General features: G+C 37.0%; 2 protein-coding genes across 3 annotated transcripts; one reads left to right on the top strand and one right to left on the bottom strand.

Annotated features, from left to right (window-relative positions):
* Positions 1 to 707: 707 nt before the first annotated feature.
* Positions 708 to 35,925, top strand: smpd2a (sphingomyelin phosphodiesterase 2a). Of its 2 annotated transcripts, XM_088922068.1 has the most exons (11): positions 708 to 863; positions 4,409 to 4,576; positions 7,131 to 7,227; positions 8,696 to 8,772; positions 15,429 to 15,522; positions 19,152 to 19,241; positions 23,243 to 23,325; positions 24,282 to 24,414; positions 25,018 to 25,122; positions 27,243 to 27,402; positions 33,410 to 35,925. In XM_088922068.1, exons 2-11 carry the CDS (start codon positions 4,524 to 4,526, stop codon positions 33,814 to 33,816), a joined length of 1,299 nt encoding a protein of 432 aa, XP_088778194.1. In that variant the 5' UTR covers positions 708 to 863; positions 4,409 to 4,523; the 3' UTR covers positions 33,817 to 35,925. The 2 variants fall into 2 exon arrangements, with proteins under 2 accessions (XP_088778194.1, XP_088778195.1); XM_088922069.1 differs by lacking the exon at positions 8,696 to 8,772.
* Positions 35,926 to 43,443: 7,518 nt separating this feature from the next.
* Positions 43,444 to 64,268, bottom strand: mybpha (myosin binding protein Ha). The gene is made up of 11 exons (XM_088921935.1): positions 63,932 to 64,268; positions 63,569 to 63,703; positions 61,524 to 61,691; positions 57,082 to 57,170; positions 56,316 to 56,511; positions 53,741 to 53,880; positions 51,887 to 52,046; positions 50,652 to 50,788; positions 48,151 to 48,337; positions 46,183 to 46,235; positions 43,444 to 43,799 (listed from the first exon to the last, which is right to left on the bottom strand). Exons 1-10 carry the CDS (start codon positions 64,251 to 64,253, stop codon positions 46,210 to 46,212), a joined length of 1,560 nt encoding a protein of 519 aa, XP_088778061.1. The 5' UTR covers positions 64,254 to 64,268; the 3' UTR covers positions 43,444 to 43,799; positions 46,183 to 46,209.
* Positions 64,269 to 72,089: the final 7,821 nt, after the last annotated feature.

The following is a 72,089-nucleotide window of genomic DNA, read 5'->3' on the forward strand; positions in this document are numbered from 1 at the left end:
TCCTTGGCAACTACAGAGGGAAGCTGAATCTCAAAAGTAATTAAAAAGTGGTCAGAAAAAGAGTTATCCATGGGATGGACTACTATATGATGAATATCAGCTCTATGAGTGATAATTAAGTCTAGTGTATGATTGTACACAGGTGTTGGTCCTGTAATATGCTAACTACAACCTACAGAGTCAAGCAGGGACAAGAAGTTTTTACTGAAAGAATCTGTCTTGAACATATGTCGGTGTGTATGTTAAAGTCGCCTAATATTACAGCTTAATTTAAATTAATAACTAAGTCAGAGAGCAGTTAACCAAATTCAGCTAGAAACGATTTACATGGTCCTGGGGGTCTGTATACTTAAAGAACATATGTGGATGATTCTGATGCTATTTTAAGAAGCATTGCCTCAAATGTGTTTAAGTCATTTATAGTTTTTAATTCAATTTTTAGAGACTCGCTGAAGATGGCTGCTAGACCAGCTCCACGTCTTGAGGCTTTCTGTAAAAAAGTATAGCCATTAGGTGAGGCTGCACCTAAATAGATGAAGCCTATTTACCGCCTACATTTCCCAAAACGATTTGTTACAAGGAGCCTGTGGTACAGGGAATTCTGGATATTGAAGTGTAAGCAATACAGCTTCCAATGTGAATGATACTGCAAGTCCCAACATGCTGAGCGCGACAGTTTTAATGAGAACTGTTTCGGTTTATACAGTAGTACAAGCTGTTCAGCAGGTTAAATGGGAAAACCGGCCTTTGTAGAAAGAGGAAACGGAATGGAATAGTCCTATAAAGACGAAAATACAGCCATCAAACGGCTGTTAGTGGCATCTGAATTCAACTGACATCGTCTGATTCTGAGAAGTCCTACGGTAAACGCGTTTAAAGAAGTTGTTCGGACTCTTTGCGGTGTATAATTTATTGTAGATATGAGGTTGTCCCAAAGTGGCAGACTTCGCAGACAAGCTAATTAAAATCCGGTATTGCTCCCCGATTGTAACGGTGATGTACTTCCGTACTGCAAATCTGTAGCTATCTCTGTATAGTTTCATAACATTTAATGTACATTTTACTTGCGGTTTTTGTTTTAGTACACTTATGCAACGCGGATGTTAAAGTAAACTTAAATGTTTGTATCTAGCAATGCAGGTGATGTTGTGTAAAAAGCTACGGTAACTACGTAAAGATAATAATATTGCAGAAATCTCATGTATTTTTAAAAGCACCAGAATTCAGACTGGTGGGAACAGATCCAATCTTTCTCTTGACAAGTTTTTGTCTTTAGACATAAGCTTTGTAAACAAAATAATTTCGCATATATTTTATAATTAATCATTATAATACAAATGACATGAAGGACACCTTTGAAAAACTTTGCTTATATATCCAAGAAAGGTAGTTGCTTAAGTATTCGCATATTGAAGATAGTTGAAAGGTCTGTAGCGTCCTAGAAAGAAAACAATGGTTTGCCATTGTTAGGATTCACAATACCCATCTCACTCGACAGTATGTTTTCCATATCCAAGGCGTTAATCATAAAGTGATTTTTTTAAAAAGTGTTATTATTTCTTAGTTTTCTTGCTGATGTAATCGTTGATGTACCTGACCCTCAATTAATTTCACGGTTAAAGCAGTCCCAGTGCTTCTAATATATTTACGAGAGAATTAAGTACCTGAACACTAAGAAAAGCCCCTGACTGTGTTAGGCAGGATCTCAGTTCTTTTGGATGGTATTTTAGAATAACCCTGATCCGTTGACGTGAATGAAGAAGCTTCATATTTTAAGGTGTTTTTTTTTTGTCACAACCGTGATCATCATGTACGGATTTTAGTTTTTCCTGATACTGGAATCGGTATAACTGGAGAGAACAATTCTTTTGATGATTAAATTATGTTTTCAGATTTAAGGTTTCCAACTTTTGCCCAACAGCAATGCATTATGTGCAGTGTATCATCTAAGCCTGTCTTTTTACCTCTTTAATTGCAGTTTTCAAACATCATAGTAGCCTTTGTATTTTATTTCCTCTTCAAACTCTACATGGGCCAGCTGTCTATCTTGCCCTTACTTATATCCAGTGTTGGAAACCTTGCGAAACAATTTTTCTTATTCCTAGAGAGGGGTTTTATGGTTTATAATTAAGGAGGAGTGAAGTATGTGAACTGTTTTATACAGTATATTCTCCCATTTCTCGCGCACCCAGAGATATCTGGTTTAAGAATAATATGTGATTTAGTGAATACATATGCTTGTGGAGTTTTTAAACTTTGTTTGCATTTTAGTTTTACTGGTGGAAAAGCAAGTGAATTATAATTACTGCATTGTGTTAAAAATGTGCATTCTGTTGGTTTGATTATACTTGCTTGGTCACTGCCCAGCTTAAATGACAGTGTAACCAGCTTTACTCATTAGCCAAAATTTTAGGAACCCACTGCATAACGTTGGACCTCTGTGAGCAGTAAGCTTTATCTAGCACTGCAGGTGTTCTGCAAGGTTTTGAAATATTTATAGCCCAATCCCATCACATTCTTCTTGCTGGATCACCTGTGTGGAATTGAACAGCAAATTCTACCTGTTTTACTGGTTTTTGGAAGGATTGGCACCTGGGAGCTGTTCTAGACAGGGAAATCATTATTCTGCTCCTCAAGGCAGTGGGACATTGCCTACCACTGGCAGTCTTTTGCTTTGACTGGGGGTTACTAATGGTCTGGCCTTGAGGAACCATTCATATCTGAATTTTGAGCTATTTTGCTGCAAGAAGTTTTTTTTCCCCTTTGGCTCTATTTTCTTATTTATAGTGACACAAAAATGTATTGTTTTAATTGAGAGATCTATAATCCTCACCTGTTAATTAAAATGTTTGGAATATCTGAAGGCAAAATCCCATGTGCCATTATTCATTTTTAGTCTTCTGACTGTAAAAGCAGCTATAGGTACAGCTGAAACATTGATCGAATGCCGTGTGATTTGAAGCTTACTAGCTGACTATTTTGTCTTTTCAGCGGCTCACATGGAATGTGCTTTACAGAGACTGTGCAATTATTCAAAGTAGTTGCAAAAAATGTTGAAAAGACAGTTGACGTTAAGTGTGTGTGAATGTAGAATTCTGAAGCAGTTCTGAAATGTGAAAATGATGGTATTTATATTTACATGAACAGCAAGGTCTGGGAAGGTGGTATGGAAGTATTTTCTGTACACCCCATTAGTAATGGTTATGATTTAAATATTTTTGTAGTTGTATACATTCCAGGACTTTCTGGATACTGTTTCAATATCAGGAATCCTTAATTATATTTACATTGATTTTTTTTTGGCCTAGAGCAGCGTTTCCCAGTCCCTGTCCTGGCGACAAACGCACCTGTTGGTTTTTGTTCCAACTGAGCCCTCACTTACACAATCAAACTCTAAATCTAAATCTCCTTATTAACTATTTGTTCCCAGCTCTCAAATGTGTGAAACAAAAAGTGAAATAAAACTTTGTGACTAGAAACAAAATATAAATATTAAATTGAGGCAACTTCTTAGATGAAATAAAGCTTCAATTATCGATTTAAGATGGATTGGAATGTAGACCAGCAGGTGTGTGGGTCACCAGGACCAGGGAATTACTGTCCTAAAGCATACCAATCTGCTTTATCTGTGAGGGGGCCACTGAAGTGTAGCACCTACCTACACCACCTACCCTCCGTGAAGAATTTGTTCTGCACCAGCCTCCCCACTACTTCATGGTTCTTAAGAATAAGCAGTTTTATCTTTAAATGCAGTTAAATTATGCATTTAGTTTGGAAGTTTGGCCAGCAGCCATATCACCCTGCAACTCACAACTGGCAACCCACTGATGCTAAGCAGGTGTGAGCCTGGTCAGTACCTGGATGGAGACCTCCTGGGGAAAAACTAAGGTTGCTGCTGAAAGAGGTGTTAGTGGGGCCAGCAGGGGGCATTCACCCTGCGGTCCATGTGGGTCCTAATGCCCCAGTATAGTGATGGGGACACTATACTGTAAACAGGTGCCGTCCTTTGGATGAGACGTAAAACCGAGGTCCTGACTCTCTGTGGTCATTAAAAATCTCAGGGCGTTTCTAGAAAAGAGTAGGGGTGTAACCTCGGCCTCCTGGCCAAATTTCCCATTGGCCCTTACCAATCATGGCCTCCTAATAATCCCCCTCTATGAATTGGCTACATTACTCTGCTCTCCTCCCCACTGATAGTTGATGTGTGGTGAGCGTTCTGGCGCACTATGGCTGCCGTCGCATCATTCAGGTGGATGCTGCACATTGGTGGTGGTGGAGGGGAGTCCCCATTACCTGTAAAGAGCTTTGAGTGGAGTGTCCAGAAAAGCGCTATATAAGTGTAAGCAATTATTATTATTATTATTATTATTTAATGAAAGTGGCTGTGTTTCTTATTCTTTCTTGGTAGACTGTGCCCCCATTGAGCTGTGTCAACAGTCTGAAGCGGAAGGGCTGGCCTGGCACTTTGACACCACAGTCACATCTTTTCATGCTTTCAGTGCCACATTGCCTGTCCTGTTGCCATGTCATCGACTGGACCAACTCTTAGACTACGCGTATTCTCCCTCAACTGCTGGTACGATCAGATTTCTTTTGAATATGTATTTAATGCATATTATACTTCCAATGTTATTATAACTGTTTGGTAACCTAAGTAGCCACTTAACTCAGTCAAGTTTCTGCATTGCTGAATATGTAATTTCTGGTCCAGTTTTGGCACAGCCAGTGGTTTCAGTACTTGGATCAAGTATCTCTTCAGTCTAGACCAGAGATATCAAATTCAGTTCCTAAAGGGGCCTAGTGCCTTCTGTTTCTTGTTCTAATCACATTCTCAGTTATGTAATTAGTCTAAATATTTAATAAGCTGCATAATTGTAACACTTTTTACCAAGCTCCAAAGCTATGTACTGTATAGTTAAATGTACCTTTAATTAAATGAACTTCTTGTGAAGTTCAACTGTAAAAGACCTTAACAAAAGTCCTATATATGTCTAATTAAGTTAGTTGTTTAATTGATTACTGAGGTTGGAGTCAAAACTAGTACAGACAAGGCCATCCCAGAAATGGGTTTGAGATCACTGGTCTAGATTTGCTACAGAGAACAAGAGCAAACAAAAAAAACTATTTCTAGTAATACAATATTTTGGATTTGTATTAGTGATACTGATTTAATTCAGTTTGTTTTCTTCTGTTATCCTGTTGGATTGGAGTGGCATTAGTTCAGTATTTCTTTTTGCTTTCTATGGAAGCCCGTTTCCGCCAGGGAGTAAAAAACAAACGCGCTATGGTATCTCAGAATTGCGACTTAGCAACTCAGAATTGCGACTTAGTATCTCACAATTGCGACTTAGTAACTCAGAATTCTGACTTTATATCTCACATTTGTGACTTCGAAATAGCCCATATTTCATTGTCTGTCCTTTTGTTATTGTAACGGATTCGGGTTCTAGGGCTTGTGCCCTCGCCGCTACCACCCTAGTTCGTGCCTCACTGCATTGGCTCGAACCCAGGTCTTGCCAGCTGAGCTAAAGAACACTTTCTTTAACCCCGGCGGCCAGCATCCCTGTTATGCGCAGGGGAGGGTGGTGCCGTCACCACACTGCAACCAGATCGTACAACTTGTATGTCGGCCATTCCGTTACACTATTTTCATGAATTGTACAGGATCATAGGATCTATAAGCCTGAAGACTTGTCTTGTACAGTGCCCTGATAAAAATCAAATTAATTACACCAATTTTTATAGAATCCCATTTCCGCCAGCGAGGCTTCCATAGTACCCGGATGGAATAGTGCACGGTGGGCTTTTTAAAAATAGTTTTTATTTACGGAGACAGAATATAAAATAAGATACAGAAATAGGCACTTCACATCCAGAGGAATTCACAATTATAAAAGCTGAAACATACTTTTTATGTATTTCCATTGTATGTCCTTTTTTACTTAAAAAAGAAGGTCTTCTTTAGCTCAGATGGCAAGACCTGGGTTCGAGCCAATGCAGTGAGGCACGAACTAGGGTGGGAGCGGCGAGGGCACAAGCCCTAGAACCCGAATCCGTTACAATAACAAAAGGACAGACAATGAAATATGGGCTATTTCGAAGTAGCAAATGTAAGATATAAAGTCGGAATTCTGAGTTGCTGAGTCGAAATTCTGAGTTACTGAGTCGGAATTCTGAGATACCATAGCGCGTTTTTTTTTTTTACTCCCTGGCGGAAACGGGCTTCCATAGCTTTCAGAATAGATTAAAGACAACTTCTTAAAAAAAGGATTTTTAGTAAGTCAAAACAGTATTTAAAACTCTTAAAAACTTTTCTTACATTAACTTCCCTACTTTATGGCATATGAGGTAGTTTCAGATTCCATTCACCATGCTGACAATCATGTGGATAAATACTGTAAGATGAAAACCATAATCAGAAGATGAAGATAGTGTACTTCTCATTGTGTGTTTAAATCACATTGTTTGTGGACAGCCTTTCTTAACGTGCTCAGTCAGCACCATTCAAGTGAAGCTATTGCTGTTAATTGCTAGACCATATTTTATGAGTCATCCCACTTCAATCCAGCTTCCTCAAGTTCAGGGAAGTGGTTAGTACATTGTTGTGTGAATAAATCTGTCACATGAGATGATTTATGATAAAATGTGAAATGTACAATAAGGTGAAATTAAAGAATACCTGCTTACTTGTAAGTCCATTGTAATCATATTACTTTTTTCTACAGTGCTGTGAAATCTTTGCATATACTGTTATTTTCAAAAGGTGTGCAAGCCTTGCCTACAGTTAACTCCATTCCAAATTCCTCTACAATACTGTGTAACTTTTGCATTCAATCCCTGTTCTCTTTGCTAAACCCAAGAGTGCTGCTTGTGTCCTCTTTTCTCCTGCTTTGCAGTGCGGTTCTTCTTTCTCATTTACTAGCAATTGAAGTTTCTCGACATCTAGCAGTTACTGATTGATACTCGTGGATATTTTACATGCTGCAGATAATAGTGAGAAATTCTTCACCCTGTGTAATTAATTATATCCTTGCCATCCTGCCCTCATTATGTGAGATCTCTACGGATAATCAAAGGGTTATTCATGACGACATACGGATAAAGCTCAGCTGTCTTTGTTTGTCTTCCAGGGGTGTCCGTTACCTCAGCCGGCACTGCTCAGCACGCTATGAAATGATAGGGGAGTTACTGAATAAGGAGGAGTATGACATTGCATTGCTGCAGGAGGTGGGTAGGAGGAAGAAGCCCCTTGACTTGTTTACATGGTTAGAATTTGTCGAAGGTGAGACAGCTCTCTAAAAGCTTGCACCATCCATACCTCACTTGCAGCTGTCACCACCTGCTGCAGACTTGTGACTGCGCTTTGCAAACTGACTGGGCAGCTTTTGTAATTGGTTGCCATTTACATATTGCTTTATAAAGAAATAACTTTTGACAGAAGTGTGAAATGCGCCAGAATTGCGCAAATTATATTTTCGTCCCAAGAGCTACAAGCTTTGCCATTCTTATTTGTATTGTTTCATGTTACAGTGAATGTTATACATATACGCTTTCAGTAGTTACTAAAATATTTATATAAAGAAGCTTCTTTCTAACAGGATCTGTTAATCAGCTGCAGTTTATTGTACCTTTGTCAGTTTAAAAGTGTGGTATTAAGTTAAAACAGACTTGTATTAAAGTGAATCTCTTGATGGAAGAGAAGGGGATGATTTAAGGATAATCCCACAGCAATAAATTAATAAAACATTACTGTTAATATGTCAGGGTTATTTAGTAAATGACTAAGTTGGAAATGCTCACTTATTACAAAGTTAAAGTGTAGGTTCAGCCATATTTAAATCTCAGTAAATGCACTGTGAAATGCCTGGATATCCAAAACGGAAGCTGATAAAAATAAATGACATTAGTTCTGCTTTTCCAATCCTAGCTTCTGCTTTCTTATTTATTCAGTCACCATTTCATGTGCATATTCAACATTTTTTTTTTATCATTTGTGCTTTGACCATCCATACACAGCACATCAGCGTGTAGCCATCATATAATATTGATAATCTGTACAGAAATTATGCCTTATTATTAATTTCTGCTTTCTGTACATACATTGTTGGAGTACAGTATTGCGATTCTGTGAAAAGCTAAACTTATGTCAGTTATGTCGTCTTCTCAGTTATGATGATGCATTTCGGATCTGGTTTAAGTTTTGAGATTACTGAAATTTATAAGGGAATAAACATTGTAGGAAGCCATTTTTAGTAAAGCTAAAAAGTTCCCCTTCTCTTCCTTTATGTATTTTGAAAATGTCTAATACATTAGTCTTTATTGAGTGATATATTGATTTTTTTGTTGTGCACCTAGCTCAACAATATGAATTATAAAGGCAGAGGAACAGAAATTATCTGAGGATGTAAATTTTATAGCACCTTATAGCTGCTCTCTCTGTATGATTTACTGAGTGTAAATCAATATCAGCATTTAGTCTATCTAGGATCTTTTTGTATAAGTGTACTAGTAATTATAATCTTATGTAGAATTTTATTATTGAAGAATGAGAACAAAGGCTAACTTTTGCCAACTCCCTTTTCAGTATCTGAATGGTACCATGTGTTTAAACAGGAGAATGTTCTAAACCCACTAGAGATGGATTGTGTATTTAGATGTTAAGAACTTTTAACTTGGAATTTCTCTGTTTTCTTAGGTGTGGAGTGAGAAAGACTATATGTTCCTGAAAAAGAAACTAACATGTAGCAATCCCCACTCCCATTACTTCAAAAGGTGAATGAAAGCTTTCCCACTTACACCAGCACTGTTTACTTTATTTTTTAACCTTTCTTCTTCACCTGTTTTTGTTGTCTTTACACAAAACGGTCATTTAAATGATACAACATATTGGTTCTTCTTAAAGTCTGCATTCCGGAGCACTGTAATTCTCCACTTGTATGTACACCTCATACCTGTATTATAGTGAAGTCTGATATTTTTTGACAGAAGTGTTACCAGCTACAAGCCTGATCTTGTCAATCTTAGAAGTTGGGCAACACTTAGTCTAGTTAGTATTGGGATGGGAGAACTCTATGAAAGACCAGGTTGCTACAGGAAGTGGCATTAATGGACCAGTTGGTGGTCTCTACCCTCTTGGACAGAATTTCCAAAAAAGGAGACCATCCATTGGAAAAGCCATTAAACCTGGTCCCGAGTACAGTCACTAGTACAGCCAGCAGCCATATCACCCTGCAACTCACAACTGGCAGCCCACTGAAGCTAAGCAGGTGTGTTCCTGGTCAGTACCTGGATGGGAGACCTCCTGGGGACACTATACTGTAAACAGGCGCCGTCCTTCGGATGAGACGTAAAACCGAGGTTTTGACTCTATGTGGTCATTAAAAATCCCAGGGTGTTCCTCGAAAAGATAAGGGGTGTAACCCTGGCGTCCTGGCCAAATTTCCCATTGGCCCTTACCAATCATGGCCTCCTAATAATCCCCCTCTATGAATTGGCTTCATTACTCTGCTCTCCTCCCCACTGTTTGCTGATGTGTGGTGAGCGTTCTGGCGCACTATGGCTGCTGTCGCATCATCCAGATGGATGCTGCACATTGGTGGTGCTGGAGAGGAGTCCCCATTACCTCTAAAGCGCTTTGAGTGGAGTGTCCAGAAAAGCACTATATAAGTGTAAGCTATTATTATTATTATTATTATTACTACTAGGGCATTGTCCATAAAATTAGAGGTCTTATCCCTGATATCCTGGAGGGTAGCCCTTGCACTGGGCTACCCAAAGCTCCTTCTTAATTCAATAAGAACACTATAATTCAATACTTTAAATAAGTAATCTGCTACAACGTCCACATTGACAAATACACACCTCTAGACTGTAACTACAGTAGCAGTAACTACAGTAAATAACCTGGAGTTGTTCAGTTCTGAGTGTTTTTCAGTCAATTGTATTGTGCATCACCACAGATGCAATAGAAAGCCGCAGTTGCAGTGTATGTCCACTAGATGTACCCGTTATCTAATCGGTGATTATGAAATTCAGAATTACAGCCCAGGCTTTATTTTTAAATATGTTTATTGAATTTTTACAACTGAAAAAGTTGATTTCGAATTTCTTACTTTCTGAATATTAGGTTTTGTATTGCTTTTCATTGATAGTGGTTGTTTCAGCTAAGTCTAATTTTCTCTGCTTGCTCTAGAAAGCTTTGTGTGATTAGTATGCTTTGTGCTCGCACAAATTTCTCAATTTCCAGTCCTCTTAATTTGCATGTTTCTGGTTTTACTTGCCTTAAAATATATGTGTACCACTTCTTATTTTAGGAGATATAAGTTCTCAATTTAACACGCTTGAGTGCGGCCAGTAACAGGCTCTTGATGAAGGTACACTGTCTATCTCCTGCTACGCCCCAGGATTAAAATTGCTTTGCTTGGGTGACATATATGCTGCTGGACGGTCTTTGTCCCAGTGTCCTTCCAGCCGCCAACTGTCCCCATTTCCACAGTTCACACTTATTAAATCTATAAAATATATTTGTCTTAGTTTGTACATTGTTCATATGGTGTAAAATCAATAAAAACCCCAAAGAAAGTAAGCTACAGTTGACTTAAAATCAAAGCTCACTGCAAAGAATTTGTAAATAAAACATAATTCAACTTATTTTTTTAACAATGACAATTGTCAACCATTTCATTCAAACAATTAAAATTATTATTAATAATTATGCAATTAATCAGCTAAAAATGCTTTAAAAACTTTAAGTGGTTTTTAAAAGGCTCTCTGAGTAAGATGGCTAAAGATAGCTGTGCAGTCTAAATGCACCTTTGGGCAGACAACTCCACCCATTTTACATGAAATTGCTAAAAATGAACAAACATTCGTTGTAAAATAGCTATATACATTTTATATGAATAAATGTGTATAGACTGTGTATGCAGTACACTACACCTGCAATTGTAACTACTGATGTTTTCTATGGAAATTGTAAATGGCTTACTTCACTTGATTAATTTAGGTGGTTTGAAAATGCATGGAAACATTTTAAAATTTATTTGTGAAAACTTTAATTTGTTAATTAACTGAAGTTAAATCTTTGTCAAAGCAGATGCTACCAGAATCTGTTAGACTACAGGAAACAAAGGGCTAAGTGGTCTTTTTTCATTCCATACTGTTATTATGCTGTTAGACCTATACATTTGAGGATCACACGGTGCAGGTTACAGTTTGGAGGGAGGGTCTTACGGGGAAAAAATTAGGCCTAACAGCCATGTGGGTTCTTTACTTTTTGAGATGTCTGTAAGAAGATACTTTCAACACAATATGTTGAGTTCATTACACTTTAGAACTGCTGTGACTGAACAAGGCTCAGCATGCTTGTCATAGCAAGGGTGCACCTTGGTTATTTTGAGAAACTAGAAGTAACTGGAGCCTGTGCAAGCCAAGGATTATTTATCCATGTCCAAAGCCTTCCTCATGGAGGAAAAACCCACTACAAATCCTACAGGAAGATAACAGGGGCTTTTTAATATTTTAAATACCTTCATCCAAATGTGTACAGAGACATTGTGTACCAGTGTTAAATTGAGGATTTAATGTTGCATATGCTGTTGATTGACTGCAATCTATTGTTTCCAAAGCACATTATTGGTTCTCAGGGGTGAGTACCATTGAGTCATTAAGTAATGATTAAAAAGATCATTAAAAGACATTGTTCTAGTCTCACTACAACTTTTTCTACTCACCCAACATTCCCATAAATACACAAGTAATAGATTTATTCCATTCTGAAAAGAGAAGAAAGAAAACAGGGCTCCACGGCCGAAACATTGTGTTTTCTTTCTTCTCTTTTCAGCATGGAATAAACCTATTACTTGTTCCTTTGCAGACTACGCATGCTGATGCAGCTACCCACCTGAAAAAATTCCCATAAATACTGTATAAATATTAAATACAGCATATTTGTTTCCGAATAATTCAAAGCTTAATAAAGCAGGGCTAACAATATTCAGCGAGGTCATAAAAAAGGTTCTATTCTCTTTTTAAAAAATCACTAATTATTAGTGTAAATCTATATACAGAATAGGAAACTTAATGAGTAACTCGAATGCAATTTTATGACTTAATTTTACTCACCCCTAAGAACCAATAATTTGCATTGGAAACATTAGATTTATGTAAAAAAAGTTTCCTCAGAGTCCATTTCAGTCTCAGACATACTGCTACTAATAGTGACAGCTGTTACTGAAGTATTATGGTTTTTAGGGTACCATATACATATTCTGTAAGTGGCTGACTAGCCATAAGTCATGTGAAATATTATAGCATATACAACATACTCTAGAAGAGCCATCATGTTTTTTTAACCTAATACTGCTGAATCCGGAAAGTGTTTAAAAGCAGTGTTACTTTATCTCGGGTTAAAAAAAAACCAGTTTGCTTCATGTACAGTGGAAGGCCACAGTTTTAGTGTCAGAGTAAAGCAAGGTGAAGAGGAGACCAAACTGAAAGTGGGATTCAATGTCATTGACAGGCTGGGTATAAATAGTAAAGATTCCCAGGCTCCTCTTATCTAGCAGCCTGCTCCCCTATTAATTGCAGGGCTGTCAAAGAGGCCTGCCCACTTTCCCAGCTGTGCCAGTCAGAAGCCCAGAATAATTACAACCACATACATATGCCACAGATGGTACTAATCACATGTGCCATAGGTAGGACCTAGAGTTTATCCTACCCACATGACCTTTAGTGCTCCTAATCTGTAATTTAGGCGTTAGGTTTAGACGTTAGGCAGTTTAATCTCAGAAATTGTTAGGTAAATAGCACAGGATCTGTGATACAGTGCAGTACTAAATGTACTGTATGTTGATATCAATTAATTAATTTACGTAAGTAAAGAAACATATGAACATACACATACAAATTACATCAAGAAGAAATTAATTGAGTGTATCAATATGTTAAAAAATATCCACCTGATTGAAGCAGGTAACTTAATTTGTGTAACCTGTAATTTATCATTGAACCATACTTAAAAGATAACATGAGGCTGACATGTAAAATGAAACAAAAAAACAAATGCAAAGCAGAAAATGAAAGACAGAAACACTGAAGAGAGGGAGCTCTTTGTAGAAAAATACAAAGCTAAAGAGCACTTGGAAATCTGACAGGCTGTAATTTATGATTTGACAGAGACATTGCACTAAAATTTGCTTGAACACAATGATCATTCCAGGATATGTGCATTTCTGTGCAAACATGATAAACCGCAGGGCCTTTCCAACAGCAAGTCAGCTAACACAGGAATATTTACTACAAGCTACAGTTTTTCATGAAAACAAAGACATTATCAAAACATCAGACAGCGTATCCATAGCTTTTGGCGAATCTACAGATATTAAAAACAACTGTTTTGTTTATGTTGTGTGCTTTACAAGGACAATAATGTACCAGTGGACTAACTGTTATTCTAAAAGAAACTGTTTCTCTGCAAAAGCATCCATGCAGTTGGTTACAGATTACAGTAGCACAGGGCATTGTGGAATGTTTAAAGACATTTGAACTTGATTTTAAAAATGTGACTGAGTGTGTCTCAATGCCAGTAACCGTCTAAGGCTAATTATATAATCAAGGCATCAATGGACAATTCATTGACGTGCTTTATATCTTGTTTTCAAGTTTAGTATGTGACAAGTAATGCCCATATTGTAGTCCTTGTGAGTAACACACTGTATGGACAAGTAAGATCCTAAAAGCAAACAAGCTTGTTTTAAACATCACATGACATTAAATATATATTTTAGAGAGCATCTGAGAGACAGAAAGACTGTACCTTACCTATTAAGCTGCTTTCTGAGACATGTATAACATGATGGGGCTATTGGTGTCCCGCTGCAGAATAATTCCATAAATCTAACAAAAATCATGTGTTGGGTGTTAAGAATTATCTTTTGCCCCAGTTGCATTTTTTTATTTTCTGAAATATTCTGTTCAGGAACAAAGCCAGGAACTGTAAATCTGTTTATAATAATACTCAAATAATACTACATCTCTGCTTATTTTAACAAATTATATACATTTATACTTGCCGAGATTCATTAAAGAAATATTTATGTTGGAAAATTAAACAAAACTGGGAAATGAAAAAAGTATCAAGGAGCAAATACAGTAAATAATGCAGTTCAGTGAAAGTGTCTATTGTTGCATTTTTCTGTAAAATGGAATTGTCTTACCCATTCTTCTTTTGTGGATCTGTGTTTCAGGGCTGAAAACATACAAAAAATATACAGCATCCATGCAGTTGACTATGGGTGACAATGTCATTTAACTGTTTGCGTTAAGCTTGGAAATATTTTTTCAAATAATTAACCAACATTCCTTACGCTGCCATTTTCTTTTTCATAGTATTTGTATTTGTCCACAAAGCTACAATAGAAATGGGAGCATATTTGTATTCAACCTGCACACTTATTTTGTGTTGAATATCCTGAAATTTGTGAGCTGATAAAAATATAATTAAGAACTATACATAGTGTAGTTGGCTGTTAATTTGAAGTATTATCAGCTGGTTAATTAAATATTTTTCAGTGTGGATCTTTTGCATTTAATGTGTTATTTTTCGGAAACTTCATGGTAAGTTTTAGCAAATTGTGGCATCTGCGGTGTATAGGCATTATGTCAGTGATCTGTATTTCTTTTTTCTGAAATATTCTTATAGGTATTGAGGACACAGCTTACAAGTAAAGCTTACAAGCTTACTGTATCAGACCCTGCATTTTCTTGCTAACAGGCTAAAGTGAGAGTTTGGGTAAAAGCCAGCATTTCTTTGAACATTTTAATCAGTGGTTGTATTTAATGACAAAACTGTAAGAACCCACCTTTCCCAACCGTTTAATTTTCACTAACTGGTTTCTGCTAAAAATTACCAATAAATGTCAGTTCCAGATCTACTCTCATGTAAAAGACAAATCAATAATTACACACATGATATGACTAAATGTTGAAAATGTTTAGTTTTATGGGGTTGTGACTGTCATTTGTCCTTGTAATTAGGTTGATATAATCCAGTCAAACAATTTAATGAATCGATTAGATTATTTGGGTAGGTAGAACCTTGATGCTTATACAAACATCTGTGGTTTCAGGACTGTATTACAAAATTAAAATAACAAAAAACACACAACCATGGTAATAATGACACAGTTAATGTTTTTTTTTAATTGTATACATTAGGAACTCTGGTATTCTGGCACTCTGTTGTGGTATTGCATACTACAATAGTGCCAGACAACCATCAGAACACACTCTTAGAAAAAACTAATAGATTGCTTTCTTTCAATCTGTACTGGAGTGAAACAAAGAATAATATTGTGTAATTGTCATCTGAGAAATCCATGTTATTCGTGCAAGAACAGCAATAATTGATTGGTTCATTTTTATTTCAGTGGAGTAATAGGAAGTGGGCTTGCCGTGTTCTCCAGGCATAAAATCCATGACACATTTCTCTACCGCTATTCTTTGAATGGTTATCCCTACATGGTGAGTTTTTGCGAATGTTTTATCAAGTCAAGAAACTTCTTAAAACACTGTTACTTCTTTTTTCATAATTTTATTTTTTCTTATAATGCTTCCCATTTTGGTATCAATTCTTAATCGCATGTCTCCTCAACTCTTGTAATAGTGTCAAAGAGGCGAAGCCTGTGTATCTCTAATCTCTCTCACATTTTTTTTGATTTTTTTTTCAATCTGCAAGCTAGTAGCATCACTGGCAGAGTTAAAGCACTAAAATACACTAAACAAATGTTGCCAGAAGCTGTGATGCAGCTTCTTGTGAACACTAAATATTTAAAGTGGCAAACCATTGTAGTTCTGTGACATTTTGAAGATATCTGCAGCATCTTTGAAGGTAACCCACTGAGATTTGTGATCAGGTTTGTGCTGCTCTTTGGGGAAAAATACTCACCAATTGCCCAATTTTGAACCAGCCACCTCTGGACTATTCAATTCAATTCAAGCTTTATTGTCCCCTAGGGTAAAAAAAAAAGTATGGCACAGTCAAACACAACACTGTGACAAATAAACGTCACGAAAAGGGAAGAGAATAATAAACCTATTACTTGTTCCTTTGCGAGAATAAAGTAGTGTTACAGTAGTGTTACAGGAGATAAGAAACAAGCGACAAGGTAGTTACTTTGCATTGTTTAAAAGCGTAATTGCAGTGGGAATGAAAGATTTCCTGAGTCTGTTAGTTTTACACCTGGGGGCACAGAGGCGTCTCCCAGATGGGGGATGTGTGAATTCACAGTGGAGGTGGTAGGCACACACTCCATGATGCTTTTGGCTTTCTTTGTCACCCTCTGTAAAGGATACTTAGGTTGATTTGATTATTCCCAATTATTTTTCCACTTAAATTCACTAATTTACCCAGCCTATTACAATTACCGGTACTTATGTTGCCAAACCAGCAAGTGAAGCAGTATGTTAAGACACTTTCAGTGAATGATTTTTAGGAAAGTGTAAGAATAGTTTTATCTACCTTAAAGTAGCTGAGTTTCCTAAGAAAGAAGAGTCTCTGTTGGCCTTTTTTATAGTGTCACAACATTTGTCCCATTTTGTCCCATTTTAGGTATCAATGACCAGTCCCAAGTACTTATAGTCATCGACAATTTCAACAGGCTGACCATCAATTATAGTGGGTTGAGGTGGTGTGGTATTTTTCCTAAAATCAATTACCAGTTCCTTTGTTTTTGAAACGTTTAACCTTAGGGAGAACTCATTGCACCAGTTAGTAAAATCATTTAGGATGAGCCCATGATGGTTTTCTGTGTCCTTTAATAAACTGACCAGGGCTGTGTCATCAGCAAACTTAATGAGATGTCTGTCTGTGTGTTTGCTTATGCAATCATTAGTGTACAAAATGTCCAGCAGAGGGGACAAGACACAGCCCTGTGGTGATCCAATTGATAATGTAGCACTTCCCCAATTTGACCTGTTGAGACCTGTTAGTTAGGAAGTCTGGTTTTCCCCTTATCAAGTTACCATTCAGATTTAAGTGCTTTGAGAGTTTCTGTGCAAGCAACACTGGTTGTATTGTATTGAAAGCGGAGGAGAAGTCAAGAAATAAAATCCTTACAAAGGTCCCAGGTTCGTCCAGATGTTGATAGACCAGATATAACAATGTGTGTATTGCACCGTCTACTCCCCTCCTTTCCCTTTATGCAAACTGCAGGGGGTCGATGAGGGCTTGTGTGCTCTTTGTGTTGCTTCACTATTCTCTCAAGAGTTTTCATTGGGAGAGATGTGAGAGCAACTGGCCAGTAGCTGTTAAGGCCACTAGGCTTGGCAGTTTTAGGAATAGGAATTTTATATTGGAAAATTATATTGGAAGCCTTTACTCCATTCGCTTTAGGGTTGATATAGACAAGTGTAATAAAAAGCTGCGGAAATTCTCAAGAGAGATAGAAGGGGCGCAGAGAAACACTGAGCAGTTCGATGTCAGGCGTGCACACTCTCTCCTGGACAGTAATGTTCTGGCACCAGCGGTTGTTTATTATCAAGCAGACCCCTCCACCGTGATTTTTACCTGTGCTTTCAGGATCTCTGTCCAGGTGTAGAGAAAACCCCTCAGGCTTGATAACATTGTCCTTCACGGTCTCATCCAGCTAAGTTTCTGTAAAAGCTAGAGTGCAGGCATCACAAAACTCATGCAGAAACCGCACGCTGGCATGCAGTTCATCTAGGTTACTCCTCAATGAGCGCACATTCGATAGGATGACGGTGGGCAGCAGGAGCTTATTCCTCCTCCGCCGGAGCCTCTGTTGCAGATGACCCAACCTACACTTTGACCTGGCACTTTTACTGCTTTAATTATTGTAGGACATTAGAATAGATATTGGAATATTAGTAAAGTCTAACTTTTCTAATATCTGATTTTTAAACGTTTCAAATCTTGGTAAACGTAACAATGCGCAAATTATACTTTTAGAATCTAGCAGCTGATCAGTGTCTTCCATTTACTTCCTTTTGTTTGTCACCTGACATTACCTTCTACATCATGATTTACAGTATATTTAAGACTGTTTTGCCTAAACCTTGCAACAGGACAATCACTTTGATTATTGATTTGTACAAGGTAAGTGATTTGTTCACGTCATTCCTGGACTTTTCCTTACCAACATCAGATAGACTTGTTCAAATTTGAAAAACCCTATCAAATATGAAACCCCACCTGAATCATTTTAAAGCACATATTACCATCTTCATTTGTGATGAATTGTTGACCATCCAGATATTTTTGTAGTAGCTGAAAGAAGTGTTTTATAGTTTTTGTAGTGGAATAGGCAGTATGTGTACAGGTACTATCCTCTAATAGAAACTCTCCTATAGTCTCCTATAGTAATACAGATGTTTTCTAGCAGAATGTTCATCTTGAAATTTTTGGTGGGAGGGATTGTGTCCATCATCTGCATACTAGATTGTTTAGGTTAATGAATATCGAGTCTCATCACTTGATAGTGCATTTAAAGAATTATTGACTTTCGCATTTGAAATGGGAGCTCAACTTGAGAGTACACGATCACACAACTGAATGTGCTCAAGAAGACTGACTTGTTGCATACCCTGCATACATTGTTTTGATATTCAGATGATGGTGAACAACTTTACATATCTAAGCAAGGATAGTCAACTTATGTAAAGTTCCTTTTGTTTTATGTATATAATGGTTAAAATATATAATATCATGGCTATGTTTTACTAACCTTTTAAAGGGGCATCAGAATCTAAAACGGATACTTGCAGTTGCAGGTTCTGCTTTTTATTAAGTGTACGGACAGACATGGTTCACAGAGGGTTAAGAGTAGAAACAGTATCTAAATGTCTGCATCAACAGTGTGGTTACCGAGGTTGATCCACACTCCAGCAACTCTGTTTAAAGAAGGGCCACCTGTTTTCCGTCTTGAATGCTTCTTGGCCAATTCACTTTGAACATGTTCCCTGGGTTCAAATGTTCAATTCCTTTCAATACTATGAATATATTAATTTTTTATCTGTGTTTTGTTTTTAAAAGATTAATTTCTTCTTAGTCTTTCTATTCAGTGTTCATTTGTTTTAAAAGTTTTATGTTAAAGTATGAGTTGTCGTCTGTTAATCATCTTTTCATCTGTCAGGCACACCATGGTGATTGGTTTGGGGGGAAGGCTGTGGGAATGGTCATCTTAAACATCTGTGGAATGACTATCCATGTCTACGTCACACATGTGAGTCAGAGCATATGTTGTCTGCCTGTCAGTTTTTAAAGGTCCATTATCAAGCTTATCAATCTATACATTCAGTAAAGAGAACTTTGTGAAAGAACTTTAGGGAATATTGCAATATTTGAGCCATTTTATTCAAAAGTGTAGCATTTTTGAGAATGTATATATATTTTTTTTCTTTCCTTTCAGGTTTTGCTAACAGAATTAGGTGTGATATGCTGTCAAGAGAGTATTATAATAGAGTTCAGTGGCAAGTCTCAGTAACCTGCATTCTGCAGCATTAGTGAATTGTTATGTGTGTAACAGTGTTAATTCTGCCTGGATACAGCCCATGTTTTAATGTGATCTACAGTTCTCTCTGTTGTTGACATGAATTTATCTAATCACTGTCTGGTCTGTATACCGCTAATGATTTTTTTTATAAATGAAAATAAAGCATAAGTTATGTTATATGAATTAAGACACAAAGGCAGGTGTTTTGACATAAAAGAATAGTGGTTCTGGATATCCTGATGGATGTGGCAGACATTAAATTAATAGTTCAATTGATATTTTACAATTTGATAAGTAAACGGTAGGTTATTGTGTTGAAACTTTGTTTTATGTTTTAAGAATGTGTGATTGGTAGGGGGAGGCTCAATTCTTTGAAGGTCACCTGATTGGCTAACTTGAAACATGGTGCTAGAGAGCAATACACTTGACTTACTGTGTGTGTTGCCCTATCAGGTATATTGTGCCAGAGCAGCCAGAAAATGAATGAATCTGATACACATTATATTGGGGATATTAACAATTACACAGTAGCAATCTCTGATTGTGTTTATTTTAAATACAACTGTTTTACTGGGCTTTTGCCCTGCATGTATGTCCATCCTATTATATAGATATTAAATGTGTTTAAATCTCATATACTCAGCATCAGGTTTATCAGTAGTTGAAAGTACCATACTGTAAATTGCCCCAATATTTAATATGGTACAACATTATATCATGTCACTGTATTAATTTAATTTAATGGTTGCTCTTTGCATGGTTATCATTTTAACAAAAACAAACACTAAACAGGATTACTATATTCATTATCACCTGATTACTTTTAAAACTGGGTTTTAAGATTCATAGATAATTAATGTGTTTAAAAGGGAAATTTAAAAGGGCAAATGATGTAGACTGTGCTCAGACTTGTGATGGTATGTAACAAAGTTTTAGGTATGGAAAGATAACTTGTATTATAATTTTTTAATGTTTTATGAATAAATGATAAGTGAATTGCATTTATAGAGTTATAGCTTTTTCATATCAAGATTGAGGTTTAAAGTTTTTACTTAACGTTTTATGTAAATATTTAAATGATTATTGGATGACTTGGAAGTTTTTGTGTGTAAATTGAAGTAACACTTTCATTTAAATTATAGTTGTTGTTTTTTTATAACATTTGTCTTAAATAAAAGTTTGTAGTGACACCTATATTTTGGATACTTTTGCCACTGTCATTTCAAAGTTAGATTCTTAGGGTGGTCAATTTCAAAATGTCTAAAAATATGACCGCTCACTGTGGTGACAAAAGGGTCAATCTATAGTGTACGTATATCTTTAGTACTGTATGTTATATATGTGTTTAATAAGTATTTGTAAATATTTTAATCATTGTTAACAATAATTATTCTTAAGAATTATGCATAAAAGAGTACTCTTGAATTATAAATCAGTCAGGAACTGAAGAGTTGTCAAAACTTTAAATCTAGGTATTTAACCCAACTGTGCAGAACAATATGTAATGGTTTCATACAACAATACAGTATTTTTATATTTAATAATGGAAAAAGTGGTAAGACGTTTAGTGTGTGAAACTGAGAAAACATCAAAAGGCAAATTTTGAGAAAGAAAAATGCACGCGCTGGTGTAGTTTATCTAAGAAAAGTGTCCCTGACATGTTTTCAGTTTTGAAATGGAAGTGTTCACAAAAATGTCATTTCCTGCATGACTTACCTAAATTGTTGAGTAGTTTTTCATGTTTTGTGTGAATTTAGATTTTCCCAAACAAAATGTTAGTTAAGTGTTTTTTTTTCTGAGTTTCCCAGTTGCACAGAAGTGTTTTAGGAAGTATCACTATTCTTAACAAAATTAATTTACAGTGTCTTCCACACTTGATATTGGACCTTTAAATATGATTTAGTCAAGAAATGTTTTAGTGGAAATATTTTACACAAGCTTTGTTTTAAACTAAAATGTGATTTCTTTAAATTTACATAATTTATCAATTTATAAAGATGGTACATTTCCATGGATGTGAGAATCACTGCTTATGAGGCATAGTTGTATAATCATTCACAGCTGGGATAAACTTACTAGGGCAGTGGTTCTCAAACTTTTTGGACCAAGTACCACCCCTAATCCAACCAAAGCATCCAAGTACCACCTACAAGTCATCATCTCATAGGAACCCCAGAAATTCTCAATGACCAACATGAGCGTGCGTGTGCGCACACAATCACACACACACATATAATAAATATTATAATAATAAACTTTATTTGATATAGCGCCTTTAAAGGTGGCTTCTCAAAGTGTTTTACAGGAAAAAAAACATTAACAACAACTAATAAAAAAGCACCATTTCAGTGAGAGGGGTGAGCCTGTTTAGTTGAGCAAAGCAGAGGTGAATTAATTTTTCGAGCCTTGATACAATTTTTTGAGTCTAACAGATATTAAATCGTCAGGCATTTTCTTGACGGCAAAGGTCTCGCGGTGGATGTTGCATGCGTACATTAATTTCTGGAGCAACCTCTCTAATTTGTGCAACTACACCGTTATGTCGGCTTGTCATTGCTCTAGCACCGTCTGTACAAACTCAGACACATTTTATCCAGTCGAGGCCATTCTCTTCGATAAATTTATTCAGAAGCTGAAATATGTGCTCTCCTGTAGTTCCTGTTGGTAGCGGTTTACAGAACAGAAAGTCTTCATGGGACGTACCCTCAAACTCGTATCTAACGTAAACGAGCAAATTGACCAAATCGACTACAGACTCATCTAATTGCAGTGAAAAACATCTGCTCATCTTAACGCGCTCTATCAGTGTACGTTTGATATAATCCTTCATTTCAATAATTCTATGAATGACTGTGTCTTTCATGGGGAGGGGGGCAGCAGGTCGAGGTTTTTAGCAGCTTTTTCTCCACACTTAATACGTGTCAGCTCTTTTGCCAACGGTAAATAAGGTTCTTCAAAATAGTGTAGCTTACCTGCTTTAGCAATCCGCAAGCTTGCATTTTTCCACGTTTCCGTTTTTATTTCCGTATTTATTTAAAGTTTTTATTTCATGCGCATGGGAGCGAAACACAGAGACGCTCGTTGTATTTTTCTCAAATTAGAACAGTTCTGAAATATTTTTCTGTTATCACGCTTTCGTGTGCTCACAAGATTACCTGCGTTCATAGCACGTATTTCTATGCATTCCTGTGTTTACAACGTTGGCATTGTTCCAAAATCACGCACATTCTCCTTTCTCCCTATTTGCTGGAGATACAGTAGCTTTTTTTAAATACAATTGGTCACTTGCATCCGTAGCACGCATTCCTATAGAGTCATATAGAATTACAGAGTATCTCTTGTGTCCACTGAAGTATTAGCACGCACTGTATCGTAGTACATAGGCTGCGTATTCGACACGTATTAAAATACAAAATATGAAAACCCGTCCTGATTTTTCAGCGCACACAACACAGTTCCAGGGTCATTTGGCGTACCACCGGGCGGCACGCCACGTACCACTGCCGGTACGCGTACCACAGTTTGAGAACCACTGTACTAGGGTATTTGGAAGGTAGATTAGGGGGAAAACATTTTCTAATTCTCTTGTGAAGTGCAATATATTTGTAGGTCAGTAACTTAATGCTGAAAACTGCACTTACCCTCAAAGGTATTACACTTGCAGTTTATAGAGGGGAGGGGGAGATAAAGTAACTGATTGGTCTTACAGCCATGATCTTTCTCTGCTATAGCTGCATGCAGAATACAGCAGGGAGAAAGATGCCTACCTGCCTCACCGTGTGGTCCAGGCATGGGAGCTGCTTCAGTTTATCAGGTAGGAGAGAGATTGTTTGGTGTGGCATTGTAGGTCCAGCACAACCAGTTTTAAATATTGGCAAAATGCATTAACTCATCAGCAAGTCACACGAAAAACACATGCTGAATATTTGCATAATCTTTTAGGTAACACTCAGAATCAATTATTAGTTTAAGCTGTTTGCTGAAGAGTGATGCCATCTTAGAACAATGCTGTAAACATCATTACAAAGTTTGATTCTGTGTAATTGTTGATGTGCATTTAATTAAAGAGCAACTGCAGTCCCAGTTTCTCATACTGGTTCTTAAATCTCGGTAACAAAATAGTCACCATCTTTTGCAAATCCATGGTCTCGCCATGGACAAAAGCGAGAGTTTCCCAGAATTGTGACGTGGAGTAGCCCTTCCTGCTCACTTGTCACTGTAATGCAATGCGATGTATGAGTGAATGAGTACAGGTTGTGCAGCAGACATTTCACCACAGAAATGTTCCAACATGATCTGCATGCAGAGTTAACAACTAAGTTGTATCATCAAAACTGTCTTGAAGTTGAGAGCAATATTTCTGTTGCATTAAAACAGGTGTATTCACAAGCTTGCTTTTTTACAATATAATAGGGCCGCACACATCATCGGAAGTTTGGTTGCCTCATTCTGAATTGCAGGATATCGCACTGTGTATACTAGGAGATGTGTATATTTTGCTTTTGTTTTTTTTAATGTTTTGAATGTGCTCATCAATGTTGATGCTTTCTAACCCTGAAATGTAAAAATAGTGATGCATTTTCCCTTTAAGAAATTAAGATTTCTAACTGATAAGATTTATCTTGTTATTTGTGGTTCGGAATGACTCTTAATGAATACATGATTCAGAAAGAAGCTGGAATAAGCTTTTCATTGCTGTCCAAAGTGTACAGTATTATACCAAAGTCAACTTAAGAGAGCAAACAATAAAACTGATTTCTGTCCCTGCAGGCACACTTCAAGCCATGCGGAAGTGGTGATTTTGGGAGGGGATCTGAACACACACCCCCAGGACCTGGGCAGCCGTCTGCTCTGTAGCTACACGGGGCTCAGGGACAGCTACATTGAAGCCAAGACTTTTGATGTGAGTCCTCAACAGGGTGTCTAATTTATTCATACTGTACATGTACATTAGTTATAGTATGTATGAGCACTAAAGGATAGGATTGTATAGTAGACACTAATTTAGCAGATAACGTTATCTAAAGAAGTTACAGTAGGCAGCTGTGTCAGCATGCAAGCTGCTGAGGAACAAGTAGTTTAATTCAATGACTTAAAATAAAAAAACAAAAAAATACAACATTTCTGCCTCTTTCAAGTCTGTGGTCTTTATCTGAGGTAGCTTACAATCAGTTACTGAATAATAAGAATATAAGTAGTGTAAAGTGACATAGTGGCTAAGGCATTTTACTATACAACAATTCACTTACACAGAAAAGTGTTGTTTCAAAGTAAGGAAAGCAATGCAATACAGGGATTGTAGCAAATGAGGCAAAGGAAAATAATGCAGTACAGTTTAGAAAATCTATTAGAATTATGGATTAAAGACCCTAAGCAGGGATAGGTTGTAGGATCAATAAGTGTTTCAGCAGGGTGCTGGAAGTAGTCAGCGCCTCTGATAAAGAAAACCTTTTTGAATGCTTTCCTCATTGATCTGATGGTAAAAGCTATGATATTTTTTCAATAGGGCTGTGAAGAAGGCATGACACTCATTCCACAGAACCCTTTCGTCAATAAGAAAGAAATGGTCCCTTTTGAAAAAGGGATTAGAATTGACTACATTCTGTTCAAGGTGAGCGACAAATATTCTGCATGCAAATCCTTACATTTAGATGTTTGTCTAGGACAGCAGATAACTGAAATTTCACAGCACAATATAGCATGAAGTAATTATTGCAGTTATCACAAGTCTACGAGATCTCGGGGATTCTCAAGCAAAATTACACATACACCTAGGATGTTCTTGAAGCAGCTGATAGTGATATCATCAGAAGAGCCCATCATGTAAAATTTGGGTTTCTCGATTTTGCTATTTAGAGCATAAGCTTTTTAGTGAGTAAAGGGTAAAAATGTAAGTCCTTTTTGGATCAAAACAATTGAATTAATAAAATGTCTTTTAAAATACATTTTCAGGTCACATGCTCCTTTTTTGAAAGAACTCTGTGCCTACTTTCTCAAACAGTTTTCAACCAATATGAAAGAGGTTCCAACTCTATCCATCCCACTACTTGAGCTTGCACAATCACAATGTTTTTTTTGGGGTACTGTCCTGTACTTTAAATTCAATTCAATTCAGGTTATTTTTATATAGTGCCTTTCACAACAAGGTTGCCCCAAGGCATTTAACAATGCAAGTGACCATACATTTTGTCAATACAGAACAGAAGACCAGAAGGCAACACAGGAGAGGAACCAAAAACTCCTTAGTAAGGAGAAAAAAAAACCTCTAGTCAGCTGGTTGCCCAACCCCTGTGGGCATGCTAACATTATATAATTAAAAAGGAAATAAATGAATGAAGTTATTCATCCATCCATCCATCATGTCTTTTATGTGTTAGTTCTCCATGCAGATCTCTGTAGACCAGCAAAATCCTCCTAAATGACAGCTATATCCACGATGTTCCTCTTGGATCCGTGGCAGTGATGTAGCATCCAACTCAGATGGTGCCCAGCCCGGGCGCCATCCAGATATTTGGGGAGGAGAATAGGATAGTTTGGTCAGAACAGATTTATCTACCTGGTGGGCCAACATAGAGACACACAATGGCATGTACAGCAGCACCAGCAGCCATGGTTGCAGCAGGCTATAATGTAAGGTGTAAGTAGGCTAGGCTGAAGTAATAGGTCTTCAGTCTGGATTTGAATACTGAGACTGACTCAGCATCCTGAATATGGGGTGGGAGACTGTTCCATAAGCTAGGGGCCCTGTAACTAAAGGCTTTACCTTTAGTACCTTTAGTTACAATAACCGCCAACTGTTTTTTTATTAATACGGGGAATATGAAGAAGACCTGCATTCTGTGATCTAAGCAGGCAACTGGTAAACATTAAGTTCCATTAGATAGACAGGTGCCTGACCTCTGAGAGCCTTGTAAGTAAGTAGAAGGATTTTGAAGTCCGCCCTGTACCTGACAGGAAGCCAATGAAGAGAGATAAGTATGGAGGTTATATGGTCGTACTTTCTGCTCCTAGTAACAATTCTAGCTGCTACATTCTGAATTCATTGTAAATTAGTATTAACATAGTTCCGTCTGCCAATACAGTCAACACGTCACAATTTCCAGTAGACTTAAATATTACATATTTCTCACTTTTTTGTTCACTCTTACAGACAAATCAGAGCTGGCATCTATCAGCATTGGCTGTTTGTTTCATAATATCATTGTTTTTTTTGCATAAAGAAACCTCATGAGGAAAATCAGTTGGTATATTTTACTTCATAGCTACAGTACTTCATACACTAAACAAAATTATTAGTCAGGTAATTGTAAATCATTCATACAAGACAAAGTCATAAAGTCAATCACAAATGAGTTTGTTCATGAAAGCATATGCTATGAAAGTCAGAGCTCAACAAGCATTTGTTTTTGCACATACCGTTGTCTTGAAGTCACTGGAAGCAATGCCAATGTTTCACCAACACAACAGTTTGTTTCTTCAGTTTCAATGATACCCATGATCTTACATTTTTCTGAATTCACTTTTGAACTTACTTCACTTTTTCACATAATTATTTCAGGTAGTTTCATTCATTTTTCCAACTAAGGTTAACAGCCTTGACTCGACATAATCCACCAATATGGGATGAGTCTTTTTTTCAATCTTACTTTCTTAAAAAATGCTTTATATTCATGCCGATGTGATGGTTCTGGTGCAACACAGAGTTGACCTGTATACTGTTCTGTCTCTCAGGGCTCACCGAGGGTGCATGTGAAGTGTGAATCCCTCACCACCACAAAGGGCTCTGTCCCAGGAAAGTCATTCCCATACTCTGACCATGAGGCCCTGAGTGCTGTGCTGCTCCTGCAGAAAACGGAGGAGGCTCCTGGGGAGCCTGACAGGTGCTCAGAAGGTAACGTTTGGAGAAGGCTCCCTGGATCCCTTCTCGTGGCATTCATTGCAAGGCACTGTACTAGTTGAAAGAACATTATTAACTAGGTGAAAAAACATTACTTTAAGAGCTAATGCAACTGCTGATTTTTGAAGGAACAGTTATTCTATGGTTATATTTCCTTTTCCTTGTTTTAAGTAAAAGTCCAGTAATACATTATAGGGTTTATTCCATGCTGAAAAGAAAAGAGGCACAGTGTTTCGGACCCTTCTTAAGGTGTGCAGGAGAAGGGAAAACCGGCAGTAGAGAGACACCTGAGTACTGATACTGTGTCTCTCCTGCTCCTGCCTGGAAGTGGAAACTTTTTGAACCCTTTGACATGACCTGAAGTTTAAACGATAACTGAGCTGTTAATTTTTTTTGGACCTAGTGCTGAGAGTTGGTAGATCATTCATTTAGGGAGGAAGTGAAAGAAACTCAGGAATCGGCATGGTTAATTTTAATATACTTAATACTCCCCCTAAAACAGGTTTTTGCTCAGAATCAGTGATTCAACCAAATAAATTCCTTTTCTTATTTAGCTTATTTTTACTATTATTCTTGATGATTACATAAGCACTTTTACGGGTGTGTAAGTAGCGAGACTGGATGTAAACTGTTAAGCTAAGCTTGTCATTCCTGAGCAGTCTGTAAAATATCATGTTAGCCCAAATTTCCCAAGAAAGCCAGGCATGTTTGGGTATTACTTAAAGAGCAAAGTGATGGATGTTCATTTTGTATAGGCTGTAAGAGTCCAAAGTAAATCTAAATTATTAGATTTTTATTATTTATTATTGCAGTAGTCTTTGTGAAATAATTTGCCAGTCAATCTTTAATGACCCATTTTTCCAAATATTGCTGTTTATTAAAAAGTATAGAAGTGTTAGCTACTGGACTGTAGTTGTATCCTGCCATTTTAATATACTATTGCTACAGATCAATAAAATGGGTGACCTGTTTTAAACAACTTACAGGTAAGGGAAGATTGTGGAGATATGTGGAGCTGACTTGAAATTTGAAATTCAATTTTCTTTTCCTTTCTTGAAAATGTTTTGTAGAAGAGGAAATTGAACACTTGTCTGTTTTAAACAACTCTCTTTGTGGATGCCATGCATATTTTTGAGACTAAATAAAATAGGAACATAGTATAAACATGGTTATTTTGTCTGTAATTGAAATCATTTTTTAGTAGTTTTTTAAGGGTGGTAAGTCTGAAGACACGTCTGTCTGAAACTAAGGCCGTGTCGCAATACTCGCATTGCACCCTAAGCCCTTCCACCACTCCTGCATTTCTGTGACATAGCACAAGTGTGGACTTAAGATGCACAAGTATTCAAGGGTGCACCATTATAAAAAGGATAATGGGACACCCTCACATAACAACACTCATCTGTTACACGGCTCATGGTCAGAATGCTTCCAGTTGATGCTTCTTTTCCAGTGGCTAAGGACGTTGACCAATAATTTTAAAAAAATTCATTCTCCGCTCGCAGATTGATGAAATTGGATGTCATCTTGTCTATCCCTGCATAAAGTATTGTCACATTGTGTTCATTCATGTTGAGCAGGCTCAACTCAAAACAGGCAAAATAAACTAAGGAAACCTTGGCGATATCTCTGTTTATTCAAAGCTGTGTACTACTAAATACATTTCACATTGTCTGCCTCAGTATTAAAATGACAGTATGAGGAACAAAATGCTTTCATTCACGTTCAAAGTAAACTAAATAAGGTAAACTTGGCAATACCTCAAAGCTTAGTATCATTAAATATGTGTACCATTAAATATCTTGTGTACAAAATACATTGCAGGTAAATGAATATTCATCAGTTGAAATGGGGTGACAAAAGACATACAGTATGAATCTAAAGTACTGCAGCCTAATAAAATTGTATTTACATAAAATTAGTTTTAATATTGTAAAAAGTATTAGTTAAATTTTACTAATACATGAATAGATTATTATCCACAGCAACTTCTCTCTGCTTTGATACAAAGTGCACAAGAACGCAAGTGTGCATATTGAGACATGGCGTAAGACTTAAGTTTTAGAATGACTTTGCTAAATTATGATTATAATATATGTAAAACATACTTTATATATTAGTTCAGGTGGGTAGCTGCGTCAGCATGGGTAGGCTGCAAAGGAACAAGTAATAGGTTTATTCCATGCTGAAAAAAAGAAGAAAGAGAACACAACGTTTTGGCCGTGGAGCCTTCTTCAGGTGTGAGAGAGACAGGGCAGTAGGCAAAGGTAAAGTAGTGGGAGAACAAAGGTTGGGAGGGAGGAGTGAGAGGCGGGAGCAGGGGACAGAAAGAGATGCCAATCAAGAGGTGTGAATTCAGAATAAGTGCAGAGAGGTGTGAAATGAAACATCCAATGAATGGAGAAAATATAAAAGAACAGTATTCTGTCGTTAAGAAAAGGGAGAATGTGTGATCCTAGCTGTAGAATAATTTTGGTTTCGGTGGTCTTTCTGATGTACGAGTTCGGAAAACCGTCTTTGAGAACACAGATGGAGACATTAGAGTGGTCGTGGCCGTCAGAGGTGAAATGAGAAACAATGGGCTTGGAGAGATCTTTAATCTTCACAGCCCTGACGTGTTCTCTGAAGCAGTCTCCGAGTCTCCTTCCTGTTTCTCCAATGTAGATGGCTGGGCATTTACTGCAAGAGATACAGTAAATAAGGTTGCTGGAGGTACAAGATGCTGTCTGGGTGATCCGGAATTGTCCTGAGGGGCCTTGAATGAGTGTGGTGGTGGATGTGTACTTGCAGGTGATACAGCGAGCTCTGTTGCAAGGGAAAGTGCCTGGTGTGGATGGTTGTTGAGGGCGGTCAAGGGAGCTGTGAACAAGGAGGTTACGCAGATTAGGTGGTCGGCGATATGAGATGATAGGGCGATCAGAAAAGAGGGCCCCAATGGAGGGATCATCCTGTAGGATTGAAAAGTTGTGGTTAATGGTCCTGGGGATAGGAAGTGTGTTAGGGTGGTAAGGAAGCACCAAAGGAATGCAGTTGTTACGGGGGGAGTTCCTGATTGGGTTGATGGTCCGGGGGGTGTTTTTGGCTCGGGCAAGGGCCCTGTCAATCACACTGCTGGGGTATCCTCTGTTGATGGAAAAAGGAGTACATTTCGAGGGCTTGGTTCTCGAAGTCGATGTTGTCGCTGCATAATCGTCGTAGCCTAAGGAACTGTGAAAAAGAAAGAGAGTTTTTAGTGTGGTTGGGGTGAAATGAGCTGTACAGGAGGTAGCTGTGTGAATCCGTGGGTTTGTAATAAACTGAAGTGGACAGTCGTGGGTAGTTGATGGAGAAGTTGATGTCTAGAAACGGAAGAGTAGTGGAGATATGTTAACCGTATATTTGAGGGACGGGTGGAAGTTGGTGAAATGGTGCAGGAAGAACTCAAGCTGATCGTTGGAGCATGTGGCGGCACCGACGCAGTCATCAATATATCGTTTGTAGAGGTCAGGGACAGTGTAGGAAGCGAAGAAGCGTTCTTCTACCCAGCCGACAAAAGTATTGGCATAGCTGCGTCCCATTCTGGTGCCCATGGCAACTCCACTGACCTGTTGATAAAAAAGATTATCGAAAGAGAATGCGTTCAGTGTGAGGACCAATTCTGTCTCTCTCACACCTGAAGAAGGCTCCACGGCCAATACTTTATATATACATAGTTACTATATATAAAGATCTATTTATTAAAGACTATACCCATGTTCAATTAGAAATACCTGTCTGAAGTTTAACTTGAGAAATAACCTTGCACAGCAAGATGTAAATTTAAAAAGATGGTGGTAGGGCAGTCTAGGAGCTGAAGGTCTAATGGTAAGTGGGTAATGAATGAGTTCACTTTCATCCCAACCAGTATAACATCAGGTAAAAAAACAGATATACTGTAACAACATCTGCCACCATAACTTTTTAGGTATTTGTAATTTGAATTTATTTTATACTTATCACTCTAAAGAGCAGGAAAAAATTAGTGTTCTTGGGGACCTTACCTGCACCCTGCGAAGGGGGTAAAACTGCATGACCACAGCAAATTCCTGTGTCAGCAAAGTGACACGAAAGAATGAGAATTATATTGAGTATGTTGTGCTTTTGAGATCAGAGCATATGATGTGTTTAAATTTTCATAAGGCTTTTGATGAAGTTCAATAACATAGATCAATTTGTAAATTGCAGACTGTAGGCATTCAAGGTATTCAAAGGTTTTCAATATGGATAGAAAAGCTATTACAGACAAGGGAGGAAATGTAATTAGTGGAGTATTGTACACATATTAGGATCACTCTTCTTTCTAATTTATATCAGTGTTCTAGATCAGGGATGTGCAATTTTCATCCTGGAGTGGTGGAAGCTGGGAGTGTCTGTGTTCTAGGTGTCTTCATTGCACCAGCACCTGATGAGATTGAAATAGTTGTTAAATTGGTCCCATTAAAGCAATAATGAACTGATTAAGATCATTAGGAGCTGTGTGAGAATGTAAAACTTTAGACATAAGGGCTCTCCAGGGCCATGACAGCAAGCATGCACAGTGTTACATGCAGCTACCAAGATTAGCTAAAACTATAAAATGGAACACTTGAGCTTGAGGAATCTACTAATGAAAAAGATTAATAATAAAAAAGAATTAAGTGATTATTTGTTCTTCCTCCAGCCAGTGTATGGAAGTATTGTAAAAAACAATGTGAAGAAATACAGTTAAGTGTAGACTGTAAATCAAGGAACACTGTTAGAATTATGCAATTTGTTGATAATATCTTTTTTAGAATAACAATTTAGATCACCACATTATAAAAATATATATGCTGAATTTGCGTGGCTAAGAGCTACGTAAGATAAGATAAGATCTTTTACGTAAGATAAATCTTTGGGCTTACAAGAATATCTTACACTAACAGGCCAAAAGAACTGAAATTTTTGGAACAGAGAAGACTTAGGACACCTGATTCAAATCTTTAAAAAATCAAGAACTGACATTTTGTCTGTTTTTATATATTTGTATTCAATTTGCAGCAAAACATAAAAAAATGTCATTTTAATTTAATTTTTCCAAAATACTCTGATACAGAGTGGTCTGTTTAACATTTGGCATATGGCTTTGCACTGTAGAGGAAAGACTTGAGGCAGAATTAAACTGCAATATTTCTAAGTATTAAAAACTAATAACGTTTTTGCAGTATGGTCATTTTAAGTTATTTTTGTTCCTACCAAGACTTGCTTGAGGACATTGGTAACATCTGATTTACATATGCTATGGTGACTTTTAAAACACTTTGCAAGCCCCAGTTGATAATTTGGAATGTGAATGTTTTGTCCTTGTATTTAAAAAAATAATAATATGAATTTTTCAAAGACCAGTTTTTGGAATGATGTACTGTAAACTGTGAATAGAAAATCATGTGAGACGTCCAGTTGTTAGAGTTATGAACGGTTATATGAGTGGGATCCTCATTGAGCAAAATGAAACAGCTAGAATGTAGTTCTCAATTCCAATCAGTTAAAACCAAAAGTCATACATTTTAATTTTTGAGCATTTGTTTTTCACTTGGAGGTTATGTGTTACAATTTGTAAGCAAAAATCTTATTTAATGTGTCTTGATTTTGGGACACCAAATGTGTTACTTTTGGAAAGGATGTGTTAACTTTCTATATCTGTTTAAGCTATTAATATAGTTATCCCTTTACAGAAATGTATGTGCTGAATTTCAGGAAAAATTGAGATGGTCATGCGTGAATCATATGGAACTCTTTGACTTTTCTGTCTGAAAAATTGTGTGAAGCTGAGATTCGATCCGTAACCACTTCAGTTCCATAATGTATTCACAGTCTTGTACGTCTAAACTTGACCAGATTTTATTTTTTTATTTTGTACAAGAAGGTTACCAGTTCCTTCTGTACAACACCTGGAATTTTTGGCAGGCTTTAATTTGGCGTTTATAATCACAGCTGACATGTCTCTCTCCCCCGCCTCCTCCAGTAACAGACGTGATGGGTGCACTGGTGGACATGATGACGGAGGCGCGGACGGAGGTGAAGGTGGGACTGCACTGCGCTGAGAGGATGCGGTACTCGACTGCTCGTGTGGGGTTTATGGGGCTAGTGCTGTTGCTGCTGGAGCTAGCCATCGCACTGGTGCCTTGGCTGACCCTCAGTATGGAGCACCCGTTCCCCAGGGCCTCCTTCTACCTCCTGGGAGCGCTGTGTTTCACCACGCTGCTGATCTCCCTGTTGATGTACATCTTCTACACCACAGAGGTGAAAGCCCTGCAAGGAGCAGAGGACCAGATGAGGCTGGCAATGGGAGGACTGCAGGAGTGCTTACAGGGCCGCCCATTATTCCATCCAGATGTGCCCAGAAGGGTGTCTGATAGCCCTGGCTCCTGAAAGCAGTCCTGACGTGTTATTTCCAAAGGCGGTGGTGAACAGTTCCTTCTCTGGGGTAGATCCTCGTATAGTTTACAGGACAGGCCTTTTATCTTTAAAACTTTTCATTTGGACTTACTGTACCACAAATGGTCTAGTGTGTGCTGTCCATTTTATTTCAATGAAAAGAATGACCACTATACCACTGTCTTGAAGGGTTGAACAGTTAGAATGGCGCCAACTGGATTTAAATATCTAGCAGGACTGATTTGTATTCAGATATTGCTGAAATGTGAGATTTATCTTCTTAGTGTTGTATGGTTTTTTTTCAGTGTTCGCATTTGTCTCTGGACAGTCTTGATGTTGCTTAAGAACGCTATTATTCACACAGATCAATTTGAATTGGTGAATTCCCTGATTCTTTAGTGCTTATTGTTTCAAAGTATTATTCTCTCATCCTGAAGAATGAGGAAAAGGCTTTTGGAATAGCAGTAGATTCGTCACTCTCAGCATCTACAGTAAGTAATGCACAGAAGCAATATAAAACGCAAATAGAATGTTTGGATACATTGCAACATTGCAGTGTATAGATTACAAGAAGCATAAGGGTAGACTGGATTGTGCAGTGTTTTTTCTAAACTACCAAACTTGGTTACTTCACATTACAAAAGGTAAAAAATGAAGTTAACAAAACAAAAGCAAGGCTGATTCCAAGGCTATTGGAGATATGGCGACATTTTGAAAGATCTTGAATCCTTTCAGCTTCAGTAAAAGACCTCTAAAAAGAGTTATTAAGGGTTTCAGATTGTTAAAATGACTATGTTTGACTCCATAAGTAATTTCAATTTCAGTGAACAAAATAATTCTGTTAATCTCCTGGGTTGCATGGACAATTGCCAGCATATGTAATAGGATTACAATTCTTTGGAGACAGTGACATTAGAACCATTCAGAACTAAGCCTGTAAGAATCCCTTGGAATAAAGGAGAGTTGGAATAAAGGAGATGTGATTTGAATGTTTCTAGCTCCTCTTGATCTTAGAAACAACACGTGCTCTGACTAACTGCCGTCACATTGTTAGCTTGAGTTGTTAGCCTTGGAAGAGTTGGTGAGCTTTAGGTGATGCAGTGTGATACAGTCAAGTTGGCAAATATGTAAAGCTAACCTTTTTTGTGTTATTTTAGGTATCTTGGGAGACCTTTTGTACTAAATTAAGTAGTAGGTTGAGCCAACATGTTCTTGAAATTGTCATACAAGTGTATGTTAAACTGAGAATTGTTCAGAGTTTACTGTTATTATCAGTAGCTCAGTCAAAGTAACAGACATATTTGTACTTTCTCTTCCTTTACCCTGTTATTGAAAATGCTAGTAATATATGCTGATGGAAAAAGTGCAACATTTTCTGGAATCAGAATACTATAGTAATAGTTTATGTACTTTCACAAAAAGTTGTCAATTTATTTTAAACCTTCTGACCAGCAATACAGTTTGTGCAATGAGGCATTGCAACTGGCCAATCACACAAAACCTTGTTACTGTAGGTGCACTTTTACCCAACAGGGTCCAGGTGGAACAATGCCTGATCAAGTCACCTTTAAAAAGGCCTTAATTGAAAGCTATGGTCACTGCAAGAAAAAGGCCACACTTTTCATCAGTTTTCTGTGCATTCCACAATGTTTTGCTCCAGTGTCTGATGAAATTACCTTTTTCCAATACCAGATGAACACCAGATAATAGTGATGCCCAGAAGTAAATGTTAATTGGAACAGGCATGACATTCCGCATTAGTTTGTACTAGTTTGTGTGATTGCATTTAGGAAAATGTTCAGAAATGTTAGCTCTGGAAAAGAACAACTTTAGAAATCAAATCACATTTGTTTAAACATTGACCTTTAAAACATTGTATAATATATAACAACAGACCTAACGTTTAGCTTACAGTAAATATGCCAGGAAGTACTTGGTTTATATAGATTTTTTTGAAACATGTAACTTATAGTTATGTTGCGCATCTTAGGACATTTGCTGTTATTGAAAGTATAAGTAAATCTTTGTATCCATTTTTTGTGTAATGTATGAAGGAGGAACAAATATAATGTCAAAACAATAAAGATTTAACCATAACAGTGTTACTAATAGGAGTTTGTCAGTGTAATCATATATAGTAATGGCTGTTCGTGATTGATTTTATGGTGAATTTTCTATTAATAGAATTGTTTGTCTCCCTTGTTGGTACTGTTCTATGGAAATGGAGAACCACATGTAATAAGGGAGCCCAAACTAGCAAGGGTATACATTGTAATATAAACCAATCAACTATGAGCATACGATAAAGCAGTTACAGTTTAGATGTAATGGAAATCTAGAGGATGCTTTGATCTCACTACATAATGGGCTAGATTATGTGAATGGCCTCCTGTCATTTGTAACTCTTCTTATAATCTGCAGTACATTGTAATGACTGCTCAGTGTAGATGTGGTAGTGTGTGGCATAGGTTATGCAATGGATTTTTTAAAGGTACCAGGACTGACATTACATCCTGTGAGATTATGGTGAGGATTTATACAGCTACAAACTTATTATAATCCACATTCATAGTTAACATCCATACTCAAACCTGGAAATGTACCAGTGCTTGAAGGAGAATTAGGTTAATTCTTTGCTGCGAAAAAGGGGAAAATTCACAACAAATTGTATAGTCCATCTTTAGGTTTCGAGTTATCCAACTTGCATTAATACTGTATATAACTATTTTAGGTGGTCACTTGCTTTTAAGAACCAAAGTATTGCTTTATATAGTAACTAAATGTTCAAAAGTTATTTCAGCATTTGAAATGCGATCTTCATCGGATAGAAATTTGAAGATAGATAAAGCCAATCTAAGATCTTACTTTTTAGATTCTTCCAATGAGCTCCTTGGTTGCTTTGGATGTTTGTTGTGCTCTAAGTATGGAAGTAATTTATTCTACTGGGCAGTCACAATGTTTCTGTAAACAACATCCAATCCACTTAAACATGGATTTCGCATGCTGAAACTTATTTAAATTTGAATTTCTTTTTAAAAAATTAAAAAGATTGATAAAGCATTTCTGTTATAGCAATTATACACATAAGTTTGGTGAGCTCAGTGCGTTGCAGTTATAGTCCCTTGCAAATGTCTTCACTCCCTTCCAAAGACATTCCATTATGTTGAATTACAAATTATGTAAACATGTTTTTTAATTGAATATTATGTTTAAATTTGAATACTCTAGTTCATGGGATATATATCAGCAGAATCAATAAAACTAAATTGTTAGTTGCATTAGTATTCAATGCCCTGAGTCCATAAATGATTAAAGCCATAGACATTAGACAGTGCCTTCAGAAGGTATTCACCCTCCTTGCATTTATTTGGCGCAATTTATATTGCAAACACATAGAAATATGTGTGTGTGATCTATATCACTGATCCACACAAATCATTTTAGAATGTCAAAGTGGAATAAAAGCCCTAGAATTATATATGTAATTTAAAGGAAAATACGGAGATGTGTTGATTTCATAAATATTCACCCCTTTTGCTCGATTCAATTCCAGATGTGGGGGGGTGTCTGCATAGAATGTTTGTTATTTCCATGTTTTTGTGGGGTTTTGCTGGGTGCTCCAGTTTCCTCCCACAGTCCAAAAACAAACTGGTAGGTTAATTGGCTTCTGAGAAAATTGGCTGAGGTATGTGTGTGTCTGTGTTTGTGCATGCTCTGTAATGGACTGGTATCCTGCATTCTTGTCAGAATAGGCTCTTTTTGCCCCTTAACCCTATATTGGATGAAGTGGTTAGAGAATGGATGGATGGATTTCAAAAGAACTAAACCTGTCTATATAAGGTTTATCAGTTTACAATGTGTGTCAGCGCAAAAACTATACCATGAATGAGAAGTGAGAATGAGAAGTTTTTTAAGTGTTACTGAGAGAACGTTTTTGTAGCAAAGTTACAGCAGCATGTCTATGATGGTTAACTGCACAGTACCTCTGTATACGATGCTGATCCTGTCTGAGTTTTTTACAACATGCCTATCTGCTCCAGCTCATATAGGAAACCATCATACAGTGCTTTATATATATGTGTGTTTATGTCATTGTGGCCGCCTGGAGAAGTATCATGGTTTCCTCCATCTCCGATTTCCTGTTCATGTAAGGAAAGAGAGGAGGTGATCGATGGCGACTCAGACGAAGAGGGAGTAAACCATGTTGACTCCAAGATCCTAAGCAACACGCAGGAATAAGATGGACGTGCTTTGTATCAATACAAAAGCACGCTTTGAGTACTTTGGGTCATGCATGATGATCTTTAATAAGACCTGGTTCCAACAAGACTTCCCCAACTCTCCTGTTGAAGATGAGGGTTTTTCCCCTTAATTAAATTAAATGTCTGTGACAACCAGAGGAGGCGGCATCTGTGATTTTGTGAATAATAAATGGTGCTGGAATTATACAGTGCAGGAGACAATCTGCAAAAAAATGTTGACTTTTTATACTTGAGTCTCAAGCCTTTTTATCTTCCAAGAGAATTTGGAAATATTCTTTGCTATTGTTACGTCCCAGTGTGTGTTCTGTGTGTGTTTTTCTGTTATGTCCACACTGCTGACCCTTGATTGTTCTCCCTTCCCCATTGGCCAACCATCACACCACTGTTTCAATATGATGTCATCATCAATCAGCCCTCAGCCAATCAGAACTCATTTTATTCATATAACATTTATATATATATAATTATTATATATAACATGGAGGCTTTCAGGAAGAAAAGGCCTTTCGTTTGACTTTGGTCTTGTTTGGTTTTGGTTATCGCTTCACTTCGCTTCGCTTTGCTTCTGGTTATTGCTTCGGCTTCATTTGTTGGTTTGTTTTGCATTGTGTGTGTGTATTTTCGTATTGCTTCGGCTTTGTTGTTTTGTTGGGTTTTTTTTGTTAGTTTCTTTGTACTTTCGTTTGTTTGTGTGTTCATCCTTGTTTTGCCATTACCTTGCCCCAGTGTTACATGTTCAACTTTTGTGTTCTTTTGTACCCTGCTCCTGTTGATTACTCTTGTTTTCCCTTATTTGTATTCCTGGTTCACTTGTGTTTTTGTGTGAACTTTTGTATATAAGGTTAGTTTAGGTTGCTGGGTACACTTTACACACTTAGTTGATTTTGTATTAGTACACTAGTTTAGTACGGGTGAGTGCCATTTGTCTTGTATGGTTTTGGGTAGTCAGTGCAGGTTAACTAGGGTGTTGAAGACGCCGAAGACCGTGTGTTTCGGGTTGTCTTTTGTAGTCAGATTAGCTTTCCCTCACTGTCCTAGCCAGCTCCATTTTGTTTGTTATTTTCTTTCCTTTGGCACCACTCTAGTTCCTTACCCTTGTTATCACACTTCCTAGTCCCTCACCAAAACCCCCCTGCTTCCAAAAGAATTATCCTAAATGTTACACCCCTTTTCCCCTAGACACTTGGGGTCGTAACAGCTATTTACATACTTCCCAGTAGAAATGCAGTAATTGCCGCTTCTCAGATTGCTAATTGTGTCCATGAGCAACTTCAGCGGATTACAAAAGCTCAGTATTATTTTGGGTGATTTTAAATCATTCTAAGCTAGAGCTGTCATGCCTGCGTTTGAACAGTATGTCAAATGTGAGACGAGATGGAGCAGAGTTTTAGACAAATGTTATGGTGATGTAAAACCTGCGTCTATCCTGCCAGAGTCAAACCACCTACAGGTATATCTAACTCTGATCATCGTACCATTCACCCCACCTCCAGACAGCTCTCAAGAGCAGCAAACCCATCATCAAGACTAAATTTATGGACTGAGTATAAAGATGCTGAAAGGTTGTTTTCTCTGCACAGGTTGGGAAATCTCTTCAGCTGGACATTAATGAAGCAACTGAGACTGTTATAGACTATATTCACTGCTATGTGGACAGTGCCATACCCCAAAAAGCCTAACAGTGTATCCAAGCAAACAAAACAGGATCAAGTGCAGTCAAAAACATTAATACTTTAAGGAAATGCTTGCATACAAAGGATGATTTGAATGATTTTTATCTGAGGTTTGAGACACAGGACTGGTGCATACAGCAGTGTATTGGATACTATTACAGCTAATAGCAGAAATTAGACCGTGGACAATCACATGATATTTGAAGCACATATGTCCAAAAAAGGCAACTGATCCCAATAGCATCTCAACTCTTATTTTAAAAATTTGTGCTGAGGAAATAACACCAGTATGGTACCCTATCTTGCAGAAGTCTATTGATTCATACACTGTTCCAATGCTGTAGGAAAAGGCAATCATTATACCAGTGCCTAAAAGGCCTGTTCCTCAGGGAATAATGATTGTATACTGTACCTTTAGCACTGACTTCCATCATTACGGAATGCTTTGAATTACTCTGCTCAGAATACTCTGCTGGGTCCATATCAGTTTGAATATAAATACAGAGGGGGGCAGCGGTGATGCAATTAAGACATGTGCATCTGGTTGTGAAACACCTAGAGGTCTGACACACATAGAGGACCTCAATGTCTATGCACAACTGCTGTTTGCTGACTTTAGCTCTGAATTTTAACTGCAGCTCCATCTTCTGATTAGCAAGCTGAAGCAGATGTCTGTTAAACCTATTATTATCAGATGGTATCATTCATTTTTAACAAACTCCACACAGTATATCAGAGCCAGTAAGACTCTCTGAGTTATAATTTTCTAACACAGGTACCCCGCAGGGATATAAACAGTAGCCTCGACTACTAGGTTGTTACATTTTCTAATAAAGATGTGCATGTCCTAATGTACTGTATGGAGAAAGCGCTTCATCAACGCATATGTTAGAAATTCATAGGTTTGTGCATTGGTGTAACAAACAAAACCTAACTTGGAATTGAAATGGTGTTCGATCCCAAAGCTGTTGGTGACCATTCATATGTGGTGATTCATAAGGAACCTATTACCCTGGTCAATTCATGTAGAAATTTAGGAATATACAGTACATAATGCAGACAGCTACATGAACTGGACTGTTCAGTCTGAGTATTTGCTCCAGAATTCAGAAGCTTTTGTATTTTTTACAAAGATAAAGAGTGTTTGGAGCTGGACAGAAAATATGCTCCTTTTTTACCATTCTGTAATTCAGAGCATTATTACAATAGATATTGATATTAGATATATCAGTGTGGTTTGGTATTTAATCAGTTCAATTAAGATAAAAAAATAACCCATCTTGTCCAAACAACAATGAAGGGTGTTGGAGTGGAGCAGCACTCTTCCTTCAATCAATTTTTGAATAATCCACTATTAGACAGGTGGAAAAAAATATCAGATCCTTTTCACATTCAATAAAAGTTTATCTTATCTTACACCTGGAGTTTGCAAGAAGGCATGTTAGACTGTGTGGCAGAAGAGTCCCTGGTCTGATTAAACAAAAATGGAACTCTGGTCTAAATTGAATTCTGTGCCTGGTACAAGCTGAACAGAGCTCATCACCTGTGTAAAACCATTTCAACCATGGTGGTGGCAGGATCCTCTTGTGGGGATACTTTCAGCAGCAGGGACTGGGGTGCTTGTCACGAGAGGGAACAATGAATGGCACCAAAAACATGTAAATGTTTGAGCAGAACCTGTTCCTCTCAGTAAAAGGCTAGACTGAAGCAAGAGATTCATGTTCCAATGGTTTCAGAATAGGAATATGAATGTTCTTGAGTGACCCAGCCAAAGCTCAGACCTGATTCCCACTGAGAATCTGGAGAAGGAATTGAGGATTGCAGTATACCGAAGCCCCCAACAAACGTGGCAGAGTTTGAGCAAATCTGCAGAAAAGAATGGGCAAAATTCCTACTGTGCAGCACTGATACAGATGTACCCAAGAAGACTAAAAGCTGTAATTGCTATAAAGGTGATTCTACATAGTGACTCAGTGGGATAAATACTTCAGTAAACAAGATTTTTCAATTTTTGTATGTTTTGTGATACAATACAGTGTTTGTTCTCTATGGATACTGTTGTATATGATGTATAAATGAAGGGAAAATAATTTTAATGCATTATACATTCTGGCTGTATTCTGAGTGTAGCCATATTTGCAGTCATTTGAGGGGCTGAATACTTTCTGAAGGCAATGTTCATGAAGTGAATACATTATCTAATTTAACAGTGCATCTAAAAGAGATATGCAACCAAAAACACTTTGAATGTTACTGAAAGTGAATGTGTCCCTATAATATTGATCACTTTAAATATATAATTTTTTTGTCATGTGATAAAATATAGGGATATAATTACTCAAAAATAAAACAAATTGTTCTTTTATATTGTAGGGTACATACTAATTTTATTATTATAATTTCAAATTGCGTTTTTGTAAAATCAAAAAAATCCTTTTTGGTTAATTTGCTGTATTATTATATTTGGAGGGCAGTGTTGACCACTGTAACTAATGCCCTTTCTAACTTTTTTTAATTGTTACTTAATCACTGCAGTGGATTAGTATTTAAATAATTACAACTTTCCTTAACTGTGTCAGCAGCTAGGGCAGTATCATCAGCATGCACAAATTTCCTTGGCTGTTTTGCATTGATGCACAGATTGAAGTTTGCTGGGGGTAAAATTAAGAATTTAGGGCACCTCTGAGTCAAGTTCTTGATTTGCAGATCTCCCCATTAACATCTAGATCTGCGAGGAAACTAAATAAAATCCTCAAGGCCACAGGTAGAACATGGAAACTCCACATGGAAGGTGCCCTAGGCCAGAATCAAACCCAAGATTTAAACACTGTGAGGCAGAAGCAATAGCTTTCATGCCATCATGCTGCACAAAAATATATGACAGCACTTCAAGGTGAATTAAATATGAATTGAACATATTGGATTGGTTTATCTGTTAAAACGTTTTACTGTTCAGATGGTTGTAGGCCAAAGAAGGAGAACAAAAAGTTTTGTTCTTCCCTCCTGTCCATTTTCTAATTCCATGACAGTCCATGACATTAGCAGTTAGTGCTTTATCTATTATATGTGCATCATCTGAAGTCTGCAGTGAATTTTTAGTTAGAAAAATATTAATACAGCCTAGAGAGTGGATACCTGTAGATCTTGAGGTTTACTGATTTAAGTGTCTGTGTAACAATAACTTTGTATCAAGATCAGTGCACTGCAATGCTGATGTGCTTCAGATTTACACCAAGTGAAATCACAAGCTTGTCACTTTTAAAGTTGTTTTGATTTGTATCGCACATTAGCCTATGCTGTCTAACCCTGGTCTGTTAAAATATGCTTAAGATGTTTACATATTGATACAGTATCTATTAAAAATAAAAAAAACATTTCTATTGTTTTTGGTTTTATGTTGGGGTTTTTAGTTTTAAAAGAAAACAGTATCTGTGTTGGACTAATGTCGCTTACGTATTGTGGCTATTTTAGGGGTGGAGAGCATAAGGCACAAGGTAAAGTAACACAAGGTAAGGTTTTCCTGTACATAATGTAGGTGGAATTTATTTCCAAATATGTATCATATTGTTTGACAAAACAAGAAGCAAGATGTATTGAAATTAGTCCAAGTGTGTTGTAAATCATGTAAATACTTGGAGAATATGCTGTTTTAGAAAACAACAAATATATAAACACCTAAACCAGTCTGCAAATAAAAATTATTTTTAATAAATCATAAAAGATCAACACTTTCTCACTATAATCACTACAATATAATTTCCTTTTGAAATTCATTTATTGCTTACAGATTCACTCAGAGAATGTAGGACACAGCCAGGAATTATATTTAAATTCACTTCCATTTCTTTTTTTTACTTCACAAGTGTCTTTTCAAAATAAATACCATCATAAAGTGGTTTATTATTAAGTGAAGTGACAAGTCTTCAGAAAACAGAACTTCAGAGATTATTCAATATGCAAAACAGATGTGATATAAATGTAGACCATCCAGTCCTTCTGTTATTTCTTTCTGCAACTGCTTTCAAACACCTTCACAATCTTTCTAAAAGATAAAAAGGGAAAGATCAGTTGTGACTAACTTCCCTATACAGTATGTACCAAACTTAAAAATATATTTTTCTTTCATGATACACTGTATACACACATAGCTTTTGTTTTAGCCTCATGATCAGACAAGACAACTTAACATTGTCATGGGTACAACCTTGTCAAATCAATCTTTCTTATAGTGCCTTTCATGCATTTCTACACAGTGCTTACAGGAATACGTACAACAGGTTTACTGAAAGTTTTCTTTTGTATTGTTTACAGAGCCCTTTCACAGCAAAAACTAAGGACAGAACTAAAGTTTTAAATGAGTCTGAAATAAATATACATTAAAGTTTACTTTAGAGATGACTGTAGGTGCTGGTTAAAATGAAGACCTCTAAGATATCAGTGAACATATACAGTAGCTGAATGGCAATATAGGCAAAAACATTCCATTTCAATCTTGCAGATTTTTCTTTTGAACTGTTGAATATCCTTCAGGGGCTTTTCCCGTTTCCCTAGATTCTAATCTGAAATTTTTACTGATGTACAAATTATGTTATCTCACCCTTCTTTAGAATTTAATTACAGATTATAAAATATAGTCAGCTAATTTCACTAGCAAAATGAATTTCAGCTAACAAAAAGAGATATTAAACCAAAAACAAACCAAAACAGTTTTTTGTAGCTCTACTCTAATCTAATACTGTATATCTAACACTATGCACTATGAATAGTAGTTAGAGCTTTGGCCTTGTAACTGGGAATGATGACTACAGAGCACTGTTGCTGTACCCTTCTGTAAGAGCACTGTTGCTGTACCCTTCTGTAAGACAGTTTGCTGCAGTAAAGTACCCAGCTGTATAAAATGTAAGTTTAAACAAAAGCATCATATCAAGAAATGAAAAATTATAGTTTACAAAAGTAAAAGATTTCAGTTCCTGGTCTTACTTTGATTTACCTGTTCTTTTCTGGTCAAACATGAGATTTGACATAGATCCTTAATCACTTAATCATCTGTGAATGGAAAGTTTTATTACATCCACACTTGGAGCCCAGAAATAAACTGCTGACTTGCTGTAGAAATAACGGGACCAGTGCTGCTGAGTCAGGGAAATGTGATGAAGTTGCCCAACAGATCATACAGAGCAGAGTTACAAGTATAACTCAAGCCACAGGCCTGTCAATTGGAGAGGCCACATTTTTTCCAATTTAGTGTATGATCATGTAAAATTGCCAGTCAGGGGGCATTCTTGCTTCTCTTCTCAGAGACTTGCAGAAATTAAATAAATTATATACTACAGTTCAAACAGTGATATTCAAAGGTTAAAAATGAAAAAAAACAGCACACACGATGAGAAAAAACATTTTATAAGTGTTGAACTCTGAAAAATGTAATACATTTGTATTAAACTTAGTCTTTAAAAATACATGTATCCAAATTAATTTGACTAATTTTTGGTAAGCATCTTTTATGAAGTGCAAATATTTCTATTTAAATCTGTTACTCTCACTTGTTGGTTTCCAATGTAGCAGGGATGGAAATTTTGAAGTTGTTGTGGCATGTAAAGCAAAGCAATATTAATCAAACTGATTTGCTTATCTCTTAAAGGGGAGGGAAGTTAAAGGTTAAGAAGCTGAAACATTTCTTTCATTTGTGAAGGTCTGAATTCAAATATAGCTTCACACATTCACACCATTGAACACTAAGCATGCATCACGTGACGTGTCTTCCTATCTTTGTACTTAGTTCCCTGACATTTTCTGATCAAGCAAATGGAGAGAAAATGCCCCTAGACTTATACTTCCCAACATATGTGAAGCACATGAAGTACAGTATGAATTATGGATGATTTAGTGACAACTTTAAAAACACTAAGATGGTCCTGGAACTATAGGACCATGTAAAAACCCAAAATCTATTCTGATCAAAATGATACCACATAATTTTTAATTATTCTTATTAGGCGAATGTAACCCTGTGTACACTAGCAGATACATTAGACTCGCTATTCAATTCTACAATTTCTAAGCATATTAATAAATCCAAAGGTAGCTCTTTTTGCTATGGAGCAGAAAGAGAAAACCTACTGTACAAAATTATTTTATGTGAAGGCTGGTCCAATGAGGTTCTGCACAGTTTTTGGCTTTACCAAACAAACAAGAAGGTACCTTATGTTTATCACATTTACCAGCTTGAACTGGATATGGTTTGTATTCTTTTTGAGGTAAAAAAGTTGTAGAAAAATGTGAAAGCCAGTCCGGACGCATAATCTCATGGGATTGTGTTCGTCTGAAGTAGTGATGAGGGTAAAAGGCATGTGGGATAGCACAACATGTTCGAAGCATGACAATCTGCTTTACCATTTGAGACACACTCTGTTTCTTTCACTGACCTTTATACTGTATGTTCCGATGGGAGTCTATTTGCTTGCAGGCGGCTGGACCGCTAGTAGAGGAAAGTGGGTTAAATTCACAGATTATTAGGCTTCAACACAATAAAAGTTATAACAAAATAAGCATTACGAAAAGGTCAAACACATGCACAATAATACACATTAGGAATGAATGAGGGCTGTTAAGAAATTTCCAAATACAAAATTTAGGGAAAAATATCTCAGGTCACCCTGGTATGATAGGTTTAAATATATTTAGAACAATACATCAATGAGAAATCAAATAATATAAGTTATTTTTAGGAAATGTGAGCAGGGATAAAGTATCTCTTAAATGGATTAGATCAATGTCTCAGCCCAGAACTATATTCTACATTACACAATATTAATCCAGTAATCCAGCATCTCATAGAAAGAAAAATATTTTTATCTGCATTGTCAGATTGCTCATTTCTATATCTTTACATGCAATGAACAGAATTACATGCTAAGTGCACATTTTATGCAGCCTTTTTAAGATGTGTATAATTTTGGATGTATTTTTACACAAGCAACATCTTTAAAGAGAGCATTTTCAGGATTCATCTTTAGTCTAAGGGAGTATTGCAGTAGAAGTTCTAGATCTAATACAGTATGTGAGATTCAGAATCATAATCTAAAGATGTGTTTTGTTGTAATACCAATTAAAGTGTATCTGATTCTTGTACCTGTCAATAATGACCACCTGCTTATGTATTTATATGTGTGCAACACAGGGTCCATTAGAAACATTTGTCAGCTGTTCAATGTAGGCATTTAAACTCCTAATATGCTAGATTGATTAATTAATGTGAACACTTCAAATGGGCTTCTCCTGTCATTTGTAACCATTCTTATGTTCTTAACATGGTATTTCACCAGGTAAATGTATAAATATAAGGTGTGTCTGACCACAGGAAATATTAAGTACCAAACTTTTAGTTGGCATAAAAATATACTTTCATACTTTCAGTTACTGGAGATGGACCGTTGTAGCTGGTTGGTGCTGACTTTTGACCTTTGTGTTCCTGATTGCTGTATAGCTAAGGTCCAGCCATTTTCACTGCTAGGAGAAATGTGGCACAAACGGACTCTCACCATCTCCAAGAAGTTAGTTTTTTGCTAGTGCTAGTTGAAATCCAGTCCATTTTTATAAGATCATTAGTTTATTTACTTTACAAAAGCTCATTGTTGAGCATCATAAGAGGGTTTTTTGATTGACCAAAGAGTAGTGTAGAGGCTATAAAGTAGGGATTTAAATTTGTATGTAATTTTGAGTGAAAATAATTCTAAAGTGTCCAAACCAAATCTAAAATTACTAATTAAACCTATTTATTTAGAGGACACTGTATCAGTTCAGAAACCCTGTTACATGTTGCTGGTGTCAAGACTCTTTCAAAGAAATGGTATTGTATTATTATTATGATTTATTTTTTTTTAGTAAAACGCTACTAAAAATAGATTTGCCAGTCAAACATACTATAGTTTTGGAAGTCAGAACTGCGCAGAATCCCCACCTCACAACGCTAGCTCGGTACTGTCTAGCTAATTAGAAGATACAGAGAGAGCTGTGTCTAAATATGGACTGGTATTTGCGACGCACAGCAAGGGAATGATGAATGTCATCATGGCAGATTGCTCACTACTTTGCATTTAATGCTTACTGATTTCAGAAAGCAAAGATTTTAATTTATTAGTAAACAGTGTTTTCAAACACTGCTTCCAAATGTTGTGTGTCACCACAACACAATGCGACACTGTTCAATGATGGCCAATATATTTTGCCATTTTTAATTTCATGTCCATGATATGACATAACACCATGAGATTTAAAATTTAATTACTACAAACTGTGAAATTCAGCCATTTTGAATTGTTTTAATCGTCACAGTTGTTGTGAAACACAGGCAACAACCACTAATTTGTAAAATACTTTTCAATTGACTTTACCTTTGACATCAAGCTTGCAGTCAACAGTAGCCTCCCCCAGTGCATTGGTGGCTTTACAAGTGTAGACACCCCCATCAAAGGTGGAGGGCTTTCGGATCTCCAAGGTGCACAGGCCCTGGGTGCTTAACTGCCTGTATTTGGGATCATCTCCAATCACCATCTGGTTTTTCATCCACTCAATCTTGGGCTAATGATGGTAAAAAAAGACAAGACAACAGTAAGGATACAGCAGACAATTAGCAGGAATATAACACAAGAATCAGAGATCGGGGATAGATGCATAGATTTCAAGCTTTTATCCTTTACATTCCTCACACTTACATTTTTAGTTTATAATTTTGCGATAAGTTAACAATGGAAGCTCAAGAGAAGTGTCAACATGCATTCCAAGAAACATAAAACTGTCTGGAGTTTAGGGTTGAAACCATATTAAAAGGGAACAATCTACCCAGCCTTGTTAAAGCCAGTACCCTTGCTTCTTTCAAGAAACAGCTAGATGAGATCTCTGGATGAAATATTTACTAACTAATGGACTAGAAGGACCAAGTAGCCTATCATAGTTTGTAATTGTTCTTATGTTTTAAAATATAAACAATAAATGGTATTAATAAATGTTTTGAATAATAAACTAAGCATTCCATTTATGTTAGAGTGGTTCTCCTGATATTATACACAGATTACTCTTTTAATAAAAATACTATGGAAGAATGATGTAGAGTCAGTTGTGTGATATACCAATCAATAAATGTCATTTTTAATAATGTGTATAAAACTAAATCTAAATAGGTTTCTTCTTTAAACTCCTAATTTCCCATATGTTGTTTATTCTCACAAAAATAATTCTCCGGTACACATCTTTGTCATTCTAGATGTGATTCCACTGGACACAGATTTCCACTCTAGACTTGTTTTTAGCCCCCTCACTAAAAAGGGTAAGAGGAGTGGTTCCTACAAAGGGCTTCTCAGTCATTTACAGCCTCTGAAATGAACTTCTGCCTTAACCCAAGCTCTTGAAGACCCTACAGTAACAGCCACATTCAATCCAGATCATGACTTGGAGTGTCCAGGCATTACTATACTTAGGGCCACCCCTAGCTTTTTGGGGTCTCTAGGCAAGATCTTGGAAAGGGGCCCCTCCAGTTCACAATTTGCACAAACAAGAACAAGAAGCACATTTTTTTCCATGTAAGGTAACATGTAATAACAAGTAATAAATAAGAACATTTAAAACAATAAATTAACAAGATCTCTGTTACTTCAAAATCAGAGCAAATTATAACTTACAAATGATTGCACTGAAACCTTTGTAGAAAGGAATTGATCAAATATTAACGTAATTAAATCATACATGCAATCAATAACAAGGGAGGTGAGATCAGTAAGGCTGAGCCGATGGAAAACTTTTATAAAGTTTATAAAAACATTCTATAAAACAATTCACTAGGATTTTGAGAAGCAAAATCATCAATTACATCTTCATTCGATAGTGGTCAACCCAATGCATGACTGATGGTCAGGATGGCCAGTCCTCTGAGGCAGTCTTGTGCCATGGTTGACCTTAGGTATGTTTTAATCAGCTTGAGCTCTGAAAAACGTCTCTTTGCTCCTGCCAATTTCACTGGGAGAGTAACTGCAATCCGAAGGGCTACAGGTCTGATGTTTAGCCAGGTGACCCACATGGCATTTGCAGGAAACATGAATTAGTTAACACCTCAAGTAGTCTACATGTCCAGCTTTTGGTAACCAAAGTACTTGAAAAACTTGGGAATGGCAGATGCCTGTGCATTACTGAAGGAATCCTTCTGCATTTCATGCTGTCCATGTTGACCCGAAATTACTCATTGCCTAGGTTCCATGGTGAAGATGAAGGACTGCACTTCGCAATGCCAGTTTATATTTTATCTCATATTTTAGGAAGTTAATGCACAATCATTTATCCATAGAGTTCACATTTCTGGTACTAACTGTACTAACTTCCTGACTGTATGCCAATCCTTTAGCCTTCTTTTCCTGACTTCCAATGATACAAAAAGAAGAAAAGGGAAAAAAACTCAAGCATTTGTTTGCACTTGTACAGTAGATCCACTTTAGTTTCAATGCAAATACATTGGGATCTCTTTTTTACAAAGAAACAGTATTGTCTCATTATATACAATATTGTCTCCTGTTATTAGTAATGGAATTAAATAAATCCAAATTGCTGCTTTTTTCAGATATAGATACATTTATAACCGGCAAACTAACTTTCTTCACTTTCACTTTAGCAACCTTCACTTCACAGTTGATTACTTCAGTGTTGTTGTTGACAGTAAAGTATTTTGAGTTCTTGAAATGCATTTATTATTTCTTCAAAGTTTCAATCTTATTGTATTTATTTTTTTGAGTCATATTTGAGTTTTATAGTCATATTGTTCTGTAGCCACACTTCACAAATTGTTGGTCACAATCCAAGGCTAATGTGCCTCTTTAAAAAAGGAAAAATTAAGTGTGTAAAGCCTTACCTTTGGATTTCCCCTCACAGCACACAGCAGCTTGGTGGTGTAGCCGATTGTTGCACACCTGTTATTCAGTGGCTGTGTGAACTTAGGAGGCTCATTGAAGTCATGTTCCTTGTGCTCTGATGGTTTGTAGAGAATGCCTGCAGAAAATATACAACAGGCAGCATTGTGACTGAAGACAGGAATGGTGTACGTAGAGCGATATTAAGCAGTGTGTTAAATTTAGCTGCATTTTTTTCATTTAAAAGGAAACTAAGAAGCTATTGAAAAGGTCCTGTATGTCTTTCAGATGTGAGCTTGGAGCTGTGAGTGGAAAAGCACTGATGGGTACAATCGCCATTTCTTATCATATAATTTATCTTATTTTCATGTTTCTTGTCATCTTCATAAAAGACAGTTCATAGCCAAATGTCAACGTAATGTGTAGAGTTTTAAAAGTGAAGATTAATTTTCTCATAATTCGTTTCACACTTACTGTTTTCACTGAGAGGCAAATATATTCCATTATGCTCCTAACTCCCTTGCCTGTATATGACAGTTTACAGTATCTCCTTTGTCTTTATTAGACAATCCCCTGAGACTAGAAATAACTTTTGTTGCTTTTCTATGAAGCATTGTTGAAGCTATAGTATCCTTTATGTCATATGTTGACCAAATCCAAATGGCATGGATTCTACAAAATTTCAAACTTTCAAGCGCAGAATTAAATTAAACACTTTTCACAATCCATAACACGGTCTTTACATCAGAATGAGGACAATGAGAAGTCCACATAAACACCTTTTAAAAAAAGCACCTTCTCTAAGCTAACTGCTATATATTTTATGCTTATAATGCATATTCTTACATTCTACATGTTATACATTGCACTAGCATAAATTTATTTTAATTGACATTTATTTAATGTGCGTAGTCCTGGAAAGTTTTTAAAATTGCTTGTTTCTTCTGTAAATGCAATGTTAGCTAACAATGTTATAATCAAGATCATCTATGGTAGCAATACTTTTTTTTCAAATATTCCTCATCAGTTTTAAATGCATAGATGACAGCCCATCTGTAAAAACTAAATCTAAAAAAATCACTAATGGGGGATCTGGGGCTCCATTTGCTGGTAACGTTTTGTGGAATTCCATGAATGTCTAGTATCATAACTCAACACTGTAGTAGTTTCTAGGCTGCCATGTTGAGAGCTCTAAAAAGCAGTTCTATAGATAGACTAGTACTAGGCCCTGTCTCACCTGTTTTCTGAACATAAGCCAGAGTCTTTGTTACAGCTGCGTCCTCACTCAGGCCACACTGGTTTTCGGAGAAGACTCTGAAGGAGTAGGAATTGCCCATGATGAGGTCTGAAACTGTACAGTTTAGCCTGTGATAGTGCTCCAGGACAGTAAACCAGTCCTGAAACCAGAAAAAAAACCATTATGAGCTCCTGAGCCTGGTAATTCTAAATATAAATGTCAAAGATATACAGACTATAAATACAAATATTAATTTCTGGAATTCCTTGAAGTACTGTCTTGAACAAATGCAGTTATCAATCAGATTGTGTAATCTGACATACACAATCAGATTGTATATTAAGTAATGAACTACAAACATTACTGTACATTAATAAACTACACGCTTTACTGAATGTAGCAATGAAGAATTGTAAATTCATATATAGGGGTCACTATTATATATAAAAAGACAATATATGCAATATAGCCATATTTGTTTTCTTAGACATCAAGAAAGAATTTAGGATCCTCCTATTTAAGTATTCCAAAGCAAAAAAATAAAGTATGTTATTTACATTTGGATTTTCTTGATAATTTTCCTGCTACTCATACAAATTTTGTTAAGTGAATTGTTCCCAGTGTCTTTCTCACTTTCTCACTCTGTGTGCTGTTACCAGCTGAAGCAGTCAGCACTGTGTTTACTGCAGTAGCATACAGTACAACAGCCACTATGAACTCAGTGAAGGTTGTAATTGCTTTATATAGAGGGTGAGCATTCATTTCATGTCAGATTTGGTTCACAACAAATTTGTTTTTACAGTACCTTATTTCAAAACCCACTCTCTTAAGAGGTAAAAGGTGTCCACTTAATGTCATTTCCTATCTGCCAGCTGCTTGCTCCCCACCATGAGAGGTATTCACTGTAAATCCTACCCTTCATGCCAGGTCTCTGTCACAGCCCTGGGAAAATCTATATTTCACTTCTATTAAAAATATCTTCTGAAAAGAGTAAAGGTAAATGGAGAGGAAATGGAAATAGTGCAGAAATATCTATTTTTGGACTCAAAGTGATGTCTACATACAAGTGTGTGGTGTCCTATGACTTAGTCCTCAACTTAGTGCAATTAACTACAATTCTTTAAGAGAATATTAAAATATATATTACTTTTTAGATGATATTATAGTAGATAATACTATTTTTTATATTTAATTAAATAGTATGTAATAGAAATTAAACATCATTAAAAATATAGTGATTTTACACATTACACATTGTTCACTGTATGTGCATTGTAAAACTGCACTGCTTTGTCTCAAAGTGTCTCCGAGGTGCCCAGTAATAAATTTACAGTAAGGAAATACATTCTGTTCTTTCCACCTATTTTAACAATATAAAAGATTATTCCATGCTGAAAAGAGAAAAAAAGAAACACTTTCGGTTGTGTTTCAGCTGTTGAGAAACACACATTTTGGCTGTGGAGCCTTCTTCTCCAAAGCCGAAATGTTGTGTTTCTTTTCCTTTCAGCATGGAATAAACCTTTACTTGTTCCTTTGTAGCCTACGCATGCTGACACAGCTGTCTACTTGAATTATTTTAACAATGTTAACAATTTTAACAATTAGTCCTGGTGATGTTAGAACTGTTGTATATATAAACTATGTATACTTAAAAAAGGGTAATAACCTTTATTACTCACTTTAAACTTGTTGTCAGATTACACAAGGACATGGAGCTCATAAACCAGAAATGAATGAAACTGTTGTTAAAAGAGAGTCTAAGCTACTTATTGTTTAAAGGTCCTTGTTAAACTCAAGCTTTGAATTAGGTCTTTGGATAATCTTTTAATGGGTATGGACAGAAAAAGTACTCACTCCTGTCTTTTTGTCAGCTTTCTGGACTGTGTAGCCGGTGATTTCTGTGTTTCCATCATCCCTGGGTGGGGTCCACTCCAGGGCAGCATTGAAGCCCCACACATCCACCAGCTTGATGCTCTGGGGAGGACCTGGCTTCTCTGCAGAATGACAGGCAACCACTATGTTGGTATTCACAGAGATTTTTACAGCTTTCTGTTTCTGACCAAAAAGTCTGCTCCAAATACTTTCTGAAGATAACAAACTTTTGTTCGCTTTTGATATCCTGATATTTTTATATCTTTTGTTCGCTCCCAAAGAACCCATAGAATTTTCAACGACTGAGAAGAGAAAATATTTTTTACTAGTATTTTCTATATGTATAGTCTTATCTCATGGTCCCCTTTCATTTTTTAATGAGATAGATTAGCTTTGTCTCAATATATTTGCTTAAAGTGTTAAAAAACAGTAGTTTAGAAAAATATGACATTTACTGCTGTAAATATCTTAGTACATGTTAACTAAATACTTCCGACATTTATATGCCTCTACGGTACATGCCTCTACAGTAGGTACTTTGTGTACATACTGTAGCGCACAAATGTCAAACATATTCCTTTTGCTAAAAGAGAAGTATGTTGTATGGACAGTGTGAGGTAGAGTCAGTTGCTTTTTTCAAGCTTAAAGTTGCTTAAAAATGACATGTACTGTAAAAAAAGAGGTGGATTTATAATTGAGACTGCCAAGATTTCAGTACTTAAGATTTAGTTTTCTTGATGTTACTCCCCAGTAGAGCAAAGAACACTAATAGAGAAAAAAGGCACAGAAAAGTACTTTGAACATCTCATCACCCACTAACACAAATTTGTGTTTATATAGACATATATATGTGAGCATATATACTGAGCAGCAACTTATGACGTGTGCTTCCATAAAAATATTTTGGATATTGATTAAATTAAATTTTGTACATTTTGATTAATTGATTATTAATTGACCACGAGCACTAACTAATCTGAGTAGTAAGGGGGGTAGATGTAATGATTTATATAGTACTTTTTTATTTTAAGCCTAGTGAAAAACAAGAGAGAAGAACACAGGAGGAAACTAAATATACCCTACTTATCAAGAGAATACTGCCTTTGTGTCATTGGAATGTTGGAACACCAAAGATGGACTCCTGTTCAGCAATAAATCAAGATTTTGTTTTGCCCAGTGTAAGAGGACCAGGGGAAGGGTCATTTATAACCGGTATTTCCATAACGAAACACTGGATATACTCGATATAGACCTAGGCAAGATGGCCGCCAAGGATAACCAGGTGACCCGCTGTTGGAAAAGATCTATGCGGCGAAACAATGAGACACAGGTGAGCTGCGTCAGGAAACAGAATATAAATGCCCCAGAAGCAGTGAGCCGGCGCAGAAGCTGATAAGGTAAATGTGTTTTGGAGGAAGGAGAGGTTTAGGATTGTGCTGGAAAGAAATAAAGAATAACGGACTACGGGATACGGTTTATGACGAAGATTTACGGATTACGACTTGGATACGGTGCGGATTGGTAGGGACATACGGACTTGGAACTTTGGATCGTTTAAGGATACTGGCAACGGATTACGGAACGGAATTGGGAAACGTACGGACAAAGAACAAAGAAGATCAGTGTGGTGTGAGTTATATCCCTTTTACACCTGCTTTTCCCCCGGCGACACTACACCAGTTTGATGGATGTCAGCGAGTGTGGTACAGAATATGTGATTGTGCAGAAGAGACCACTTGATGGGAAGGTTGAGGTGTTGATTGTCTGGGTAGGAGTGTCTGATTGCTACAGACCTTTAATGCTTAATTTCAAACTGACTGCATAGTGCAATACTTATCATGTCTTGGGACCTCACTAGCTGGCCTTTCAGTGGATTAATCTTGACATGCCAGCAGGACAATGTGTGTAACAATGGCGTTCTGTAACAGCAATACTGTGTAAGCCTCAATCGTTACACTTGATTCCCACTGAACATCTACAGGATAAGCTGGGATGATATGTGGCACTGAAGAGTCAGAAAATGAACTGGCATATGGTTGTCCAGAGTCTATGAAAGGAATGAAAGTAGAGCCAAAAAAGAATCTCGGGGAAAGACAAAACCTTGATATACCAATTAACTGAATGTTTTATACCTACAGTAAATGCCAAGAATATTAGGAACACAATACAAGAAAAATAATCTACTACATTAGCAGGGGGTTACAATGTAATTGCAGTCACTTTATTCAGCCTTTATTCTCTATTATTCCTTATAAGAGAGCAAGCCTGTATTAACCCAGTCTTCCAAACGGGCAAAAAAACTATTAGGGATCCGTGACCATAGTAAGGCATGTTCTTAAATATTTACTCCAAGACTAAACAAATCCAGATTCATTGGAATAATGGAAACAAATAATATGTGTACGATTAACTTATTTTCTTGATTTGGCTCTGTGGACACTGGTCCTGCTATAGAGGACCTCCATTCGATTTCCTATTATTTATTTATTATTCCTATTCCTATTAGGTTTCATTAGAATCATATGTTTGCTGAAACAGGCCGATCCGAGTCACTCACCTACAATCTGAATGGCAATGGTAGCCTTGTCCTCCAGGCTTTCAATCTTCACTGTTACTTCGTACTTGCCAGAGTCCTTCCTCTCACTCTTACGGATGAACAAGATGGTGTCCGTGTCACTGTTGCGCACACTGGCCCTCTTAGGATCCAAGGGCTGGCCATCCTTTGTCCAAATCACCTGAGGTTTTGGTTTGCCCTGTAGGTACAGCAGCAAGGTTCAAGACTCTGATTCCACTCAACAAGCTGAGCACCTAGGTCTGTGGAACTCATAAAGAACAGAAAATGTACCAGGTTGATTTCACAGAGTACCACTGTTTTGTTCAATTAAGTGGTCTTGTACTTAAGTGCATATTAGGTAAATATGAAAATATTCTATCTTATAAAAAGCAACAGCTTTCACCACGCACATCTCACTTTAGAAGATGTAATTGTTTCTCAGCTCTGACTCAAATTTGGAACTCAAACAGTGCAATGACAGTATCTTAGTACCACCTGGGAGAGATACACCTCCCACCGATGACATTTAGTATCACGAACAAAAGACAGACACGGGCAGGGTTAATACTGTATGCAAAGACGTTCCTTGTCATGATCATGGAGCACCACTGTATTGTCACAAAGAATGCATAGCCAGAACTGGAGACTGGCACAGTCTAAGAACAGACAAGCCCCTTTGTACAGTGGCTTTTAGCAGAGACCTCGTAGCACACATATTACAGATGTTTCTATGCACGGAAACCAAGTGAGTCTTAAGTAAGATTCTTACATGGAAAGGGATGACAAGATTGACCTGCTCGCCCACTTTCTTGACAAAGGTCGTTCTCAGGTTGCGTGGAAGGCGAAGTTTGGGACGATCTGAGATCAGAAAAGGAAGGTAAGCAAACAAATAGTTTACAAATCAAAGGTTACTTTAACCTTTACATGATCTAAAAATAAAACATTAATCTTATCAGAGGGGGCAGGAACAATGGTCCCTGACAACAATAAATCATCTTGATTGTTGTCATTTTGAGATCTGAATGACATACAGTAATTGTACTATTTGCAATAGTAATACATTATATTGAGTAGAACAACCAACTTTTAAGCAGCCAATGGAACATATTAAGAGCTCTGTTAGTTAAATTAAAAGTAAAACTCAGTAAAAACTCAGGCTAAACAGAGGCCAGTTTTCACTGGTGTTAAAAATTAAACCCACACTTCTCTGTCTTCTGCACCTTCTCTTCTCCTGGACCTTGCAAGAAGATACAGCATATTTGTCTGGAGCTGGTTCTTAGTGTTATGATTTCAATTAAACAAACAAACCATAAGCATAAAACAAAAGAAATGTATTAAAGAGTGCACATGGCACAAAATGCAATATTAAGTCATTACCCACTGAAATACAGTAACTAAATTATTATTTTTATCTCATAGCTAAATCTTATTTCCTGGCAGAAATTGAAGATGCAATTGCTATAGTGATTCAGGCACTGTCTTCTGACACCTCTGTGTCTAAAAATAACCACCTGTTTTTTTTAATAAATACATCTTCCTAATTTGGAATCACCAACTGTCTCTATACATCTGAATTATGGCCCCTGTTCTTTTAGGTGGAGAACAGAGGAGAGGTGCAACTCTCAACAACGGCGTTGTGAGAGAGCCTGCTCAATGAGTTCCAACACTCCCTCCAGCAGCACTGAGACAATTCTGCACAGTCGGAAGGGAATCCAAGCCACAGCTAGAGACACACATATATCCAAACGATTGATCTTTGACACAACTCAGTGTGCAATCAGTACTGGTTCAACACCCTGTGACTCCCAACACAGCCATTTCCAAGATCCTTAAAATTACAGTATAAACAGCAATATAAATCTTGGAAGTTTAATATCTATATTAAGAGGTCATATATACTACAAATAACTGGACAGTTCCCTTTGCAACACATGCTGAAAAACTAAAATTAAATTTAGCAGTCATATAAATCTTATAGAAAAGACACTGACCACTTTTTAATATTTAATAAGGTACAAAAAGTGAGTTATATTATCCATCCATTTTCTAACCCATTTATTCAATAGACCGTCACAGGGGAACATGAGTTATATTGAATTTATTTAAAACACATCTGTGGATTTGGGGAAGAAAATATATTTTTAAAATTATTTTGTGTATATAGGAAGACCGATTACCCAGATATGCATCCTCATTTATTGCTTAGCTTAAATAAAACAGTGTCTTACTAAGTATAGTATACAAAATCAATACATAAATGTCACATAATGAAATTTCAAAATATTTAATTAAAAATGTTATGTGATGTAACGGATAAATATGTCTGATAAAATGTGTTATCTGAAACCTTTCCATTGATCCAAAGAACTTCCAAGCACAAAAGTAATAAAGAATACAAATACAGTACAGGACAAACATTCTACTCATAGACACAGGGCTCTATTTTCAATCTGATGGAAAAAGTAGTTCTACCTATCAAATCACTATAGGCCTTAGTGACAATTGTACACAATGTGGCTTGAGGACTGTGTGATTAAGCAAATCTGTTATATGTATAAATGTTCCTGTCATGCTAATCAACCAACCACAAGCAAGTGCAAACCAAATAAAGCTGCATTTACTGTTATTACCCAAAGGTCTTGTAAACAGGCTGTTTGCAAAAGAACATTGTGAACGCAAGGTAAAATATGAGGTAAAAGAAGAAGACTGTGGTAAACTTGAGAGGGTGCTTGGCAAATTTATGATGAACATACTATATATAACAGGTTTTACAATTTTCCACCTTAGTTATGAATGGTTTCTAGTGTCTAGTTTAAGTAGGTCTGTGTGTCAGATGCAGAGACCTTGGCATGTTTAAAGATAAACAGCAAATCCTAGGGAGGCTCAAGAGGCTTATGTGATACATGAGGTTGCATGTCCTCTATTTGCTCTATATGGAGTCCACTGGAATTTCACCCCCTACAAACACTTGTCACTATCACTCTTATGGGAATACTGAAACCCAACCCACTTAAGTGTGCATTCCATCAAAGGATATGGTGTTCGCAGACCTTTTATTTCTTAAGCCTTGTTAATAGCCATGCTTCCTAGTTATCTTCCAAGAATTCTGGTAAAATTCTTTTCAGAGTTGTTCTTTTCAGGGAAACAATTCATAATGTGTCTATGTTCAGACTAGCCCAGGCAAAAAAGTTTGCACACAGCCATGCACTACACAAACCTTTGGAAGGGCTCTACCCATTACTGGACTGTAGCAACTTGTGTAATTTCTTAGTGATCTTTTTTATTTTTTCTGGTTTAGTTTTAGCCCCTTAAATACAAATCTCAACTATTAACATGCTGCATGCTCAACATTGCCTTTCAGGGAGGTGGGCCCAGCAATAAATATATTTAAATAAGCCAAATGCAATTCAGGGTTCAGTGAGATTTGTGGAGGAGATAGAGGAGCGTATAATTGCAGGAACAGGGTGAGAATGATATTGTCTTAATCTATTCTTAGTTGGAGGACAATTTAAAAAACAGTATAATTTATTTTATTTAATTCCAATCAACTCCATTCCAGAACTTTAATATAACCAGCTCCTTAATAGCTATGTATATTCTGCTGAATATTAGTTGCATAATCAAGGGTCTGGTTATAGCAAATCAATGATTTACATGTTCTAAAATGAAGCACACTGGAAAGGACTGAAAATTGGATAGACCTGCTCTTCGTTGGGAAAAATCAGTGATTTATTATTTCTAGACTTGATGTAGCAGTTAAGTAGTTCAATTAAATCAATGAGGTCTGAAATGAAATGAGAACCAGAAATAAATATATTGTAGCACTCAAGGATCACAGTATTCTGCACCTGTTCTAATGCTTCTGTCTGTCTCCTTTAGTGCTGTCCAATGGGAACTATTGTACACAGGATGGGATACACTCTTGATGTGACAACAGTCCATTGCAAGGAACACACAGACACACATACCAGGGCCAATTTCATAGAAGCCAATTAACCTACCAGCATGTCTTTGGACCATGGAAACCAGAGCAACTAAAGCAACACACAAACTTGGAGAGAACATGCAGACTCCATATAGATAGAACCCCAGGAACTGAGCTTAGGGACCCAGCACTGCAAGTCAGGAATGCTAACCACCACGTTTATGTTCTTCAAAACTAAAACTTCAAGCTTTTTTACTTTCATATAACCATCAGCTTTTATTACTTTCTTGATGTTTCTTGATGTTCCTTGAATTACTTCTTTAATGTTTAAATTGTGACATGTTCTTGCAGTTTAAATCACATGCAACTAATATTAACTGTTTTAACATTCTCTGTTGTAGCATATGGGTAGAAGTGTTTGTACTGTACAAATATAAGGAAATTACTCACTGTGGATGTACTCTATATGGAGATAACATGTTTGTATGAAGCAAGTGGGTGTGTTTGTGTGTTTGGTTTGTCACAACTTCCTAATGGTCATACAGGTCAGGCAAGAAGATGGATTAGGAAGTGAATGAGCATTTGGCATGATATAGGAGCCCAGAACATGGCCCTGCCAAAATGACCGATTAAAGGTTGAGACAAAATTGCAGCCTACATCCTGAATATAGTACATATCTAACACAAAATATGCAGTCACATGTTCAACTGAAACACCAGTTCCCCTAGACAAAATGCCTAAGGAAACATACTTTGTTCCCATGCCTGGAGAAACATACACTACTGTTTTAGCATAGTGTTATTCTGTGCCAAAAATGTGCTTTAGATTGTTGTTTGCAAACTTCACTAGAAGTTTTTTCTTAAAAAACACAACACTTTTTTCTCAAACACTAAACAATGTGATAGTGACAAAATGTGCAAAGGAAACCAAAATATCATGAGCCTCAAGATCAAGTATTGCTACACTATTAAAATTTGTTCCTTTGCCAATCTCTCACACTTAGCTTTTTATCTTTTCAAAAACTCTTTTTGCAAGAACAGCTCATCAGCAGAGAGAAATATTTAAAATGGGTGAACGTCAATAAATTAACATAAGAAGAGTAAGAATTGAGCACAATTCTGCAGATACAATTTTTTTAGCAGTCACCCATTACATGAAACTACAAGCATAAACTTGTGTGAAATACAGTATGCATGAAACTTGCATGAATCTGGAACGTGGAGGCTTGAAGCTTGAAGCACCTGAAGGTGCTCCTTACAGCTCTTGGGCTGTAATCAACACTCACCAATGATCTCCCGAATGACAACAGGCTGTTCGAGGACAGCAGGGGCACTGGCTCCTCCGGGGTTGACAGCCTTTACGCGGATGTGCAGTTTATCACCAGTGGTCAGGTTTTTGATGACATAGCGGTTGGAAACAATGACTTCTTGGTTAGCTACCACCCAGTCTTGAGCTAGAGAATGAGATAAGAGTTTATATTAGAGGACTGATTATGAGTTTTCAAATCAGAAAGTGGTTAACTCACTCAGGGCACTACTAGGAGACAGAGAACATACGGTATATATGATATATGCGTATGGCATCTTTTGTTTTCTAAAACAAATACAAAAAACACAAGGCTTGGGTTTTAACTTATTTTCTTGTGTTTTGGAGGTTTTACAAAATTTACAATAAATACAAGGTTTTGCCTATATATACTTGAGCTATGTATTAAATCACATATTTGAGTTAAAAACCCATGCCCTAAGTACAGTATATGCAGATTACATTGAATAATTACTTCCTCTCATGCAGTTAACTTCCCAGTATCATACTTGTTCCTATGTAACTATTGCTGATGCAAGCAGCAATACTTCCAGAGACAGCACTTGCGTTATTAATTTGAATCATATATCATATGGCTTTAAAATTTAGAAATGATCACTTTCCCCTTTAATAATCATAAGTCATAACTTATTATATGGATTTGTTTTTCGTGTATTTTATTTAGGTCAATTTCAGACTTTACCGACTTATTCTGTTGGCGTTTATTCTGAGTTCTAAATGCGTGCGTGTCTCTCAGATACAGTGACAGCGGCTCTAAGACAGTCTTCCAAATAGGGACACAAATCCGGCCGGGAATCAAGCTGCTGGTGACACATTCAAGACAGGTGCAACCGATAAAGCTGCACTGCTAAGAAAATTATATTTTTTCATTAATTTTACAACTGCATTCAGAGGGGTCATTGGTCAAGCTAGCTAACATCTAAAAAAAGGTTTAGTGAAACGACACGTGTTAAGTCAGCTATTTTCATTGAGCCTATACATTGAAATCTGAAGGCTTTCGAAATTTTGCCTCTGCTCTGTGTTGGATATTAATTAACACATGAAATAATATTGCTATTAAACGTGAAACTTTAGTCTGAACATGCTTAACTGTTATGATTGCAATTAACGTCTCGTTTATTTCCCAAATAAACTTTTTAAAAGCGTTAAGTAAACTAAAAAAAAAAATTAAATTCCTATCGTTATTCGGTGTCTTAAATTCATTCCTTGAGAGTAGAATACCTAACACTCTACATTACGGAATTTAATGAGTTCAGAGAGCTGCAAAGTTTGAAGTGCAGTATCCAAAATCTTAACAGGTGCTTACAGTGCATCTAAAGAATCTGCTGAGTGCCTTTCACTTTACAAATGTCTTGGTATGGAGTGGATGGTTCTGGAATTCGTTTCCCGAGTCTAATTTTAGTTTATCTAGTAGCCTTAAGGAAAATCTTTACATAACATCCTCATAGTAGCGCAATTAATTAGTCTGCAGAGTCCTTCTAAACAAATAACATTGCTCCGCCAAGATATGGCATGTATTCATTGTACACCGTGAATCGATCTTTTAATGTTCTCAAAAAGCTGCGCTACGGTCTTCCCACTTCTAACCGTATTAACTGAATCATGCAACACGTCACATTTTTAATTGTCATTAAAATATCTCAAGTTGAATGTTAGGTACATTTTCTCCCTGGCAACACTTTAATTCTGGTATGAATAATATTTTTAATAGAATAGTTTCTATTAAGATATTACCATTACATTGTGCAAGTTTTAACATTCCAGTTTGCTGCAATAAACTGCTGTGAGCTCCAGTCAAAATGTACATAGTAAATAGCTACAGAGTTCCTTTAGACGTGGGCCTCCTTATATGATTTACATGTTAATTAAATTAAATTAAATTGAATAGTCAAGTCATTGCGGGTATTGTTTCTTGTATTTGCGTATCCGATGCGTACGATCGTTGTTGTATTGGTGGCTCCAGATGTAAATACGTTAAAGAATAGATAGCACATCTGAACTTACTTCCATCTTTGCAATATTCCACTGTATATCCATCAAGCCCTGAGGCACCAATATTCTCCGGGGGTCTCCATTTGATTGTCGCGGAAGTATCGTTGACATCCTCCACAGTCAAACCTAGAGGCTCAGAGGTGGGCTCTAGTTTTCCAGCAACAACAACAAAAAAATATTAGAATATACCTTATTTCATAATATTACCTTACAAAGACATCAATTTTCTTGACTAGCAGCAAAATATGAGTTTAATATTTATGAAACCATTAAAAATTGTGTCGTTACACTTTAATGCTGAACTTTAAACGCAAAGTTTGAGCTGCAAGTCAGCGGGTGAAACTTTTTTTGTCTGTGGGGTCAGGCTGCTTTTACCATCTTTTGGCTTTTCTGGCTCAGGAGGTGGGGGTGGTGGAGCTGCGGGTTCTTCTGCAGGCTTTTCCTCTGCCGGGGGAGCGGGTGCTGCCTCGCCCTCCGCTGGTGGGGCCGGAGCTCCTTCTGCAGGAGGGGCTGCTTCAGCTGGAGCTTCCGCAGCCGGCGCAGGTGCGGGCTCTGCGGGTGCAGGTGTGGGTTCAGGAGCAGGGGCGGGTTCATGAGCAGGAGCGGGGGCAGGGGCAGGCGCCGCCGGCTTCTCCGCTGCCTTTGGAGCTGCCTTCTTGGCGGGTGCTTTCTTGATGGGGGCAGGTTTGGCTGGCATGGTGCTTGAGCAGCCTGTGGGACAGCCAGTCCTTTGGATAAAAGTCTCCTAGAGGGCTTGTCATCTTTATATAGGAGGTGACTTTAAAGAAAACGATTTTACTTAACTCCGCCCCTTGTCAGCTTTAGCCTATATATAGCAGGACACAACCCCTAACCTCTCTTTGACCAAGTACACTAGAATGGCAAATTTCATTACACAGAACACTACGTTTTGGACAGAGATGACTAGTAATGGTGCGGATAAATTGAGACACATAGGGATAAATTATAACTGTATACCTGTACTTTTAGCTTGGTATACTTGGTTTAATATTGGTACTGTATACATTTTAATTTTTCTCTAATTATTTCACAAACATTGATGTGTCATTACATATGTTTATATTACAGTACGTTCAGAGTAGTTCAAATGGCGAAAACGAAGGTAGCTGTTTATAGATCACAACATTCAAAGTTCATAAAGAGATGCAATGCTGCATAATATTGGTATGTTTTATATGTACAGAATTCAATTAGAGTGAGAAGCCACTTAAATATAAATAAGTAATACAATATAAATACACTATTTTGCCCTTCTTGGATTTTTAGACTGGCGATTTTACCCCCTGTATAATCATCATTAGTACGCCACCTGCTGATATGGACCAGTATCACACCACGTTTTTTTTATAGAAACTAAGCTGTGGGTGCAGGAGAACATTACACAGAAAATTATAAAATGTAATTTTCAACCCTTTTCTCTATGATCACTTTGTCCGCATTAATGGATTTATGTCATATTTAAATATCAAGTTATTTCTGTTAGTAATATCAATACATCAAATCATCTATGCATAAAATATATTGAAACCCCAGAAGAAGACTATTCAGACAGGTATAGAATCGGGGAGTTGAAATCGTAACCAGGTTGCTCTAAAAAAAAAAACTAAAAAATGCTTAATTGTTGTATCCGTGTATCCAGCCTGGTAGTTTGCATTCCTTCTACCACATTCCACCCAGATTCTAAGACTGTCTGGTTTACAGCCTTTTATGGATAGTTTTACCATATACCTATAGGTTTGCATAAAGTGTGACTTTAATTTGCTTCAGCAAAGTCTTGGAACCAGACGACAATGCAAACTGTCGCGATACACCTGTATCTCAATGAAAAACATGTTAAATAATCTACTTTCAGGCTACAATGATTGTGCCTGAAAAAAATGTCACAACTCAAACTGATCGCTCGCTGTTTTCTTTTAAATATCTTTTACTGGCATAATACTATACGTATTAAATTATATGAATTCTTGTTTGTGAACAAATACTTTTTGGATATATATGTAAAATGAGCAAATTAGCAAACAGCAAAAAAATGTGTGCACATTTTATAATGATATTAAAAACATCAATGATTGCTGTAAATGAGGCAATTAGAGGACTTTTGATACGACGTAACGCAATAATTTTTTAACGTTTTTCATTATGATAAAAATACAATATAAACAAGAGTATATAACGCAATCATGACAGTACTGGACACATGTAACGGTTGCGCTATGGCTTTTAAATAATATAATGTATAGAATTATTCTGACTGCGCCACCTAGTATTATAAAGGACTCGAATCTCTCAGTTTCATAATCGGAGAGAGGTTTCCATAGTACAACGGGTTTTTGTTGCTGTTGTTAATTCAAACATTTCTCATTATTTATTTTCAACAGTACAAGAAGTACAGATTTCCCTAAAACCCAGAGACGTGCAGAGACCTTTTAGTGGGCTGTGGCTCAAAAGGCAATTTTCGGGGCAGGATTTGTTACATTAGAGTATCCTGGACACAAATCAATGTCCGCTTGTATTTCTGTGTTTTTTAATTTTACAGGAAGTTTGGATGTGACTTCAGAGGCATTATAATATTCACAACCTTGGCAAAAAAATGGTTGTCCATAATTGCTGATTTTGTATGATTAACAGACAAGATATTACACACCTTCTACTGAGCATATACTTCATTTTCCTGATATAACACATCTTAACAAGAGGACAGAGCAAATTAAAGAATTACAATCTAATTACATGCAAAAGCAAATGATAGATAGATAGATACTTTATTGATCTCGTGAGGGAAATTGCAGTGCAACAGCAGCTTAACACACACAACACAGCCACAGTGTAACGAATTATATAATAATAGTACAATACATACAATACAATACAATACAAGAGTTACTCACAGTCCGGACGCACAAGAACAAACTAGAACAGAACAGTACACAGAAAATCGTATCACACTCATATCACACATATGAATATAAATATAGATGTAACTATAGATATAAATATAAATGTATTGCACAGGTCCCTGGCATATATTGCACAAAAAGTGGTTGTAAACGGGAAAAAGAAAAAGAAAGAGAACAGATGTAGCAGTAGATGTGTAGATGCGTTTAGTCCAGAAACAGGTCACTGTCGATGTTGCCTCTGCCAAGACGCAAGGTGGATGCATTGTACAGTCTTATGGCAGACGGCAAGAATGACCTCCTGTAGCGCTCCCTGTCGCACCGTGGATGAATCAGTCTATTGCTGAACGTGCTCTTCATTCCTGCAAGCCTGTCAAAGAGGGGATGGGAGAAGTTGTCCATGATGGCCTCTAGTTTGGACATCATTCTCCTCTCAGCCACTACCTCCAAGGAGTCCAGGTCAAACCCAATGACAGAGCTTGCTCTCCTGATGAGCTTGTTCAGCCTTTTGGAATCTACTGCTCTAATCCCAGAGCCCCAGCACACCACTGCGTAGAAAATGGCACTCGCTACCACCGACTGATAGAACATGTGTAGCATTTTACTACACACATTGAAGGACCTGAGCCTCCTCAAGAAGTAGAGTCGGCTCTGTCCCTTCTTATAGATGGCCTCGATGTTCTTAGACCATTCCAGTCTATCGTCGATGTGCACTCCCAGGTACTTGTACGAGTCCACCATCTCCACGCCACTCCCATGGATGTAGACAGGAGTAGGTTTGACCTTTTTCCTCCTGAAATCTACCACCAGTTCCTTTGTCTTTGTCACATTCAGTTCCAAGTGGTTCACCCCACACCACTCCACAAAGCTGCTGACCAGTCCTCTGTACTCCTCTTCCTGCTCACCCTTGATACATCCCACTATTGCAGAGTCATCTGAGAACTTCTGCAGGTGGCATGACTTTGAGTTGTACTTAAAGTCCGAAGTATAGAGGGTGAAGAGGAATGGAGAAAGAACTGTCCCTTGAGGTGCCCCTGTGTTACTCACTACCTGTTCAGACACACAGTTCTGAAGTCTCACAGACTGTGGTCTGCCTGTCAGGTAGTCAGTGATCCACGAGGTCGTGGGGGCATCGACTTGCATCTCCTCCAGCTTCCTCCTTAGAAGTAAGGGCTGGATGGTATTGAATGGTATTGAAGGCACTGGAGAAGTCGAAAAACATGATCCTTACAGTGTTGCCAGCCCTGTCCAGGTGTGAGTAGGCCCTTTGCAGCATGTAGATGATCGCATCCTCCACACCAACACTGGGCTGGTAGGCAAACTGTAGGGTGCAATCTCTTTCCAGCTTAAGAGCACACGTTCACATGATAGCACATCAAATCAAAGATTTTTTTTCCCCAAAAAAGTGTCTATTTTGGGACAAATATTCAGTAAGATGCTAGAAATTATCATCTGTCAGCTTAAATAAAAAGATACAGATCATTTATTTGTCTTATAAAGCATGATATCTCTATTATTATTATTGTAATCCCTTTAGTTGCTTCCCTTAATTCTTTTTCTACTTTTCCTCTTTTTTTCTGAAGGCATGCTCTCCCGTGACTGAACCATATATATACAACAAAGAATATGCGTCTGAGCTGCTCATATTAAATACAGAAAGACTGGTTTGTCTACTCAGTTTAACTAAATTTTCTTGAGGAAATCTAAAATTTAGCTTGCTAAGTAGCCATGCAGACAATAACGTGGTGAGTTCGTCAGTTTGCAAACTTAGAATAGGTGAATGAAAATAGTCTTTCTTAAATAAAAAGTGCTCAATACGACACCCTTGGTGTGTTACTTTTGTACAGTCCTGAAAAATCTGTGTATCTTCTCACTGTTCAAAAATGCTTAACACGACTTCCACAGGTGTAGTAGCCTACGTTGCTTATCGCTGCTTTTTTCGCTGCTTTTTACAATGAACCGGAGTTGGGCACTTGTGCTTGGATGAGATCAATTAGGTCCAACATTTTTTTTTCCTAACGGGAGAGCTGTACTAAATACAGAAGCAGAATTGCCAAGTGGCGAAAAAAATGAAATTGGTTTGACTGGTTGGTTCTACAAGCTAAAAAGGGCACTTGGGCTAATGAGGGCAAAGGGGCCACTGTAGCCACCCGACTCTGCACGTCCTTGCTGAAAACCAGAGAAAATTAAATCCATACAATATATCTCAATATCATGGAGATTACTAGGAATTCACCAATTATAATATAAACAGATACACACTGATCACCTTCATTTCAAACAAGATCAAAACAAACAGCTTAGAGATGAAGTGAAGACAAACATACTGTACAGGGATTGCTTTGCAGAGCTAAAAGCAAGCACAAAAAAATGTAAACCATCCATCCATCTTCTAACAGCTTAATCCAATACAGGCTCAGAGGGGAGCTTGTGCCCATGTTCACAAGCAACAGGCTCAAGGGAAGATATGTCCAGTCCTCTGCTGGGCACACACAGACACCCACATACTCACACCAGGGCCAATTTACTGTATCTACCAGTCAGTCTTTGGACAGTGAGAGGAAACCAGAGCAACAGGAGAAAACCCATGCAAACACAGGACATACAAACTCCACACAGATAGTTCCCCAGGACCAGGATTGAACCTAGGGCCCTAGCATTCTAAGGCAACAATGCTAACCACTGTGCCACTCTAAAAAAAAGAAAAAAAAAAGAAATATCTTTATCTTGGATCACAGTGCTACTCCGATGAAGGCCATTCAACAAAGTAATTTGTCAGAGGGAAAGAAAACCTAAAAAAGTATTAATTTCTATTTCTGCGGGGGACATACAAGAGAATCCCCATTTCCCTGCCTGCTCTAAAATATATAATTAAAGGCTCATCAGTATAACAAGAACAAAAGGGATGTAAAGGAATGGTTCAAAATCAACAGTTAAACACGAACTAGAGCACACAAGTGCAAACCACAGGGAAGTGCATTTAAAACTCAGAAAAGGAAGCAATTGAGTGATGTTAAGGTTTGAATATATTGGAACAATTAGAAGTTGGAACAATAACTCGTGATAGCCATAAAAGAACAAATAGGAATCAATTTGACACAAAAATAATATGAGCTCAGAGATTCCAAATATCCAATATATTACAAATATATTAACAAAATCATCGTTAAAATATATCAACTCCAACATTTGTTGTTGTCAATCGTAATTTAAAGTATATAATGAATCACATTCATATTGTTAAAGATATAAAGATTGAGCTATGGTCATAAACTAAGTTTATTATAATACATAGTTTAATTCTTAGGATTTTTACTGTGAACATATAGTAATAATCCAAACAACACATTAGCCAGGTGTGTCCTAGTATTAAGAAAATATTTCAAAATATGGCAGGGAGACAGATTGCATGAGTTTATCATAGCTATGTCCAATGTACTTGTGCTGACTGTGCCAAGGATGTCCTGTGGTGCAGGGAAAAGTGAGGAAAGTATCATGGCTCGTGCTGTGTTAAGCTCAGATTTCAACAGTTTGTGCACAAGGCCTGACTCTGTTCCTGTCGATTGAATTTTAGAGAAATTGTACACTCTGTGGTGTAGCAGTAAATATTTTGATATAGCAATATACAATGATGTACAAGCTTGTCATAAAAAATCAGTCTATATTAATTTCATTCATCAGGAAAAATTGTAATTGGATTGCAAGTCAGAAGATACAGGTTATTAGACTGGTGTTTCTTGAAGTTCTGACTATGGTGGCAGCAGTCATGTGATTGATTTAGAGTACGGTATATCAGGTCTCAAGTGCGAGAGAGAGACAGAGTATGAGTAAAGTTTTTGGGCTTACAATATAAAGTCTGGTAATCACAGTTGGTGATTGGTTGAGATGTCATCAGGTGTCGAGGTCTTCCCCACCCTATTTAGTCACAACTGTATGACTAACTTGCTATTTCCATCTTGTGGTACCAGTTCACAGGAGAATTCCCTTGGGGTGGCAGGTAGTTTAGATGAACTGAATATTCAGTATTTTATCGCTGGATGTGTCAAAGATGGATCCAATTCCTAACAGTCCTAACATGTAAAACAAATCAGGACATGGATATCAATGGAGTACATTTGCAACATATCACAGTATTTGATTATAATTTCATTTGCTGCTTCTACAGTATTTTCTAACCCTCCTTATTCCTTATTTGATATTATCTGCAAACCTGACTAGTTTACTAATAGAGTAGATCATTGGTATAATTTAAGGAGAGTTGTTGTTAGTATACTGTACATCTCTGCAGTACTCCACTTGTGATCCACTCCACTTGCCTGCACTAAGTACAGTAGGAGCCTGTTGGCTCTGTGGACTATATCAGTCACCTCAGCTCCAGGGAGACAGCAAACTGTTGTCATCTCAGAGTCACTGTTGCAAATCTTAGTTTTAGAATACAACTTAGTCTATTTCTCCATGACGCTTCAGAGTACACAATTTTATGAATGATCATTTTATCAGTTCAGCAAATTATTTGAGCCCTTTTTTGAACAACTCATCAGAAACTTGCTTGCTGTGCTCTTGCTGAGCATAATTTATGAGTATTCTTCAGTGCACCTAAGTTATTTAAAACACTGCTTTATTGACTCTGAATCTGAGAATGAAGCTCAATGTGTTGTGGCTTTGCTACATCAAAGATAAACATTGTCAAGAAATTTACGCATTTTAAAATTTACACATTTCTTGGAATATCTCAGAATATCTTCCCAGAGATAAAATGATGGTTGATACGTTGTATTCTGTTTTCCTTAAAAATGCATACATTTTACAATTGGTAAAAATGCTGTATTCCCAGATAGGGGGAGGGGGTTACTTTTACATTTGGCATAATAAGCCAATGATATGATTTAGTTGTTTTTTATGAATGAAAAGATGAGTAAATAATTGCCTGATGAATGAAGATGATGAATGTTACACCCAACAACAGAACAGTGTTTGAACTGACCATGCATCAGTGATTGAAAAAATATCCTCTGGTGATAAGAGACAGCAAAGATAACGTTAAAGTCACAGTGATTGCAATGCAATCACAAATCCAAAGACAGTACAGCATTAGTAGGAAATAGGAAGTGTTTTGATAGAAGGTGTAATGTTGCGCTACTGTGATGGGGCTAGTAGTGCCTTTCTGGACCTTAAGAGAAGTCAAGTGCTGGGCGAGAGACAGCTAAGTTAGGGAACCCACAAACAACATGAAGGGAATTGCACACAGCTGCACAATTACAGGAATTAAGCTGAGTGGGGAGCAAACACTGTGGAAACTAGATGCAGGCTGCTTGATGACTGGTGAGCTCAGTGAACTAAGAGGCAAGCAGTCATGGTGCTAAAGCCAGCTCTGGATACAAAGAAACTCCATTTGACACAAGGATTGTCGGCCATGGGGAACCCAAGAGATAGGTTGAAGAGACGAACTAGGGTCAGAGCTAAGAAACACACTGTAGACAAACACAATCGAAGGGTGAGTGAACAAACAAGGGAGAGAAATCCAAACAAGCACAGCTAGGAGGGTGAAGTGGGACATGTAAATATCGCACATATCCAGCATTGCAATATTACACTTAACCACAGTGTTGCTGGGGTCT

This window comes from Atractosteus spatula, chromosome 7 (genome assembly GCF_055471065.1).
Source record: "Atractosteus spatula isolate fAtrSpa1 chromosome 7, fAtrSpa1.hap1, whole genome shotgun sequence".
Taxonomy (NCBI): Eukaryota; Metazoa; Chordata; class Actinopteri; order Semionotiformes; family Lepisosteidae; genus Atractosteus; species Atractosteus spatula.

What these genes read in the sequence shown, in the direction of transcription:
- smpd2a (XM_088922068.1), top strand. Translation starts at nt 4,524, where the DNA reads ATGTCATCGACTGGACCAACTCTTAGACTACGCGTATTCTCCCTCAAC. An exon ending in TTGAAGCCAAGACTTTTGAT is followed by an intron (nt 24,415 to 25,017) that starts GTGAGTCCTCAA and finishes TTTTTTCAATAG; the next exon opens with GGCTGTGAAGAAGGCATGAC. An exon ending in GCCTGACAGGTGCTCAGAAG is followed by an intron (nt 27,403 to 33,409) that starts GTAACGTTTGGA and finishes CGCCTCCTCCAG; the next exon opens with TAACAGACGTGATGGGTGCA.
- mybpha (XM_088921935.1), bottom strand. Translation starts at nt 64,253, where the DNA reads ATGCCAGCCAAACCTGCCCCCATCAAGAAAGCACCCGCCAAGAAGGCA. An exon ending in GCCAGAAAAGCCAAAAGATG is followed by an intron (nt 63,704 to 63,931) that starts GTAAAAGCAGCC and finishes CTGGAAAACTAG; the next exon opens with AGCCCACCTCTGAGCCTCTA. An exon ending in CTGTGAGGGGAAATCCAAAG is followed by an intron (nt 48,338 to 50,651) that starts GTAAGGCTTTAC and finishes TACCATCATTAG; the next exon opens with CCCAAGATTGAGTGGATGAA.